Genomic DNA, 72,089 nt, shown 5'->3' with positions numbered 1-72,089 from the left:
TGACTCAACCAAGGGCATGAAGCTCACGAGCCCAGGACCAGGACGCAGTCCAAGCCGCGCTGCTCCAGAGGCCTGGAGCCCTGCTCACGATCACGCGTGGCCTCTTGGCGGGGGAACAGACTCTGATGGGCTGTGGCCAGCGTGCAGGCTGCCCAAGCTGGGGACTCGGGAAGCCGGGTGGAGAGTACCAGACAGCAGACAAGAGTGAAGCGCTGCTCAGAATTCAGATAGGTTCCTAGGTCTTGGATGAGGAAGGAGGCTCACTGCTCATCCTTGATCCCTTTGCTGGTGGCCAAAAGGGACCAAGGCCCACGAGAGCACTTCTGGGAGCTGCCTGCCAACACCTGGAAAAGGACTGCTCAGGACTGGCTCTGCAGTAGGAGCAGAGGAAGGAAATGTCGCCTCCTGGTGGACATCCTTGGTGATGGCAGCAGGAGGCCTAGGAGCCTTGGTGTCTAAGTGGCAGGACCAGGTCCTAGTGGATGATCATTTTCACGTGTCTTAAAAATCATTGCTTCATATATTTTATCCAATTTGTGATTTATTTTAGGGTGGTAAATATGGTCAGTGTTACTCCATAAGACCTGGATTAATTAATTTTTTTATTGCTAATTTTCTCTTCAGTGATTTGGAAGCTATATTGCCTCTTAATGAAAATTCTCTCTAAATTTTTATAAATTATCTCTAAGTTCATAACTTTATATGCAGTTGGACCAGTATTCCTATAAGAGTCTCAAAAATGAAATAACCTATTAGATCCTGTTCCTCAATAATGATAAATTTAGCATATTTTACCTCTCTGCTGTTCCAAATTTTGTGTGTGTGTGTGTGTGTGTTTGTGTGCTCCAGTTACTACTTTTTAGACAGTTGCTTTAAGTTTATTACATTAACAAAGAAAATATAGGTATATAAATCTTGAATTTCATATCTCACTACCACTATTTAATCCCATGTCTTTCCCACTTTTGAGTCATTTACTTATTGGGATTTCCCAATCAACGGGACACATGATTGACTAATTTTTTTCGAGCGGTGGACTTGGAACACTTACATATATATATGCGCATTTATGTTCTCCTCATCAACAACTCTCAGAGTGTTGTTGATGGCCCAAGCCTTGTTTTAAATTAAGGCATTGTTTTTCATCACCAAAAAAAAATTATTAATTTAAGGTGCTGTCTTTTTATGGCTGGCTAGTCTTGTATGGTGAATGGATATTAATAGAGATTTCCTTAACCTTCCTCCTTCTTTTCGCCATAACTCGGATTCATTGAGATGCATGTTTTTACCATTTCTCAGATGGGCTTCCACTTTGACTTCCACTTTAAACCATCACCACACTCTTTTTCTCCATGCTTATTCCTGAAAAAGCGAGCTCTTTATCAGTTTATAGGTGGTTCCCATCAAAGATGTGTGACTCCCTGTCCAAAGTTCCAAAGGAAGAGAAAAGGAAAGATTCCTGTTTCTGGTGGTTACATTTTGTCAGGTTAGAGATCTAGTTATCCGTGTGGCTGCGGTGGAATCTGCAATATCTTAGCTCAGAATTTCCTTTTTGTGGCTTAATAGGGGAGCCGCATTAGCTGGAGTCACGGCGCTGTGGCCGTTGTCAGGATCCCGGGGCTGAGGCAGCCCCTCTCCACCCTTGTTATTTTGATCTTGCAAACTGGGTCCCAGCTATGTGAACCCTGCACCTGGTGGCCAGGATCGCCCCACACGTGACGTGTCCCCAGTTCCTCGGCGTCCCTCACTGCTATCAGCTAGTTCCAGTAAGAGTACGAGATGGCTTCCAATGCGGTTCTTCCTCCTTCCTCTCCAGGCAGGCCCTCCTCTCCCACTAGTTGGCCCTAAGCCTTCTCTCCTGCGCTACATACGCTGACGGAATTCCTCAGCGTTTCCAGCAGGTAGATGGGTCTCTTCTATGTTTGGACCCCTTCAGTGCTTGCAGTGGAAATTTAGGAGGTGGGAAGGAGGAGCTTGGAGGTTCTCCGTATCTAGGAGCTCCATATCCAGCAGATTCAACTAACAGTGGATTGAAAATTTTCGGGAAAATACAGAAAGTTTCAAAAAGCAACACTTGAATTTGCCATACACTGGCAACTACTTACATAGCATTCATGTTGTATTAGATACCATGAGTAATCTAGAGATAATTTAAAGTACACAGGAGGACACAGCAAAAGAGAAAGTGACAACAAATATATGTGTATATTCATATATAACTGAAAACTTGTGCTGTATGCTGGAATTTGATACAACTTTGTAAAATGACTATAACTCAATAAAAAAAAGTTTGTATATACAAAAAATGTAGATGGGAGGATGTACATGAGTCCCATGCATGTCCTATGTCATTTTATAAAAGAGGAGTCAGCATCCATGGATGTTGACGTCAGGGTGAGTCCTGGAACAAGTGCCCCATGGTTACCAAGGGTGACTGGAAGTCCAGGCTCCTTATAGTAGCCTGTCAGGTCCCCACGTGGCCTGATTCCTACCTGTACCACACTTCCCTTGTCACTCTCCTCCAGCCCTGGCAGACTGCCCTCTGATTCTTGAACAGGCCACACTCACTGCGCTTCATGTCTGGCCCTTAGAAATACCCATTACTTTCTGAGCATGGCTCTGCTTTCACAAGATGGGCTGCATTGTCACTAGAGAAGACAGTGTGGAGGTTCCTTTAAAAACTGAAAATGGACTTAACTTATGATCCAGCTTTCCCACTCCCAGGCATATGTCAGAAGAAAACTCTAATTCAAAAAGTCACATGCACCTCAATGCTCACAGCAGCAGTATTTATAATAGCCAGGACATGACAACAACCCTAATGTCCATCGACAGCTGACTGGATAAAGAAGTAGCAGTATATTTATACAATGGAATACTACTCAGCCTTAAATAAAACAAATAATGTCATTTGCAGCAACATGAATGGACGTAGAGATAGTCATTCAAATGAAGTAAGCCAGAAAAAGAGAAAAATGCCATATGATATCACTTATATGTGGAATCTAAAAAAAGACACAAATGAACTTAACTACAAAAGAGAAACAGACCCACAGACATAGAGAAACAAACTTACGGTTCACAGGGAGAGAAGGGGATGGGAAGGGATAAATATGGGGATTTGAAAAGTGCCCATCTTGGGGAGTGATGGAAATGTTAGCTATCTTGATCGTGGTGATGGTTTCTGGGTGTAGACATTTATCAAATTCATCAAATAGTACATGTGAAATATGTGTATTTTACTGTACAGGAAACATACCAAAATAAAGGTGCCGTTAAAAAAACAGGAAAACATTGGCGGCATTTTGTCCTACGTTTTTATGTGTCTTCAGTGAGTGGGTCTTCAAGATTCTGGTCTGCCATATTTTCTGAACCAGAAGTGCCCTCCTTCCCTTTTCTTTGGTAAACTGTCAGTGGGTGGCATTTATTCCCTTGGCTTCAACTGCTCTCTGTCCACTGATTAACTGTCAAATCTTTTCCAGCATGGACATCTCAGTTCAGTCCCAGAAATATACTTCTAATTGACAAGTACACATTCCCATTTCATTAGCCCATAAAAATCTCAAGCTCTGTTTGTTTGGATTTACACTCGCTCAGAACTAGGTTTACTTTTTCAAGCAATGGCATCACTATCCCATCTGTATTCCGTGACATACATCTGGGAGTTTTCCTTTACTTTTCCACTCCCTCACCCCCGTCAGTACTACAATTCTCTTCCTTAATGTCCCCAACTAAGTCCCTGCTCCTCGCTCCCCACTGCATTAATTCCCACCCCTTGCTAGTCCCCCCAGTGCTGTTCTTTAGAGTGAACAATCCACTTTGCTCACTTTTAATGACTAATCTGTGTCACTCTCCTCCTTAAAACCCCAAAGAATTCCACGCTGCGTGTGTGAGGAAGTCCACGCTCCCTGATTTAACGTCACACCTTCTCATCACCTAGTTGCTGCTTTTTCTCAGCCTCAGCTTCCGTTAGTTCCTCACAGCCTCTAGCCTCACTGACCTTCCTTCCCTAAGTGCAAAGTGCTCTTAGACACGACCAGATCTCTGCACGAGACACGCAAGCTGCTGAGAATCCCGTGCCCAGCACGTAATCTCCTGGTCTAGAGATTTGCTGGAATCCTTCAGATGTCAGTGCAGAAAGCATTTCCTCTCTGACACCTTCCCTACCTTCTAGAACCCTGCCCCAGGCAGTGCAAGAGCCGCTCTGGACATATAGTATATATGATGCCAAGTGACTCTTAGCATATTGTTTTGAAAACCTATTTAAATTTGTCTCTTCCACCACACACTGTGATCTCCTTGAGGGATGGGGGGCTGTGTGGTATTTGTCTAGACAGCTAATGTCTAGCACAGACCCCGGCCCATCGGAAACAGTCTGCTGACTCATCAAGAAGAATTGTCGTCTTTGCGACGTAAGAAAGACTACATGCTCTCCAAGCTTACACCATCCGGCAAGGGTCAAAATAATTTCACATAGAACTACAGAGGCAAAATATGTGTATTCTTTTCCTCTTTGTGAGCCCGAGATAATAGGCATCCTGGAACGGAGGTGTCACTCTAAACTGTCTGTCCCCAGGCTGTCACGTCAAGCTTCAACATATTATTTAGAAGTTGTAGGGACACGTGTACATCACCCCGTCTTAGAGCAAAGGGTGCTTCAACCTGACCAAGTTTAATGTCCATATAAAAATCAGAAAGCTTCCAAACTGAAGCCTGAAGAAATATTTCCCTTCTCTCCTTCCAGTCTGTCTGCCATCTGCATCCCATATCCCCACTGCTCATCTGCGTCAGGCCACCTTCTTTCTAGAAACATTGTCGGTGGGACACTTGGATAAAAACTAATTACAGCAGTCATGAAAATGGTCCCATGAACGTAGGCTCAGCACAACAAGGATGTTTTGACCGGAGGCCTCAGCCGTGGCCTGCAGGGTCTGTCCCATGTTCTGCCTGGCTTCAATGCAGACGTTTTGCAGAAAATCAAGCCTGCAGTTAAAATCATAGAAGGCCCAAAAAATCCAGAAAAATGGAGTGAGATTCATCTCCTTGGAAATATTTTTGAAAACCATCCACTAATAGGAAGAAGAGCTTTAAGAGGTTCGTTTCAGAGCAGATGATGTCCAACTGCAGGGGGGTCAGTTTTGTCATTGTTGGGCACTAGTTGTCTTTTTGCTGCTTCTAACACGCCTCTGTTTAGAGAAGTGGCCTCAGTCGGCCCTCAGAGCAGAAAGGTGAGCTGGGCCTGGAGACAGCCAAGCTCCTCTGCTGTGTAGTGACCCGCTGAGAAGGAATGGTTGGCCCAGGGCTTCCTCTGACTCTCTCCCTCAGTTATAAACTCTATGAATGGAAAATGGAACAAAAATCTTAACTCAATATGGTATTGTCAAAGTATAAAAATAATTGTCTTTGAAGGGGACGGTATAGTTCAAGGGGTAGAGTACGTGCTGGATTCAATTTGCGGTACCTCAATGTAAAAAAATAATAAGAAAAAGTCTTTAAAATAAAGAAAAATAACAAAGAAGAAAAGAGATCTCATACAACCCCAGTTTAAAAAGAAAAAAGTCTTTTAAAAATAGTAGTCAGCTAGGTCTTTTGCTAGATTAGGAGTTTGGGATTAACAGATACACACTACTATGTATAAAATAAATAACCAACTCCCAGGTCCTTAATAAATTAGTTCAACCTGAATCCTTTCTCTTTTTTCCCTAAGCAACCCGTGGAAGCTTCTGAGATTCTCAACTTATAAAAGAATTCATTTAAAGTTGGTTTGAAATTTACTGGTTAAAGCAGTTATTTGTGGTTCCATGAATGTAGGTCTAGTAAGAAAGACAGACAGTAAACCAGAAAGCAAATAATTATATGATGTACTGCCAGGTACTAATAATGCCACAAAGAAACATAAAGCATATTAGGAGAGAAAATGTTTGAATAGGAAATATGTGCATGCTATTTTAAATAATCTGGTCAGATAAGTCCTCTCTGAGGTTAAATAATTTGAACAAACTGCTGAATAAAGCAAAAGAATAAGCCACGTAGGTAACAGACAAGAAAAGCCTCCCAGGCCGGGAGAAGTGTAAGTACGAGACTTGGAGTTACAAACACAGCTGTCCTGGTGGGGACCGTCTGGGCAGTGAAGATGGGCTGGAGCAGAACGGTGAGACCTGAAGCTGCACAGACGGATGAGGGACCGGATCACACAGGGCCTTGGTAGGGAGTCTGGATATCCTTCTGAATACAATGGAAAATCACGAGAGTATTTTGCAAAGTGGAACAACTTGATCCGATTCATACTTTAATAAGACCGTTGTGGGTAACGTATGGGGAATAAGCAATGGAAGCAGGGCAAGGTAAGCTGATGGGAAGCCAGTGGGAAGAGTGCTGCTGACCTGGAGAGAGACACCGAGGTTGGGCTGGGATGATGGCGGGAGACGGGCTGAAAGGGGGACACGATTTGACAGTACCGGTCACAGGCCTTAATGCTCGAGTTGGACACAGACACAGAGTGGTACTGGGTGATGGGTATGTGATATATGGGACTGAGCCACAGTTTTTGTGCACAGACCTGACAGGAGAATAAAGTGGGGACGTTGACGTCGGTAAGAAGGGTTGGTGGATGATGAATTCCCCCTAAACTCGCGTCTCTGTTTCTCTGTAGATGAAGTCAGCAGAGCAGAGATGGGTGTTCCTACTACTGCAGAGAATTGCATGTCCTCCTCATTGACTAATTCGAGAGGCCGACCTGCCCATCCAATTGCAACATCTTCAATCAGCTTCTTTCTATCCAGGAGGAGATTTCCAACTAAGATGCCAATCAAAAATTCCCGTGTCCAGAGTTAGAGCTGTGTGCCTTTGGGATGACCTCAGAGATGCCTCCACAGAGGCTCGGTGTGCTCTTTCCCTCAGAGCACACAGTTCCCTTTAGTCCGGTGGGTCTCAGCAGAGAATATTTCACAAATAGCCCCTCTCACTCCCTGGGGACCAACCACCCACTTGGCCGAGCTCTGAAATTGAGCGCGAGTTCCGGGCAAAGGGCCTACTCTAGGGCGCCATCTGGTAGATTACATGAGGACAGTGTACAAAAGAGTGGGAGGGTTGATGGTATAAATGCATTTTAATTTTTTCTCTGAAACTGATTGTGTTCTTCCATTTTGTTAAGCAAGTGTTCTTAGGCCAGACATGATTCTCCTTTTTTCTTTCTATTTGATCATCCAAGAGGTTTAGATAGGGGATTTGTTTTAGGGTAAGAATCTTTAAAAAAAAAAACAACCTTGCAAATAGCGTCTTGTTAAGGCATTTTGAGAAGTAAATTCTCCCAGCAGTATTGAACCCCCTTGTTCCTCCAGGGGGTCTCCAAAGATATACATGTTCCAAATCTGACCCAAAACCAATGAGTCTTTTCTTTTTTTTAAGCACTTCACCATGGACAAAAGATGTCACTAAAGAAGATGAGAAAAGAGCAGGTCCCCATAATCCAGAGGCCCTGACAAAGAGCCCACAGAATTAAAGATGAGATGAACGAGAGAAACGGTTTATTTATACACACGCAGGAGCCAACCAGAAAAGTACCTACCATGTTAAATGGCGAAAGTTCAAGGCTTTTTTATCAACCTAACTTAATAGGGCAAAGGGAAAGGAGACAATTGGCTTCCATGACAGGTTTTCTCCTACATCTTTTGAATCTTAGGTATCTTCAGCTTAAAGAGCTTTTGTATTAACCGTGGGTTCCATCTGACTTACCATTACTCGAACTTTGTTCTTCTTTTTCAAGATTCACTCATGTATTCTGACCCCCTGGATTTTCCACATGAATTTTAGATTGATTGTCAATTCCTGCAAAACACCACCTGGGATTTGGGTAGGCATTCTTTGAATCCTTAGATCTATTTGTGGACTATTGTCATCTTAGTAGAATGAAGCTTTCTGCTCCATGAATATGGGATTATTCTCTGTGAATTTAGGTCTTAATTTCTCTCAACAGACTCTCTCATCTATTGTAGTCTTCAGTGTCCAAGTCTGGTACTTCTTCCACACTTGTATTGGATGCTGATTCAGGAGACATGACCTCCTGGAGAACCTCTGCTGCCTCGGAGCTGACATGGAACTGAGTCCTGAGAAGGCTATAAATTCTTTTAAAAATAGGATTAATGTACTTTAATTACTCCATAGATGAATAATGAATGGGTCACATTAACATAGGATTTTAATTCTTTTAGAATTAATAGAGTAATAGAGACACATTACAAAAAATTGAAATATTGCTAAAAGAGAAGAGATTTATAATTCCCACCCACAAAGGTGACTGTCCTGAATGATTTGGTGCTTATGTCTCAGTCTCGGTGTCTCTCAGTATGTCTCTCTTCATCCCTGTCTCTCACACACTCACAATCAGATCAATTTCCATCTATGCTGATTTCACACACATGTGGTCGTGCAGATGGGACCCTGGATGCAGAGAGTGGGTCTGCATACTTCCACCCTGAGGCCTCCCTTGACATTGGGTTGAGACCAGGCACCCACTTTTCCAACTGCACAGTGTTCATTGATCCACATGAACCAGAACGAATGGACCCCATACCCTCTCTATCAACATTAGTGTTGCTTTAATTCCGACTGTTTCAACCAGTGCTGTGATGAACACACTTGAAAAGGCATCTTTGAATAGGTGTGTAAGGATTTTAATGGGATGAACTGTAAGGATCAGAACTTCTGGGAAAGAGATGCATCTTTGGCCCTTTGATGCGTCCTGCACCCTGTTCTCCTGAAGAGGAGCGTCCCTTCACTCTTCCCTCCAGGGGATCTGCTGGAGCCTCTGCCTGCTTACATTGTCATCAGGGCTGGTTGTCACCTGACTAAAGACCCGCCAGTGTGATGGTGACCGGTGCTGTCTCTGCAGTGTTGCCGTCTGCCTGTGTTCTCACCTGAGAGGTCAAGCATCTCTAACACACACTGGCCACCTGCATTGCCTCTCATTGGAACTGCCCATGCCTGTTCTGTTTCTGTTTAGAACACTGGGTTTCAAAAGGATTTTGGACTACAGGGATGGGAAACCTTTCTCCAACCTTGGGTTATGAGGAATGCATTTTCCAGGCTGTGGTTTGTCTTTCAAGCAATTTTTCTGGGCTTTTACTAATTTTTTTGATTCGTTTGGTTTTGTTTTTGCCACAGGAAGAGCTAAGCATCTCCCTTGTGTCTTCTGGCTGTGGTGTCACAGGGGGAACAGCAGTGTCTACCCTGAGATTAAGCACAGAGTTACTAAAAGGGCTTCATTTTGTGCATCACATCTTTAATCCCCCTGGATATCCCCTGAAAATAATAAAAATGCTGTTTCAAGTGAAAACAAACAAAAATCCTCAGCCCCAGCTTAAAACAAGTGGGCAGGGAGGAAAAAACACTTTTTTAAATTTCATTGGCAGGGAACACCCAGTAGAGGCAAGGACACGCAAAGAGAAAGAGAACTTGGGGTTGTCAGGGCTGGATGAGGAGGGAGGGGAGGGCGCGCTCTGGATCCAAGGCTTCACTTTGAGGAAATAAATAGTGTGAAACTAGATGGTAGTGATGGTCGCACAACATTCTGAATGCCCCTAATGCTCCTGAATTGCACAATTTAATAGGGGAAAACTCTATATTTTATTACATGAAACTCTGAAAAGAAAAATAAAGCATGTCATAAATGATGTGAAACAAGCAAAGGAAACTAAAGAAAATCAAACAAAAACATCTCCAGCGGAAGGGACGTCAAGTTTGAGAGGGAAGGGGACTGATGATGGGATTTTGGAGAACATTTTGGAGAAGAAGGTGTGGGTGGGTGCAGAGGGGGCTCTGCCCCAGGTGGTGGTGATGCCTGAACTGGTTCTCCGTTGCCCAGCAGTCCAGGTGCAGATGCAGGTTCAGGAGGAGCTGCAGGAGTGGCAGGAGGGAGCTCGGGGTCTCCGGCTGGATCCAGTTCGTCCTATTTTTGGTCTCTGAAATCTTCCCCTGCCCCTGCCTCCTCTGTAACTATTGGATGTGGAGAGAGTTTTATGTCTTGTGGAAGAGCTCATGCTGTGAGAGAGGAAAAATTTACGCACCTGCCTCCCTTTCCATGTGCCTCTACAAGGACAGAAACCTTCCCAGAGCTTTCCAGACAGCTCCCACCCAGAAAGTGCCCACAGGATGTGTTCTGTGACTGAATTTTTCCAGACAGGTGGTCTGAGGCCATTCTTTTCTCTGGTCCCAACAGTAGCCTCTAAGAACACCTCCCTGAGTGGCCCAGCCCTCGCACCTCCCTCACCTGCACACATACACCAGCCCTGCCTTTCTGACCTTCGGTCTCTGCTTCGGGGTCTCCTGGTCCTCCACCTGACTTGCAGCGAGGTGGGCACGGTGCTCCAGATCAGAGCCGGGTGTGCTGAGCTACCCGTCAGCACCGGGCAGCTCCCTGGGGAGAGCCCTGGGTGAAGTCTGGGTCGGAGGCCTGCCCCACTGATCTGTGGGCCATGGTGGTGGGGACACCTCCATATCCAGACACACCTGGAGCCTGCGCTGGCCCTCAGAAGAGTGGCACATCAGCCCTTCACTTGGGGAGGGAGCGTTGGTGTTCTTATTCATCAGCTCCTGTTCAATATGTGGTATCTGGCTCTGCAAAGATAGTGACCAGCAGCTGACCCAGCATGGAAGTCTCAGAGCCCTGCCCGGCCAGGAACACTCCTGATTCTGTCGACTCTACCCTCTGCTGCTAGATCAGACCGGGACCTTGTTCCGCTCAGACACCCGGGAGAGAAAAGACATACCCAGAGAGCATGGGATCCACCTCGGGCAGCAGGACCCTTCCCCGACTCTCCACATAGCAGCCAGCCAGCTTTGACTTGGGCTGTCTATGTGACCGGCCACCCAGGACTCTGACCTGCTCTTTCTTGAGGCAGAAACCGATCCCCAACATAACTGCTCCACCTCCACCAGCCAGGACGGGGCCGTGTGGCTACCTGGGAGGGATCTGAGCAGTGGCCCAGCCGGGGCGGGCCTGCCCTGGGCCTCCCTGTGTTACCTTTGGGTCTCTCTGGCCAAAAAGCCAGAAGCGCCTTGGGTGAGACCTGACCCAGCGCCGGCAGCGTTGGTACAGCCCCTCGCTGCGGGCTTTCCGGGGGCTGCGGCCTCGGGACATTGGGATGCAGCAGAACATGTCTCTGTCTCCAACCAGGTGAGCTGAGTAGTGGCTTCTCTACAGAGTGGGTGCCTGGTGACTTCGGTTCCAAGTTCTGTTGGGTTCTATTGCCAGGGAAGTGAGGTCACTTCCTGGGGTCCACTTCTCCAAGCTTCCACCTGACAGAAAGCTCCTCTAGGGCCTTTCTGAGCTGCCAATCTCTCATTTCTCACTCCATGCCATGTCCACACACAGTGACACCAACTCAGCCCCCCCATAGCCCTGGGGAGGCCTGGATGTAGCCAGCACCGTAGCTCTGAAGACACAGCTGGGTTCAGACCTGGCTCCCCCTAGTCAGCAGTGCTATCACCCTGGACAAGCCACGTGCCTCTCAGGGTCTCCCCAATCCCCCATCGGCACAGTGGGGATCATTCTGGCCCCTGCTTCCTAAAGAAGCCATCCTGTCTCTACATCTAGAAACACCTATTGCACCTATCACCCCCACGGGCTGGAATCACAGGGAGCTCGTGCACAGACTCAGCATGGAAGGACCCCACAGAGGGCTGGCGGAGCGCATAGCACATGCCACACATGCCTGGGTCTGCCCTGAGGTCTGGAGAAAATCACTTTCCTTGCTGTTTGCTTCTCAGCTCCCAGTCGTGCTACTGAAATTAAATACAACTCTGACATCTTCCGCTCTGGCATACAACCTCCTAGGTCACTCTGTCATGTTGACATACAGGCCCAGTGTCCCACCTCGGCCTCTGTGGTGGGCTGCCCCACAATGGCTTCCTATTTTTTGCCTTCTGTTCCCACGCCCTTGTGTGATCCCCACACCCTCCCCTGGAGGGTGGATGGACTTTGAGACCGGGTTCTGACATGCAGACTGACTTGTGAAAACGTGCGTGAGTTCCACTCCTTCCCAGCTGCAGTGTTCCTTCTCTCTGTCCCTGCCTCTCAGTGCCTCTCTCTCTGTCTTGTCTCTCTCTCTCTGTTTCTCTGTCTCCCCTGCTTCTCTGTGTTTCAATCTGTCTGTCTGTTTTCCTGTATGTATGTGTGTATATATTTATGTGTATATGTGTGTATTTATGTGTGTGTATTGTACGGGTCCAGGGCAAGTCACTTCTGAAAATCCCTTGATGACATATTGATTATTTTGAATTCATGTTACTGAAGAAAAATTATCTTTGAAAATTGTGCAAGCACTTTGGTGGGATCTTCTCTAAGGATCAGCAATGCTAGGGAAGGGATGCACCTGTGGTATTTTGATGTATCCTGCACCTTGTTCTGCTGGGAGGAGCGTTCATTTGCTCTTCCCTCCAGGGGAACTCCTGGGGCCTCTCCTTGCTCACGTTGTCACCAGGGCTGGTTGTCACCGGGCTAAAGACCTGCCAGTGTGATGGTGGCCAATGCTGTCTCTGCAGTCTGTCCGTCTGCCTATGTCCTCACCTTACAGGTCGAGCATCTCTAGCGCACACTGGCCACCTGCACTGCCTCTCGTTGGAACTGCCTGTGTGTGTTTTGTGTCTTTTCAGAACACTGGGCGTCAAGACGTTTTTGGACCACATGGATGTGAAGCTTTTCTCTGACCTTGGGTCATGAGGAAAGCTTTCTCCAGGCTGTGGTTTGTCTTTCCAGCTGTCTTTCTTGGCCTTTGTTTTCTGCTTTAGTTTGGTTTTATTTTGCCACAGGAAGAGCTAAGCATCTCCCTTCTGGCTCTGCTTTCACACTTAGAAGAGCAGTGCCTACTCCGAGATTATGCACAGAGTTACTTAAAGGGCTTCATTTGGTACGTCTCATCATTTATCCATCTGGATTTTCCTCTCAAAATACAAAAATGCTAATTCACGTGAAAACAAACAAACAAAAAATTCACCCATCGCTACTTAAGATATGTGGGTAGAGAGAAAGAAAAGCCAACTTTTATATGATTTCATTGATAGGGAACCTCCAGGATAGGTAAAGACATAGAGAGAGAAAGGGGATTAGGGCTTCTCATGGGCTGGAGGAGGTAGGATGTGGGGTGCGCTTTGTATATAAGCTTTTGGTTTGAGGAAGGCAATTGTCTAAACCAGTGGTGTTGGTCTCAAAGCATTGTGAATGCACTTAATGCTCCTTAAAATTGCACAATTCAAAATGGGAAAAGGCTAAACTTTATTCTTATTATCTTAAAACAAAAATAGAATATACTATAATAGAAAAGAAAAAAAATCTGACTCCATAGAAGATCTGTCATTTTGGCTTTAACCCTGTGCCCTCTTTTCTAGGCTTAGTCTTACTAGATCTGCACCTTTTGTAAAACAATGTTGCCTTTAGCCTGAAATATACGAGAGCCTATTTTCAAGGCTCTGATCTTTAAGGATATTAACACTTTTGCACTTATATAAAGACAACAATTTGCAGAATAGAAAATAACTTTTGTTTTGTTAGAGGTTTTACAGAGGCACTATGACCTGGTCTACGTAGACAGCTGCAGACGAAGATAATGGCAGACTAATATCTTGGAAAACCATCTTCCCCTAGTCAGACTTCAGGCTCCTTTTCTAGTAAATAGGGGAGAGTCTGTGGTTGGTTGTTGCAAACTTCTTGGTGTAGGATTTCTTTGTTTTTGGAATCCTTTGCAGCTGTCCACGTGGGTCAGATCATGGTGTTCCTGTAAAACCTGCAACAAAACAAACTTTTTCTATTATGCAACTTGTTATCTTTATAGGAGTGCAAAAGTGTTACTATCCTTAAAGGTCAGAGTTTTGAGAATAGGCTCTCCTGTTTATTTGAGGCTAAAGGTAACATTGTATTACAAATGGTGCAGAGATAGCAAGACTAAGCCTAGAAAACACGGCAGAGGGTTAAAGGAAAATGAACAAATCCAATATGGAGTCAGATTTTTTCTTCTCTATTACACTGACTTTGGTGAGAGCTAAGAGGATGATTCCTGGGTGGGTCCTCCACTGTCCCAGGCTGGAGTTCAGGCAGGATCCCTGCCAGATTCCCCATGACTTTGGACCTGATCTCCCGCAGAGAAAGTGACAATTATTGGATTAAAATTACCTTTCAAATTCCCTTCAATTGCCTGGAAACTCTACCACAGCAGGGGATGTCTCATTGGCCAGTCAACTGCCAGTCTCCCTTGATGCAAGGGATCAGCGGCGCAGCGAGATCCATGGTGGCCTGGCCAGTGCACCTACCTACTTTGCTCTAAAGCCTTGGATTCTTCACTTCGACGCTTTAAAAGCTCCCATCCCTCTTCCCTCTGTACTGGTGTGAATGAACAAGATCCCTGCACCGACCTGGGCTGAGCCCAGGCCACGCACACAGCCCCATGCACACAGCCCACCATCTGATGTCTACCCCTGGGCTCAAGTGCACCCTCTGAACTCCCCCACCCAAAGGTCCGCGTTCCCAGTGCCTCCGCCCTAGGGGTCCAGATCACCATCAGGACCATCAACCACCCAAGACCCAAGGCCAGTGGCTGGCAGCCTGGGATCAACCTGTCCCATCGGGTCAGTTGAGGCACAGGTTGCGGAGATGAGTGTGCCAAGGCGGGAATTGGAACCGCCTTCAGCCCAGCCTGCCTCGCTCTGTAGCCTCAGACATTAACTATGAAGGTGCACACTAGCCTGCATCCCCCACTGGCGGCAGCAGTCATCATTACTGGAGCACGGATTCCCCCACCCCAACCACAGGGTGAGGGGTGAGGGAGTCAGCTCAGGGTAGGGGTGCACTCAGAGTGAAGTGGATCCCATGGTGAGGGGGTACAGGTTAAGGGGTGTGGGGCCTGCTAAGTGTGGAACTGACCTGGCTGAGAGGTGAGGGGGACAATTTCAGGATGTTGGGGGTCCTGTACTGAGGCATGAGGGGTAAGCTTGTGGGTGTAGGGGCCATAGGTTAGGACCTAGCAGGATGGAGTGTCAGGGCAGGGACCTCGGTGTGAGGAGAAGGAGCCCTGTCTTCAAGGTCTGGTGGGAGAGTGGGCCGGGCCAGGGGTGGGAGGGCAGTAACAGGGAGGAGACGGTGAGCAGGGGAAGTGGGGCTGGCGGGGTGTGGCCTGGCCCAAGGCAGTCGTGGTTCAAGTTCAGTGCCAGGACCCAGTCGGTGGCGGGGTGAAGGCTCTGGGGATGGAGACCCGGCGGGACGAGCAGGAGGGGCCCCAACTGGCTCCTCCCGGCCCCAGTGGCCAGGGCCGGTAAAGCAGGAGACCCACCCGAGCAGTTTGCACTGCGGGCGGGAGGAGGAGGGGCGCGCACTCGCAGACGGACAAAGGCACGGACGCCGGAACCCGCCCAGAACGCGTGGAAGCTGGCGGCAGCCGGTTGTTCCTGGAAGAGGAACACGGCCTGGGGTCTGGGCAGCCGCTTGCCCGCGGCTCGGCTGCCGCTGCCGGGCAGTTAAGAGGGCGCTGGTGGGGGCGCGCTGCTCGGGAAGCCGGCGGGTGACGCCTGGGCTGTGCGGCTTGGGAGGCGCACAGGGAGGGGTGCAGAGGTGAGGTCCTAGCCGCGCGTCCCTTTAGGACCCTGAGGCGGGTCCCAGTCGTCGCTGTGGTTCGTGGTAACCCCGCTAATACTAGTTCCTGAACCCCCCGTTTTTGCTGCCGCTTATACCCGGGTTTAGGAGAGCAAGTACAGCCCCGGGAGGTGGGAGAGCGCCGGACGGCTCCAGAGCATCTCCGACTGGCCCTCAGACTATGGCCTGCTCCTGGGAGGCGGGTGCGGTGCGGTCGCGGGGCCTCGGATGGAATAGGGGCTGCTCCATGAGAGCTCCTGGATTTGCTCCCATCTTCCCCGCGGCCTGACCTTGGGGGCGGCGTCTAAATCCCCAGGTTCTTGTGACTCATGTTACAGGTCAGGCTGCTCCTGGGAGGTGGGCGCAGTGCGATCAGTGTGCTGAGATGGCTGCAGCAGCAGCGGGAAATGGTTGCTACCCGTGCGCTCTCACAAGGCAGCACCAATCACGCCATTGCAGCCGCCGCGGTTCCCAGACAGCACAGCACCTGCCTTCCAGGAGCAGGCTGACCTCTAAAATGAGTTCCACGAACCTGGGGCAGCAGAGGCCAAGCTCAGGCCATGCGCTGGGGAGTTTGAAGCAAATCCACAGGCACCAATGGGCAGACTCCATAACCAGCCACTGCCTTCGACCACACCGCGCCCTCCTCCCGGGAGCAGGCTGACCTGAGGACGGTGCCAGGAGCAGCAGAGACCGAGGCCTGGACAGGCCGTGGGGGAAATGGCGGCAAATTGACCAGCTTGCCAGGTCGGTGCGCATCTCCCTGCCGCTGCCCCAGGTTCGTGGATCACTTGTTTTCAAGTGAGTGGGTTCTTGAGAGGCAGGCGCTGTGCAGTCAGGAGGCGGGGGCTGCGGGGAGGGGTGCTGCCCAGTGGGAGCAGGTGGACTTGCTCCCATCTCCCCCAGGCCCAGACCTGAGTTCGGCCTCTGCTGCCCCAGGTTTGCAAGACGCATGTCACGTCAGCCTGTCCCTTGGAGGAGGGCTCAGTGTTCTCGGGGCAGCCTCAGTGGGTGACAAGGATTTTAGAAGTGGGCTCTAGCCCAGCATAACTAACTCTGCTTTCTTCTCTTGCTTCCTCAGTTGGTGGCTGTATCAGCTTTTTCATTACAGGTTATTGCTGGATAATGAACATAGGTTTCTGTGCTATACAGAAGAAACTTTATTTAAAATCTATTTTTATATATAGTGGCTAACAATTGTAAATCTCCCAGATTTATCCCTTCACATCCCCTTTCCCTGGTAAACTTAAGATTGTTTACTAAGTCTGCAAGTCTGTTTCTGTTTTGTAGATGAGTTCACAGTGTCTTTTTCTCTCTTTTTTTAGATTGCACATATGAGTGGTATCATTTGGTATTTTTCTGTGTCTGGCTGCTTTCACTTTGACGACCTCTAGCTCCATTCATATTGCTGCAAATGGTTATATTTTGTCCTATTCATGGTCGAGTAGTGTTCTAGTGTATAAATATACCACAACTTCTTTATCCAGTCATCTGTTGCTACATTTAGTTTGCCTACATATCTTGGCTATTGTATACAGTGGTGCTATGAATTCTGGGGTGCAGATATCTTTTCACATTGGAGTTCCTTCCAGTTATATACCGAGAAGTGGGATTGCTGGGTCATAGGGTAAGTCTACTTTTAGTTTTTTGAGGGATTTCCATGCTTTCCATAATGACTACACCAAACTGGATTCCCACCAGCAGTGTAAGAGGGTACCCTACCCTCTTCGGCCTCTCTAGCATTTATCATGGGTGAAATTCTGAGTGATGGGTCATTCTGAATGGTGTGAGCTGATACCACATTGTAGTTTTGATTTGCATTTCTTGGTTTATTAGTGATGCTGAGCATTTTTTCAAGTGTCTATTGGCCATTTGTGTCTTCATTGGAGAAATGCTTGTTTAAGTCTTCTGCCTATTTTTGGATTGAGTTGTTTGTTTTTTTGTTATTAAGTTGCATGAGCTGTTTATATATTCTGAAAATTAAGCCTTTGTTACTCGTATCATTTGCAAATATTTTCTCCCATTCGTAGGTTGATGTTTTGTTTTACTTACGGTTGCCTTTGCTGTGAGGAAAATTATGAGTTTAATTACGTCCAATTTGTTTATTTTTTCTCTTATTTCCATTGCCTGGGTAGATTGCCCTAGGAGAACGTTGCTAAGATTTATGTCAGATTATGTTTTGCCTATGTTTTCTTCTAGGAGATTTATCATGTCTTGTCCATCTGAATCTTAAGCCTGTACTCTAGATCTGTGCTTCACTTTTGAATTTTGAGCTTCTTTGAGAACACCTACTCTTAGCTCATATGTCAGATTCAACATGTCTAAAGCAGATTTCATAATCTTTTTCTTGAAGCATCTGCACTTATTCAGTGGGATAATCATTCTTCCGGTCTTCAATACCCAAAGGCTTGGAATGGTCTTTGATTCATCTTTCTCTCACCACCCTCCACATTTTGTCAGCTTCTGGTACTGTATGTTTTTGGTTTCAAGTGTCTATTCTGATTGCTGATACTCTGATGAAGAGCTTTCATACCTGATATATGAATTTTACCTTCTGTTGAATTCTTGGATATTCTCTCCCCCCCTTTCAGTCAACCTACAGTTTTGATGCTCCAACATCTAGAGTCAAGTCAAAGACTTACCACAACCAGATCTCAGCCAGGTAGTCTCGACCCTCCAGCAGTTTGGCCTTACCTTATGTGTTCCAATCATTATGTGACTTAGTATCCTAGGGTAACCTGTGCCTTATTAAAAACCAGGTGTCACCAGCCCTTTCCTATCCAGTACTCAGTTAATACAGCTTAGAATTGCTCTGAGAACTAGTTGGAGCCCCATCCCCTTCATAGAGTCTTCCCTATTTACTCCAAATACTTCTAACTCCTCTTTGTATTCCTGCAATAATTATGATCGGTAGCCTGTTATCTTGGCTTAGAGTACTGACTTGGTACCATTCCCGGGTGGTTTCCAATGTGTCTCCTCACTTAGCTCGTAACTGAAGAAGACTCCCTTGTTCAGGCTTCTTTATACCCCACACTCTGCTTAGCATGGGGCAATAGCAGGCAACCAGGCAGTGCTTACCTACTTTATTTATTTCCAGTGGTGGTGGTGTGGCGTAAATCTAATAAGTATTAATTCAGTGTTGCAATTAAAAAAGAAAGCCAAGAAAATCCATAAGACTTTATCTCCATGTTCACTTTAGCGCTTTACCTCAACAGTTTTCTTAACTCTGTGTTTACATTCACATTGTGTTCAATGTTTGTACAGTTCCCTGAGGCAAGCAGGTGAGATGTCATTATGTTTGACTTTCACGTTACATTTCATATTGGATATATTTGTGCAATGACAAAACCTTCTGTTATAAGTAAACAGCTGGAAGCCCAGAGAGACTAAGAGCCTAACCCAGGGTCACCTGGTTAGTGTTTGGCACACGCCAGGACCACGGTTCATACCTTCCAGGTGATCCTCTTCCAGTGCCTTTTCATTCCAGTGCTGGGAAATGTAGCCCCATCAGCCAAATGGCCAAGTCACATTGCTGCCCCTTTACCTGCCAGTGATGGCAGTGCTACAAAAAGTGGAAAGGAAAGGTCAGAAAAAGGAGTGATAAAAGACATGGAAGTGCTGGAAATGGATCCTCAGCCGCCTCCTCCCTATATGATCGCCTCACAGTTGTCCCACTCTGACAGTGCTGTTCATTGTTTATAACATAGTCTTTAAAGTCAGACTGATCTTTTATAGGACATGCATTTATTCTGGTCCCTTTCCTGCTAGTAGTCACCGTCATGGGCAGAAAGGGCCTGACTCTGCTCTGTTTGTCACGTAGATGGGAAGGAATGTGGGAGAGGGAGCGGGTTGAACTGAAGCCGAGCTTTTACAGCTCTGTTGTTCTCGGACCAGAGCAGTTCCACTCTTGCTTTCATCACCTCTCCACCTCCGAGTCCCAGCCACCCACTCCTGCCTGCTTCCCCACATGCCATGTCCTGGGAAAGGACAGGGTGGTGGGCAGTGCCCCCTCCGCCCTCCGCTCTGGGAGGTGCAGGAGTCTGCTTCAACTTTTGAGCTGTTTTGGTAATTGGGTTTTTCCTGCTTTTCTAAACTTCTCCTTTCAAGCTCTGAGAAATTGGAGATGTAACTTAACCATACATGGACTATACTAGTATATTCAGTGGCATTAATGTGATGTTGTCTGTAAGGTGTTCTGTGACTGGATAGGAGGTTTTTTATCTCACAGGATACTTCATATCCAATTCTAAAGGCCTACAGGCTGCAGGTGTAATTCAAGTTCTTACATGTCTGTAAGGCAGACATAAACATTATTTGGTAATATGACCATACGTTCATAGATTACAGTTAGTCTGACGGCTCTGTATCTAATAAAAGTTTAAATTCCAAACGCTTGAAGAAAATTTGCGGAACATATATTTTTGCCTGTAACTAGTTACAAAAACTGATATCACAACTCTACCACAAGCAACAGTGTTTCCCAGTAGAGAAATCCCTCTACTTTTACAACCCCTAAGTAATGCGGTGGTTCTTTGGGTGAGATGAGGGATGCCAGAGTGTTTTGTTGGGACACTAGAGTGGCATGACAAGTATTCTGGGACTGGTTACAGTTGAATCTCTACTTCCTATTTCCTGGACTGATTACAGAGGCAACGTTAGTGCGGTAACCTGCTTCTGAATGCAAGTGTAGCTAGGAATACAACAGAGAAAACAGAAGGGATATCAAGTAATGGAGGGACTTCAGAGCAGTACAAATGGTGACTTTGACACCACCAGCTGCTGACATGATCTTGGCAGGAATTTGTGAGAAGTGGTGGGTGTCATTGCAAGCAGGAGAGTCCTGCAGTTCTTGGGGTGAACAGGCAAAGGGGAGAGCAGATACGGTGACCATCCGGGGGCTATTTGTGCCCTGAATGTGAAAATGGTCCCCTGTTCAATTTTGCAGCCACAACTTCACGTGACTCAGGGCATTATTTCCACCAGAAAGCCATAAAAACATAAACAACCTCTGTTTTCCAAAGTGTTCTCGATCTGAGATGATTGTCCTGTGGTGGGAGGTAAGAGGGTGATGGGGCGTATTACATCACCCCCTTTCACTAAAAGTCGACGTCGCTGCTTTGCAGCCTACTCCTAGAGGTGCTGTCATTCTGTTACACCTAGGCCTCTAAGACGGGCATGCCTGAATCCTCACGTGAAGAGGGACGGTTTTGTGCAATTTTAAAAAATTGCTTGGGTCATGGAGTCCTATGTTCCCTCCATTGGAAATCACTGTTCCAGAGCAAATAGTAGGCATCTATAGAAACTATATTGTTGGTAAGATGTCTTCAGAAGTTTTGCAGTAGGTTTAAATATTTGCTTGGTGATGGCATCTTGATTGTTTGAAGGAGGCAACCCTCACTAGGGGCTTTGTGTGCTTCCTGGCTGGGAGTTCTTTTACTGGCAGCAGAGTGTTCGTAGGCAGAGTTAGAAAGTTACCTGGTCTGAGAAGCCGAATTTGCCCGCAGCTGGGAATTGGCAGAAGAGTCTGTTATGGAAGGAAAGCTTTAGGATTATCTGGTAGCAGAGTTCTGGGATCCAAACGCTGGGAAACCTCAGCTTTTGTAGAGTATGTTCTGTAACAATAGGCTATTGGATAATTTTAACCCTTGTTATGGGATGTAGAGTTGGGGAAAGACTTAAAAGTGAAAGAACCTTAAAAGAGAATCTCCGAATATTTTAAAGAAGACAGTTCTCAGAATGAGAGCTTTTCTGGAAAAGACTAGTTCTTCACTTCACAGGGGAAGCAGGGAGCAGGTGTAGCTGCACTTACGGTAACTTCAAAGGTAAACCTTACCCTCCCACTTAGCTGTTTCCTGGTGTAGGTTCATCTCCCACATCTGTAGTTTTAGACCTGATGTGTCATTTTCTGGTACTCCATTCTGCTTCTGAGAGAGAGACTGACACAAAGTCACATAGCGATTGAAAAATTGCTCAAAGGACTTTATTGTTAAAAATGTAGACCTGTGGCAGGGTGCTGCATTTGCAAGTGACTTTCGGTACAGAGAACACTGAAAAGAATGCAGTGTTATTTCTTGTTTTATTCCTTTAAGCCTTTGAATAGAAGGTTTTCTTTGCAGAGTTTCTGGAGTACATCAGAACAAGCAGGAACCAAAAATAGCTTTAAGAAAGCACCAGTATAGATGTTGCTTATAGTATGGTATCTATCTTAAAGTTAATTCTTTAAAGCAGGAAGTTGTAACTCTCAATTTCTTAAGCAAATATAAACATTCTTGACCCTTAATGACATTCTTTGTGGGGTGAAGCTGCTTTTTCTTCCATTCTGAGCATTGAAAGGCCTTCTATGATACTTCTGCCAGTCCTCAATATTTTATTTTCCCTCTGTTGTGAACTTGTTATTAAACTTGAAGCAGATATAAATATCATTAACTTGCTACATATGGAGATATTCAGTGTTACATAGTCAGAAAGTTTGTGTACATCTCACGTTTCTACATAATTCCCCCCTTTCCAAATGAGTTCCTGATGAAAAGATGGTGGGAAGTGGCATTATGCGGGTCTGTCTTACAATACACAGTGTTTCCCCTGTTCCCTCTACCAGATCTGGATGTTCTTTCGTGTTTCAGCTTCTAGACTTACTAGCTGTTTTTCTTAAACCAGGTATAACTCATCCCCTTGCTCACACACACATGTGTACACACACACACAGACACACACATTCTGCCATAGGGAGTAGCGTGCACCATCCCATTCTTCCACTCCAGCTCTGATCCCACCCCCTGGAGGCAGTGTCTTGCACGAATTCATTTGTAAGTTACTTTTTAAAACTCGAGTGGTTGGGAAATAGGACTGATGTTCACACCTAGTAGGCAGGCTCTCAAGGACAACTTCTATGGTTAATGCCAGGTTATCTTAATGTTTGAGTACCTGGGTTTCATGTCTTCCTCTACCGCCTGTGTGACCCATGATTCCCACATATCTGTCTCCCGCTAAACTTTTTCTCTCCATCTCTGGACTCTTACAATCTTCTGCTGATTTGACATCTTCACTTGGAAATCTGGTATCTCAAAACCTACATGTGTAAAAACTGATATCTTGGTCCTCCTACCCACCAAACTGGTTCTTTCTCAGCCTCCCCCATTCAGTTAGTGAAAACTTAATCCTTCCAGCTGCTTGGGTCAAAAAACTTGGAGTTATTCTGACTTTCACTGACATACCACATGAATTCTGTCAATAGATCTGGTTTAACACTGCCTTTAAAACATATCCAGAGCCCAGCCACTTCTCACCATGGCTCCTGCCTCCACTGCTGCTTCCCTGCCCTGAGCCACTGTCCTCTCCTCCTGCAAAGCCCTTCTCAGTGGCTTCCCTCCTTTCATCTCTGACCCATTTCGACTATTCTCACCTGGCAGTCAAGTGAGCCTTGAAAACCTAAGTTAGATTGTGTCGTCCTTCTGCAGTGCCTCCCCATTTCACTCCGGGTAAAAGCCACAGTCCTTTCAACGTCCTCCAAGGCCGTACAGGATCTGCACTGACCCTTCTCCACAGCTCCAGCCGTGCCCCCATTCTGGAACATGCGAGGTGCGCGCTGGCCTTAGTGATGGTTATTCCGTCCACCTGGGACTTCTCACTTCCTAGTCCTAGTGTTAACCTCAGTCCTCAGTGTGGCCTGCTCTGGTATTTAATACAACATCACCCTCATCCCATACCCTCAACTCTCTTTACCTTGCCCTTTTATCTTTTTTCCATGGTTCCTCTTTCCTAGCATTCCACCTCCTCTGCTGCTCTGTTGTGTGACTTGTCATCTCCACCCCCATCCCAGCTAGACTCCAACCAAGCTCCGTGAGGACAGGACTTTTGTTTTGTTTATTGATCTGTTCCAAGTGCCTAGACTAGTCCTGGGTACATAGTAGGAAGTCAAAAATTATTTGCTGAATAAATTAAAAGACTATTTTAAAAATGAATCATCCTTTCAGGAATGGGTGAGGAAAGGAAGCTGCATGAAGGAAAATGGTGCGGTAAATAATGATATATGCCTCTTGTTCTTTGTGTGATATATATGTGTGTTTTAGTCTTAATTTGGTATCCCAGTTTCTTAATTTAATAGCTATATGAAGGTGTAATTTACAGTCCATAAAATTCACACATTATAATTGTACAAGTCAGCCATTTTAGCTATTTCTAGAGTTGTGCAACTGTATCCTCAAAAAGTCCCCTTGTGTCTGTCCATATGCAGTTTGCCCTCCCCTCAGTGGCATCCTGATTTTATTTGTTTTAGTTTTTTGGCAATCACATCTCAAAAGAATAATTTACACAGCAGTACTAATATAGCTTTGCACTTTTAGAAATTACACTTAAATATGAAATCAACGATCATTGCTGAATGTAGGTAGCAGTATCAGACATCGGTGAGAAGAATGGACTTGAGTGTCAGTCTGGCTGCAGTTTTACCCAGCTCCACCATTTACCAAGTTACCCAAATTATTTTCTGCCTCAAGCTCTTTATCTGTTATATGGGGGTAATAATAGCAGCTTACAGTTTTGTGAGGATTAAAAAACTGGGAAACAAAATTTAGTACAGTGGCCAGCTTATGTTATTACCTAAAAAATAGCCTTGCATGTAGAGAGCAAAATTCAAATCAGTTTGTAAAGAATGTGCAAAATATGATCCAGTTCCTGCCTGGTTTGTAAACACATCTACTACTGCAGAATGTAAAAGCAGGCTAATTTCCAACAGAAAAGAACATTTCTCAGCATTTTTTCAAAGGTAGTTGCAAAATCGTTTTTACTAAATCTTCTGTGCACATCTCTGACAGAGCTTTGACACCAGGGAGTTAATTATCTACTTTTTGTTAAAATCATACTGACCATCAGAATGTGTTCTGAATTATATTTTAGCATTTATGTTGGGAAATACTGTGAGACTTTTTCTAAATTAATGGGGGGGCATTCATTGTAGCTCTTGTAGCCTGATAAGCCTGCACTAAATTATCTTTTTTAAACTTTTTATTAAAGTAATTAATTAATTTTTTACAGGGGTGGTAATTAGGTTTTTATTTATTTTATTTTTAGAAGAAGTACTGGGTATTGAACCCAGGCCCCTGTGCATGTTAAGAATATGATCTTTCACTTGAGCTATACCCTCCCCCCAAAATTATCTTCAATAGGTATTTTTTCTCTGTTTTGTTATTTTCTTTTATGTAGAGATGCACAAAGCAGGGTCATCAGAAGCCTCTCAATTCCAAAGATTATAATAGTGAAAAACATTGCGCAGTGACAGTGAATCCTTGGCATATTTAGAAAGATTGTAAAGTCCTGAATGAATTAAGAAGGTATTGTTACATTAACATACATGTAACCATGGCTCTCTTACCTTTATTTTTCACTTTATAATGAAGATACTCCCCACCCGTCAAGGTTGATTTGTTTGATATAGGGAATATCCAAAACCTTTTCTGCAATATTTTTAAATAAGTAAGAGCAGGTAATTTATCAGAAGTGTGAATGGTGTAATCTGCTCTGTCTAGTATGGTAGCCACCAGCCACATGTGGCTATTGTGATTTGAGATGTTTTATAAGTGGAAAATACGTAATAGATTTTCAAGACTTCGTACAACAAAAATAATGTAAAATATTTATTAATAAGTTTTAAAAGTGTTGATCACACTTTTGAAATGATAGTATATTGGATATTTTCAGATAAAATAATTATTACTGGAATTAATTTCACTTGTTCTTTTTATTTTCTAAATGGGATTACTGGAAAATTGTGACTTGCTCTATGTTTCTATTGACAGTCCTGGCTTCTAAATTATTGCAAATAATAAGAAAAGAAAACTTTGATTAAAACTTTTGCAATTGAGTAGTTGATTTACATCATAGTAGTTTCAGGTGTACAACACAGAGGCTCAAAATTTTTATAGATTATATTCCATTTAAAGTCACCATAAAATAATGGCTATATTTCCCTGTGCTGTATGATACAGCCCTATAACCTATCCATTTTATATGTAGTACTTTTTACCTCTCAATCCCCTACCCCCTTCCTGCCTCCCCTCTCCTCCTTCTCCCCATTGGTAACCACCAGTCTGTTCTGTGTACCTGTGAGTCTATTTCTGTTTCTTATAGTCATTAATTTGTTTTATTTTTAAGATATACATATAAGTTAATACATAGAATATTTGTTTTTCTTTCTCTGACTTATTTTACTTAGCATAATACCCTGCAGGTCCATCCATGTTATTGCAAATGGCGTTATTTTATGTTTTATGGCTGAGCAGTATTCCATTGTGTGTGTGTGTTCATGTGTATATATGTGTGTGTGTGTATATGTGTGTATATATATAATATACCACACCTTCTTTATCCAGTCATCTGTCAGTGAACATTTGGGTTGTTTCAGTGTCTTGGCTATTGTAAATAGTGCTGCTGTGAACATTGGGGTGCGTGTGTCTTTCTGAATTATATTTTTTTCCAGACATATACCCATGAATGGGATTGCTGTATCACACGGAAAACTATTTTTAGTTTTTTAAGGAACCTCTATACTGTCCTCCATAGTGGCTGCACCAATGTACATTCCCACCAACCGAGTAGGAGGGTTCCTTTTTCTCTTAAAAGGTCAAAAATTTTCTGCATTTATATATTTACAGTTTAGGACACAATTTGACAAAAGCCAGATAGACTTTAATAGCAGTTAATACAGTATATTTTTTAACTGGCCATGCATTATGGATAGATATGTTATTGATGAGTTGGTTCCCTATATTTGTAGATGCAGAAGTTTTTATAGCTTCACAGATATTTCAGTGTTGCAGAGAGAAAAATTTCTTTGCCTTTTGCTGAACTTGTCCGGGTGGGTTTATCGAATTTGGTCCAGGCCTCCAGAGGTGAATACACATCCAAACCTGAACCATTTGAATGTCTGCAAGAATTTAAGAGTCTAGAATGTCAGATCTGGACTACAACTCTGGTAAATGACATCAGTGAGTGGACTCAAGAAAACTCCATTTGAGTGCAAAACATTTCATAAGCCAAAAAGGGCCTTGAAATTGTGGCAAAGCCAGAGACTTTTGTGCGCCACATATGGCCACAAACCCATGGGGACAACCACAGGCCTTCTGGAGTGCCAAGGGAATTCCATGTGAGGAGTCCAGCACTCACGGGAATCCAACAAGTCCCTGCCAGCCAGAGCACCTTCTTTGCTACTGTGCTGTTTTGAGCAAATGTCTTTTCATCAGGTTCAAATTGGTTTGTTGTTTTTTTTTTGCATAAGAAAAATCAAACAACTTCTTGTTCCCTTGGTGAAAGTAAAAGCCTAACATTTTCTGATTTCTTTTGACAGAGAAAACATGAGCCTTTGAATCTGATCTCATCTGTGATGGTCTGCAGCTGGAAGCAACCAGATCAGTGTCAGTCCCTTTGCAGCCATTGGCTGGGAGCCTGCATGTTACCTGGAATGATATTTGAAACATGTCACACTAGCCGTGCCTTCTCTGTGGGCTGGGAGGCGAGTCAGTCAGAATCTGCATTATGGAATGTATGTTTCAGATCCAAAGCTAGGAGATCCTTTTTAATAGCCAGAGAATTCACTCATAAATATATCGATTAATGTATTTATGCAAGAACATTTTTAAAGATTTTTATTATAAAAATTTACCCCCGAATATTGAGAATGAAAGAACAGTGGAATTAAGAACATCTGTACCTTAATTATACATAAAGAATCTTAAAATCCTTCTAAATATTTTTTTGTTCAAATGTAGATATTTTTCCCTTCCAAAAAGGAAAATTACTATTTCACTTTTTTTGCATTTTCCTTTTATTATATATTCCATATAAATAAATATAATTCTTTTAAATCCCTTTTAATGGCAGTTTAACACTATATTGAACAGATATGTAAATAGTCCTAGGTTTCAGTAATTTAAAAAATTGTCATTACAATACCACTGCAAAGAATATTTTGGTGTTTCTATTTTTAGTTACTAATTTGGAGTAAAAACTAACAAGTTTGCATTTCTTCATCTAAAACATTGGTTATTTTATGAATGAACTGTAAGGATTTTAAATAACTTTTCAGTAATTTCTACAAAGAAATTATCTTTAAGGCAAAAATGTATGATGGTTTGTAAATCTATTTTTATTATATCTTCACTTTTACCAGTGTCATATGTGTGTGTGTTTGCCCAAGTGCTTTAACTACCAGCAACATAAGAAAAATCTGAATACTAAAATGTGAAAATAGTTTCCTGGTTTGTGTTTTCATTCTCCCAATATAGGTTTTGGATGACAAGTTTATATTTGAAAAGTACACACCCTGTTGGAGGTGCTCTGTACATACACTGAGATACTGCACATAAAATTGCCTCTGAAGCCCAATTATCTGAAAACCCGGTCCTCAGCCTTTGATAATTTCAGCTGTTTTATGAAAGTCCTCCAAGTGGATGAAAGTATCATCAAGCCGGAGCAAGAGTTTTTCATTGCCCTATTTGAGAAGAGCTGCGTGAATGACTTTTATATTCAGGATAGAGATACATTCTTCAATCCAGCCACCAGAAGCTGCATTGTAAGTCTAAATCGAGTTTAGCTGCTGTCTTGGGGGTGATTTAGAACCTGCTCTTGAATTATCAGTGATTTGGTTTGGGTGGTTTGGTTTGGTTTTTAAAAGATGCCCATAAAAAGGATAAAAGAGAAAGTAAAGAAATATGCCTACAGATTCCTGTTAGGATAGTAAACAGTGACTGGTTATTTACCCTGTATAAACCACACACTCTCTTAGAATCTTTTTAGGTTTACTTCATCCTTTCTCAGATCAAGTATCAAGTAAGGTACAGTGTTAAAATATTTCGGGATTAACAGGCTTGTGAGCTTCGGGATCTGCAAGGCAGCTTTCCCTTCCCATGGTGTAATCAAATGGCAGAAATGAAATAAAGCACCTCATGTGTCCTCCGGTGTTAACAGGAAAAGGCTAATCTTCTTGACCTTGTTTCTTCCTGGGTAAAATGAAGATAACATGTCAGGAGGCGACAAGCTCATTTAGGGCAGGAACCATGTTGTCTTGTTCACTGCGGAATCCCAGGCACCGGGAAGGCTGAGTTTAACGAGTGAATGAATGAACTGTAGTTCCCCCAGAGTTACAATGTGGGACAGTGACGATTAGCAGCTAAGAGCATAGACTCTAGAAGGGAGGGTACAGCTCAAGTGATGGGGCGCATGCTTAGCAAGTATAAGGTCCTGGGTTCAGCCCCCATCTCGTCCTCTAAAATAGACAAATAACCTTAATTACCCCCCCACCCCCCACCAGAATTACCTTATTATCTCCCCACCACCAAAAAAAAAAAAAAAAAAAAAAGAAAGAGAAGAGGCCAAGAGCGTAGACACAGGCTGGAACACCTGTGCTGGTTTCTCACTGTCGGTCTTGTAGAAGTCATTTAGCCTCTGTGTTTATCAAGTTCCTCCTCAATAAAATGGGGATAACAATAGTGCCCACCTCGTAGAGTTGCTGTGGGGATTAATGAATCTGTGTCAGTGTTAGAACAGCCCTGGCTAATATTAAGTACTCTGCATCTGTCAGCTCTTTTCATAATTACTGACAGATGTTATTATCAACCAAAGAAGTATTAGTTCTTTGTAAGGGAAATACATGTTAGACCATTTCATTTATCATTTTCTGTAATTCAGGCATTCTCCCTCTGAAATACCATTTTCTGTCTGTGCACTAGGAAGCCACAGGGCTTTCCAAATTTCATCTGTCTGGGTTCTTGTCATGATGGCAATACTGCAGAGTGTTGACTTTTTTAAGGACTCCGTCTGAGATGACAGCAACCTCTCAAATTTGGGAGAGCTTCTCTAACTGACAACATCTCGCTTGAAATGAGGTGTTTAAAATATAACAGCTTCAGACGATAAAAGATGCCATAAATGCAAGGATGTTATATCTAAGCTCTTTAAATAAATCCTGTCATTGAAATAAAGGAAATACTATATTATAGCACTCTATGACTTTGTTATATTTGCTATCCATTTATCTGACTCTCTAAGACCAAAGAAAGCAAAGACTGAGATTGATCATTACTACTGTGTGGTACACGTATTTGTGGATGGAGACAATAATGAAATGCACTGTTTAAGATAATAAAATGAACACTAAACAGCTGCTTGATGCACATGCATGAACAGAAGAGGGAGCTGGGTGCAGGGAGCAGACACTGAGCTTCCTGGATCAGAGACCCAACATAGCAGTGCAGCTCAGCAGTCCACATGTTTTATATTTATGTCCCAGCAAAATTAGCAGTGAGAGACTGAAATGAACTTTGGGGACGCTTGCAAACAGCTGTCATGATTACTAATGTGGGACATCAGGATTCTACAGTGTTTAGTTGGCATCTGCACACAACCAGTTCTTTTCCACTAAAGTCTATTGTAATTGCTGGTCCCACATCCAGGCTGAGGAATCATCTCATGTGGTGTGTGGGAGGGAGTTAAGTAGAGTCAGGACTCATGTTAAGGCTGGGTGGGTAATAATCTGGTTCTAGTACAGGAGAATGGAAAGTAGGTCAGGTGGGAAGGAGAATTACTGGATTTAAATGATGTTTCTTAAGTAAGCTAAATGTATAACATCATGTGAAGTTTCTTGGTTGTTTATATTCCATGTGCTGTCACTGAATAACTACTGAATTGTGGGGACAAAAAAGCCTGGGTTTTAGAATTGACCCTGTCCCTAACCTGCCAGAGTCCAGGTTCCTCCGGGTGTCCAAGGAGGGGGCTGGACCGTCAGGTGTCCCTCCACTGCATCAGTTTGGGCACTTGGGTGGCCTAGTTTTTTTTGCTGTGGAAGACTGGCCTGATTGTAGGACATTAAGCATCTGCAAAGCTCTCCCCAGGTACCCACGGTGGCCCCAGGACTGTAACATCCAAGTGTTCCTTTCCACCCATACCCTCAATGTGTTAGTATTAATTCTGGGTGAGAATTATGAAAAATTATATGGTACCTCCATACATTCTGGCAAGTAAGGGCCCCTTATTTACAAATGACCACTAAGTGATAGCACCACATATTATCAACAGAACATGGGATCACGTGGTGACAGTGACGCTCACCTGTTTGCTTCTGCTTCCCAGTGCAACTTCAGCCTCCGTCAGAGGACCTCAGCTGCCCCCGCAAACAGGGCCTTCTGTACAGGGAATGGGCTCCTCCTCGAAGCATAGACAAGAATCAGCCACTAGATCTCATCAGGTGAGCTGTTGTGGAGAGCACTCCAGTGGGAAGGGCTCAGGGTTGCCCTCACGGCATCTGAGGGTGACAGTCCTCCAAGAGTGTTACCAACCAGGAAGCTCACAGGAGCTCTGAGCTTTGTTGCCCCAAGTTTTTACTGGAGGCTTTATTACAAAGCCATGGTTTATTGGGTCACTACCGACATGGCGAACCCAAACTCTAACTGTAAGTCAAACCTTTCCTTAGCCCTAACTGCTGAGCCCCTTCCTCTCCTGGTGGTTACTCACTTGTCACAAAGCTCAAAGCCCCACTCCTCTAATCACATGGTTGGTGTCTCTGGCTGGCCAGTCCCCATCCTGAGTCATCTCATGAACACAAGCCATCAAAAGTTCCACCATGAATAGCAAAGTCACTCCTATCTTGGGAAATTTCAAGTCTTTAGGGGTTGCCGTCCAGGAACTGGGACCAAAGACCTACCAAATTCTTCATTAAACAGGAGTAAATGTTAGATTTCACTTAAATTATAAAATAAGAGAGAAATTCTCACTGCTTTGCTGTATCTGCTGTTCGACACCGGTTCACTACACCATGTGACTATAATGTCGCGCTCAGCATGTGTCTTCTCAGAGCAGCAGTGCCGGCTGCTCCCCGGGAGCTTATGCTGTTTGGGCAAGGCTGCTGGGGGAAGGGAGGCCAAGGACAACCGAGCAAACAAAAATCATCGGGTGAATAAGGAAACAATGTCAGATTGAAAAGAAGGAAATAACACAGTGTTGTGATGGGAGACTTGGGGGGAAATGAATCAAGAAAGCTATCTTTGAGTAGGTTACATGTGAGCTGAAATGGTGATAAGGAGGCTGAACTTTGAGGATCTGTGAAAAGTCACCCCAGGAATTGAGGCAGCTTGTCCATTGGCCCCGAGGCACAAATGTGCTCAGCAGGTTTTAAGTGATACTGGAGCCAGCGCTGGTGAGAGGGATGAGACGCGAGGCTTAGAAGGGCACCAGGAGCATGGAAAGGAGTGTAGACTCTAAGTGCAGTGAGAAGCATTCATGACAGTTTAAGCACTAAAGTAATTTTCTCTCACTCACATTTTGCAAAGATAATGTGGAGAATGAATGGCAGGGACCCAGGAAGCAGTGAGGCCGGGTCGGAGGCTCTTGGAGTGGGCCAGATGAGAGATGGTGGGAGCCAGGGAGGAATGCGTTTGGGGAGTGGAGCTGACAGGATGCAGTTATGGGCTGGCTGTGGATGGTTAGGAGAAGAGGAGGGTCAAGGTAGCCCCAGGTCGGCCTGGAGCCAGGTGCGTGTTCTTTCTCATCACAGTGCCCCATGCAGGTGCCCACCTACTTGGGCAAACCTCTTAACCTTCAAAGTGAGGGTTTAAAACACAGAGGTCTTTTTGTTTGTTTCACATTTTATGGAAAATTTCAAACATGTACAGAAGTAGAGAGAAGACCACAGCCAGCCTGCCGGTATCAGTCAACCAGCTCCAGAATTATAAACTCAGAGTCACTGCCGTTGCATCTTTCATCTCCACCTGCTCCCCTCCCCCACTACGGGATCATTTTGAAGACAATCCTACATAGCTTAACCTTTCATTAGTGAAATGACAAGGTCTCTTTCAAATACAATTGGAATATTCCTTTTTTTTTTTTTTAGGGTTACAAAATAATTCCGTGATTGTCACAAAAATACACTTTTAAGTAGTTTTGGGGTTGAAATCAGGATCCAGACTTGGTTCAGACATTGCATCTAGCATATCTCTCAAGTGGGTTCTAATCTATAATTTTCCAGTTTCTCATTTTCCTTGAAATTCCTGAGGGGTTTCTCTATTTCCTGTTTGGCTGAATTCATTCTCCCCTTTGGTGTTAGACTTGTTTCTCCATCCTATGTATTTGCTTTAGCTAAGTGATTTAATCCTCCCCTAAAAGCTTGATCTGATTGAGGTTCAACTTTGTGCAGGAATACTTGTTATGTGAAGTTTTGTACTCCTGTCATAAGGTACATAATGTCCAGTTGGCTCTCTTTTTTTGATGACCGCAGCCAATAATGATTGTCACCCAGGATCATTATTTCATAAGGGATTTTATTTCATGTGGTCGTACTCTAATTTCCTACGTCAATTATCAGCAGGATCACAGTCATGAAGAGGCACTTTCTCATTAACCCGGGTTATCGTGTAGAACATAGTTTTAAAAGAGGATGTTTGTACATATGTAAATATTCAAAGCTGATACATTTTTCTTTTATTTTTAATTTTTTTTTCTAATGGAGGTAGTCAAGAATGAATCTAGGACCTTATGCATGCTGGGCACACACTGTGCCACTGACTGTACCACATCCCCCTTGAGATTCATATTTATATGATATTTTCCTTATGTTATTTTTGTTTTATGTTATACAGTTTTTGATGGCAGGGCTATGGCTCTTTAATCATTCCTTGTGGGTTTTGGGGCTTGTGTGTGTGTTTGTGTTTGTAAAGAATGCATTTTCCCCACTATTTTAAGTATGTTTTGCTAAGGAAAATATGTTGATCTGTTCCCTGCTCCTGGTCCATGTGTTCCCTTTGTTGCTTCCCACTAGTGGCCCCTTGAGCTCTGTGACAAGAGTAGCATGTCGTTAATCCAGGTTGAAGGAGATCTGAAGAGATTTATTCAAGGAGATGAAATTTGTAGACAATGTATTGGAAAGTATTGAGAAAGTTATTCATTCGGAGAAGGTCTGGGGTTGAATTTTTAAGTGCACAGAAATCTAAGCTATGAACCACCAGGACTCCAGGAAAAACAAAGTAGGGAAGGAAAATGTAAGTCTAGCAGACAACTTGCTACAGCTGTGAACAGTCTGTACAGAGTCCTAATAATGTAAAGCAAGGATACTGAGTTGATCAAAATTATAATGTGATTATATCAAAAGGTTGGAAGAATGAAGTTTTGGGTGTGTATATGAGATGGGGTTTGAAACAGAGCTTAATCCTCATTTTCCATAATATATAGTTAAATAGGTGACACATAAAGCTGAAAAAGACAGTAGGCTGCGTTACAAGGATATTAGTCAGAGATAGGGAGTAATTATTCCAGGAGTCAGCAGTAGGAGCTGAACGTGGTTGCTTCTGGCCAGGAAATGGGGCGTTTGTTGGGAACTGCTCCTTTTTACAATCGATGTTCGAGAACTGTTTGACTCTTTAATGAATGTATGGTATAACTTTGATAAAAAGAAATCAAAGATGAATTTTGAAAAATTGATGTTAAGAATTGGGGTGTTTTTGACAGAGAGAGATAACAATCAGACAAACTACATTTGAAGGGATCCCCATTATTCCTAGCCTTTCAGCAAGGACTAGGAGGCAGACATCTGTTTAAGATTCAAAAATTCTGTCTGACTTTCTTACCGACATGTAACCTTTGTAAATAATGAACTCCCCGTCACTGTAAATATCCAGGCAGGGGCTGCCTGACCAGCTCTCTAACTAGCAGGGTGTGTTTACCACTGGCCAGTTGGAGCAGGAAACTTCTAACATTCTTTCAGTTTTGAATGTGGCATTTTTTGGATGGACAGTTGATAAGAATGTATTACAAAAAGCTTAACATGAAAGAGTCCAAGACATCTCAAATCCATTGCCAGGGTTTTCTCTGCCAGACACCATCCTGAGCCTGCCATCTGTGAGCCAGGCCACAAAGCCCAGTCACATGAGAATGAACACACTTTGTCCCTCCTATCTGATTTGGCATCGGGCTCAGCCCTGTTCCCCATGGTCTCTGACCCATGGTCTCTGACGATGGAGCTGGTCTCACAGCAGCCTTGTGAGTGCTGGTCCAGCCCAAGGGGGTTCCTGCGTGAAGTTTCCCAGGACTGCAGGCTGTTCTCAGAGCTGAGTCCCCACTAAGCTAAGCCCACCGAGCTCATCCCAGCTCCAGACTGAGCTAGAAGCCTCAGAGTGAACTCAGAGCTGAGGAAATCCACAGGTTTTACCCAGCACTGCCGAGTCAGCAGTGAGCCAGTTGAGGGAAGTATCAGCAACAGCAAGACACAACTGAGCTAACACTCATTGTTCCGCCTCATCCTTAAACCCTCTGTGTCTGCCTGTCTGTGTCTGTCTCCCTTTCAGGACCAGCCTGGCACCGCTTAATGCCCTGCCTCCTTTCTTCTAATCTTGCCTCCCTGGCCTGTTCCATCTACTCCAGATTAACTGAGAAACATTGAAGAGTTTTTAAAACCTAGGGACAACAGTCGTGCTAGATACAAACAATACAGGGCATTGCCTTTCTCAGTCACTTCCCTCCTGCCCTCTCCCATTGCCACAATGAGTGTTATGAATATTTTCTCAGAGAGACATTGCACTCCCAGTTTTTATCATTATCAGCCATTTCCTTATTATGTGTGATTTACGATGCATTTGCTTCAGGGAAGTTCCCGAGATAAGGCAGGAGCAGATGACTGAGCCAGTTGTTGATGTCCACTTGTGTCAAGCCTGTTAAGAATGATCTTTGGGGGGATTTGTTGAATGTGCCAGACTGTCCAGTGGGTGGTGATGATCCCCTACATCTGCTCCGGAGTCGACCTCGTCCCCTCCTTTGCTCTGTTCTCATTTATCTCTCTTCAGCAGGTGAACCAGTCATCTGTACTTCTATGATACGTAACATACTTCTTATTTCACGGTACAATATGGGGGCTGCTATGAAAACGCGTATGTTTTAAGTGTGAATTGAGTCAGAGGTTTAAATTTAAAGCCCCCTTTATTTAGAATCAGAAATTAATATGATGGAGGGAGGGTGTAGCTCAGTGTTAGAGTGCATATCTAGCATGCATGAGGTCCTGGGTTCAATCCCCAATGACTCCATTTAAAAAACAAATAAATAAACCTAATTATGACCCCAAAAAACAAAGAAAAAATAAATTAACATGAGGATGAAGCTACAGTGATTGTGTGTCTTCTGAATCTACCTTCTGTCTTTCTGCAGGAAATTCTATGGAGAGACGGTTGGAATCTACTTTGCTTGGCTGGGCTATTACACTCAGACGCTCCTCCTGGCAGCAGTCGTGGGGGTGACTTGCTTTCTGTATGGATATTTTAATCAAAATTACTGTAACTGGAGGTAACTTCTCTTTATTCCTTGTTACCATGCTTAACTTAGAATGACATTCTCCAGGAACATCCATGTTGCTGCAAATGGCCCTATATTGTCAGTATTTATGGCCAAGTAGTATTCCATTGTATTAATATACCTCTGCCTTAATCAGTCATCCATTTATGCACATTTAGGCTGTCTCCATATCTTGGCTATTGTAAATAGTGCTGCTATGAATATTGGGGTGCAGGTGTCATCCTAAAGTAGGGTTCCTTCAGGATATGTGCCCAGGAGCTGGATTCCTGGGTCACATGGCAAGTCTTTTCCTAGTCTTTTCAGGAAACTCAATATTGTTTTCCACAGTGGCTGAACCAAATTGCATTCCCACCAGAAGTGTAGGAGGTTCCCCTTTCTCCACAGCCTCCCCAGCATCTGTCATTTGTGGATTTTTGAATGATGACCATTCTGACTGGTTTGAGATGATACCTCATTGTAGTTTTGATTTGCATTTCTCTGATAATTAGTGATATTGAGCATTTTTTCTTGTGCCCATTGATCATTTGTATGTCTTCCTTGGAGAATTGCTTTTTTAGGTCTTCTGCCGATTTTTGGATTGGGTTATTTGGTTGTTTCTTATTAAGTCATTTGAGCTGCTTATATATTCTGGAGATCAAGCCTTTGTCAGTTTCATTTGCAGAAATGTTCTCCCATACTGTAGGTTGTCTTTTTGTTTTACTTATGGTGTCCTTTGCTGTGCAGAAGCCTGTAAGTTCATTTGGTCCCATTTGTTTATTCTTGCTTTTATTTCTATTGCTTGTGTAGACTGCCCTAGGGGAACATTTCTGAGATGTATGTCAGATATTTTGCCTGTATTTTCTTCTGGGAGTTTTATTGTATCTTGTTTTATGTGTATCTTGCTGAAGAGACTGTCTTTATTTCACTGTATATTCTTGCCTCCTTTGTCTAAGACTGGTTGACCAAAAGTTTGTGGGTTCATTTCTGGGCTCTCTATTCTGTGCCATTGGTCTATATGTCTGTTTTTGTACCAATACCATGCTGTCTTGATGACTGTACCTCTATAGTATTGTCTGAAGTCTGGGAAAGTTATTCCTCCAGCCTCTTTCTTTTTTCTTCAGTAATGCCCTGGAAATTCTATGCCTTTGTTGGTTCCATATAAATTTTATTGTGATTTGTTCTAGTTCTATGAAATATGTCAGGGGCAATTTGATAGGGATTGCATTAAATCTGTAGTTTGCTTTGGGCAGTGTGACCATTTTAACAATATTGATTCTTACAATCCAAGAGCATGGGATACCTTTCTATTTCTTAAAATCTTCTTTAATTTCCTTCACCAATGGTTTATAGTTTTCTGTGTATAATTCTCTCACCTTCTTGGTTAGATTTATTCCCAGATATTTTATTACTTTGGGTGCTATTTTAAAGGGGATTGTTTCATTACTTTCTTTTTCTGTTGATTCATCATTAGTGTAAAGAAATGCAACTGATTTTTGAACATTAATCTTGTAACCTGCAATTTTGCTAAATTCTTCGATCAGCTTTAGAAGATTTGTGTGGACCTTTTAGGGTTTTCTATATTAAGTATCGTGTTATCTGCATATAATGACACTTTTACCCCTTCTTTTCCAATTTAGACCCCTTTTACTTCTCTTACTTGCCTGATTGTTGTGGACAGGACTTCCAAGACTATGTTGAATAGGGTTGGTGATAGTGGGCATCCTTGTCTTGTCCCAGATTTTAGTGGGAAGGTTTTGAGTTTTTCACCATTGAGTGCTATGCTGGCTGTAGGTTTGTCATATATAGCTTTTTTGATGTTGAGATATGTTCCCTCAATACCCACTTGGGTGAGAATTTTTATAATAAATGGGTGTTGAATTTTATCAAAACTTTTCTGCATCTTTTGAGATGATCATGTGGTTTTTGTCCTTTCTCTTGTTGATGTGAAGTATTACATTGATTGATTTGCATGTGTTGAACCACCGTTCTGTCCCTGAGATCAACCCCATTTGAGCATGATGTATTATCTTTTCTCTGTGCTGTTGGATTCTATTTGCTAGTATTTTGGTTAGGACTTTTTGCATCTGTGTTCATCAGTGATATTGGCCTGTAATTCCCTTTTTTGGTGGTGTCTTTGCCTGGTTTGGATATCAGGGTGATTGTGGCTTCATAGAATGAGTTTGGGAATATTCCTGCTTTTCAATCTTCTGGAAGAGTTTGAGAAGGACTTGTATGAGTTCTTCTTTGTATGTGTGGTCGAATTCCCTGGTGAAGCTGTCCAATCCCGGACTTTTATTCCTAGGGAGGTTTTTTTTTTTATTGTTAATTCGATTTCAATCCTAGTGATTGGTTTGTTCAAGTGGTCAGTTTCTTCTTGATTCAGTCTTGGTGGACTGTATGTTTGCAGAAACTTGTCCATCTCCTCTAGGTTATCCATTTTTTTTCATGTAGTTTTCCATGATATCCTCATATGATATTCTGTATTTCTATGTTATTTGTTGTAATTTCTCCATTTTCCTTTCTTATTTTGCAAATTTGTGCTCTCTTTTTTCTTCTTTGTGATTTTGCCAGAGGTTTGTCAATCTAGCTTTTGGTTTGATTGATTATTTTCTTAATTTTTTTTTTTAGTCTCTATTTTATTTATTTCCTCCCTGATATTTTTTATTTCCTTCCTTCTGCTGACTTTTGGGTGTTTTTGTTCTTCTGTTTCTAGTTCTTTTATTTGGTGGGTTAGATTGTTTATTTGATATTGTTCTTCTTTTTTGAGGAAAGCCTGTATCGCCCTAAACTTTCCTCTTAGCACTGCTTTTGCTGCGTCCCATAAGCTTTGTTTGGTTGTGTTTTCATTTCCCTTTGTCTCAAGGTATTCTTTAATTTCAACTTTGATTTCATCATTGACCCATTGGTTTTTTAATACCATGTTGCTTAATCTCTGTACTTTCCTTTTTTTCTCCTTTGTTTCTCTGTAGTTGATTTCCAGGTTTAATTGCATTGTGGTCAGTAAAGATGCTTGAGATAATTTCTATCTTCTTAAAATTGTTGAGGCTTCTTTTGTGACCAAGTACATGATCAATCCTAGAAAATGTTTGATGTGCACTTGAAAAGAATGTGTATCCTATTTTGGGGGGTTGTAATGCTCTGAAAACATCCACTAGATCTAATTTTTCTATTATATCATGTAATTTCTCTGTTATCTTATTTGTTTTCTGTCTGGAAGATCAGTCTAGTGATGTTATTGTGGTGTTAAAATTTCTGACAATGATTGTATTCCCATCAATTTCCACCTTTATCTCTGTTAGTAGTTGTTTCATGTACTTAGGTTCTCATGTTGGGTGCATATACATTATTGATTGTAATATCCTCATCTTGTATTGCTCCTTTAATCATTATAAAATGTCTTTATTTATCTTTATGGCCCTTGTTTTAAAGCCTATTTTGTCTCAAATCAGTACTGCTACACCTGCTTTTTTGGCATTTCCATTTGTATGGAATATCCTTTTCCATCCATTCACTCTCAATCTATATGTGTCCTTCTCCCTAAACTGTGCCTCTTGTATGCAGTGTATTGAGGGTTCTTGCTTTATTATCCAATATGCCATTCTGTCTTTTGACTGGAGCATTTAGTCCATTAACATTTACAGTAATTAATGATAGATGAGTGTTTATTGCTATTTTGAACTTATTTTTGCCGTTGATTTGGTATTTCTTCTTTGTTCCTTTCTTCCTCCTTTTGTGGTATGGTAATTTTCCTTTGATTATCTTGGATTGTATTTTGTTTTAGTGACTCACTTGTAAGTTGTTGGCTTGTAGTTACACTTTTTTGTAAGTCTGTTAACCAATTACTCTAACTGTGTGTACTAAACAGATAGAAATGTAATCTCAAACCCATCCTACTGAGAACAAAAAATTTAAAAAAAAGAAGAAAGAAAATAATACTCTATATTTTCTTCCTTCCCTCTCCCACTCAATGATTTAGATGTCTTCTTTTACAATTTCATGTTTATTCTATTTGTAATTCATGGTAGTTATCAGCTTTCCAGTTATTAGTTCTCATTTTTGTAGCATCGTGCTTCTTTTCTATTTAGAATAGACCTTTCAATATTTCTTTTAGCATGAGTTTAGTGTTGCTAGAGTCTTTTAGTTTTTGCTTCTCTGTGAAATTCTTTATCTCTCCTTCTACTCTAAAGGATAGCCTTGCTGGAGAAAGTGTCCTAGGCTGCATCTTTTTTTTTCATTCAGGACTTTGAATATATCTTGCCACTCCCTTCTGGCCTGTAGTGTTTCTGTAGAGAAATCAGCTGAGAGCCTTCTCTTGTAAATCACTCTTTGTTTTTCTTTTGCTGCCTTTAGGATCATTTCTTTATCCTTCAGTCTGGCCATCTTGATTATGATATGTCTTGGTGTGGGTCTTTTTGGGCTCTTCCGGTTTGGGAACCTCTGAGCCTCCTGTACTTGGGTGTCTGATTCCTCCTTTATGTTTGGGAAGTTTTCAGTCATGATTTCTTTAAATACCATTTCCATCCCCTTTGTTCTTTGTTCCCCTTCTGGAACCCCTATTATACATAGATTGACATGATTTATATTGTCCCATAGGTTCCTTGTATTGTTTTCATTGTTTTTCTCTCAGCTGTTCTGATTGGGTGCTTTCTGTTATCCTGTCTTCTAGGTCACTTATTCGTTCCTCTGCATTATCTAGCCTGCTTTGTACAGCCTTTAGGTCAGATCTCATTTCAGCCAATGAATTTACCAATTTTACTTGGCTTTTCTTTATAGCTTCTATTTTGTTTTTGACATATTTTATGTCTCTAAACACTATCTCTTTTAGTTCCTTCAGTAATTTGATCACTTCTTTTTTGAAATCTTGATCTAGTAGGCCATCAATGTCTATTTCATTGATCATTCTTTCAGGGGATTTCTCTTGCTCTTTTAATTGGTAGTACTGCCTCTGTTTCTTCATACTGCTCATATCTCTCTGGCACTCTGGCTTAAGGAGTATCTGTTATGTATTGTGGTCCTTAAAGTAGTTTATTTGTTTATCTATCTAAAGCCTATGTGGGAATAAAACTTAAAAACGAGAGAGAGAGAGAGAATTTTAAAAGAATGAAGGAAAAGGAGGTTTGAAAACAGTGTACAATCAATAATAGAAGAACAAGTTGAAGCAGATTAGGAATCGAGTTGAGATGTCTTTTAAAAACCTTAATAAAAAGAAGAAAAAAATCAAAACACAATGTTTGAAACCTGTGAATATTCAATAACAGATCAAAACCAAGAGAATTAAAAATGAAATGAGAACTGTAAACATATAGAACTGTTTAAAAAGTAAAGATTGAAAAGGTAATAGAAAACAAAACAGATTTAAAAGATTTAAAAAACAAAGATGTGTTCTCCTAGAGACTGTGCGCTCTTAATGGTTTTATTGAGAGGTCTTTGTGTCTTCGCCCTGTTTCATGAACTCAGCTTGCTCTGTTGGCCCCCTCGTCTGTTCTGCTCACAGTGTCCACCAGCAAGAACATCATGCCCCTCCAACACTGGGTCAGGTGTTGCTCTCCTTTGTGGTGGGTGGGTGGGTCCCTCCCCCTCCAGATGCCGCAGTCAGTGCTGTACCAATTGCTCCATAGGTGGGCTCAGCTTCAAGAATAACAGCTTTATGGAGATATAATTCACATACCATAAAATACAGCCTTTTAAATTGTGCATTAGGGTTTTAAGTACATTTCAGGGTTCTGTTCCCATCACCCCCAAAAGGAACCAGTACCCTTTAGTAAGTCACACCCTAACCTTCCTTTCCCTTAGCCCCCAGCAGCCACCACTCTACTTTCTGTCTCTACGGATTTGCCTGTTCTGGGCATTTCATATAAGTAGAACCATACAGTATGCTGCCTTTTTGATTGTCGTCTTTCATTTAGTGTGATGTTGTCAAGGCTCATCCATGGTGTAGCTTATATCAGTACCCAAATTCCTTTTTGCTTTCAAATAATATGCCATTGTTATAAGTACACCACATTGCTTATCCATCCATCAGTTAATGATGAATAATTCTGCTGTAAGTGCTCATGGACAAGTTTTTGTGTGAACCCATATTTTCAGTTCTCTTGGGGATATATCAAAAATGGAATTGCTGGGATGTATTCTGCTTTTAACATTTTGAGGAATTGCTGAAGTTGCTTTTAAAGTGACTGCACGATTTTATATTTCCAGTAGTAATGTATGAGGAGTCCAGTTTCTCCACATCTTCATCAACACTTTTTATTACCAGGTTTATAGATACATATTTATATATCATATATCATATATCTTTGTCATCCTAGTTGGTATGATGTGGCATGTCATTGTGCTTTTGATTTCTGTTTCCCTAATGCCTACTGATGTTGAACATCTTTTTATGTGCTTATTTTCCATTCATATGTCTTCTTTGGAGAAACATGTATTCAAATTCTTTGCCCATTTTAATTGTATTTGTCTTTGTATTGTCATGTTTTAAGTTGTCTTTTTCTATTCTGGATAAAAGTCCCTTATCAGGGAAAATATTGGAAATATTTTAACCCATTCTGTGGACTGTCTTCTTACTTTCTTGATAAAGTCCTTTGAAGCACAGAAGTTTTTAATTTTACTGAAGTCCAGTTTACTTGATTTTTTTCTTTTGTTTTTTGTGCCTTTACTGTCGTATCTTAGAAGTATTTGTAACCCATAGTCCTGAAGATTTTCTCATTGTTCATTTTCTAAAAGTTTTATAGTTTCAGGTCTGTGATTTATCGTGAGTTAATTTTCATAAATGGTGTTAAGATAAAAGTTCAGTTTTCTTTCTTTCCAGGTGTATGTTCAGGTGTCCCAGCATCATTTTTGTAAAGATTATTTTTTCCCCATTGGAGTGTAATGGCACCTTTGTCAAAAATTAACTGGCTACGTGTAAGAGTTTGTTTATGGACTCTCAGTTCTTTTCTCTCAATATATTTGTCTGTCCTTTATGCAAGTACCACACTGTATGGATTACAGTTTTGTTAGTGAGTTTTGAATTTGGAAACTTCAAAACTTTGTTCTTTTTGAAGACTGTTTTGACTATTCTGGGTATCTTGCATTTCCATATTAGTTTTAGGATCAGCTTGTTCATTTCTGCCAAAAAGCCAGAGCTGCATTGAATCTATAGGTCATTTTGAGGACAATGGCCATCCTAACAATAATAAGGCTTCTGATCCATGAACACAGGAGAGCTTTCCATTTATTTTAGGTCATTTTTAATTTCTATCAGCAGTATTTTAGTTTTCAATATCCAAGTTTCAGACATTTTTCTCAGTATTTCACATATTGTTCTTAATATTCCTTAGTATTTTATTCTTTTTGATGCTATTGTAAATGAAAATGTTTCCTTCTTTTTATTTTTAGATTATTCACTGCTGTTGTATAGACATATACATTTTTTTTATATTTTGATTTTTTTTTAATATATTGATTTGTGTCTTACAATTTTGGTCTGACTGGCTTATTAATTCTAATAGGTTTTTTTTTCTTTTCTATCTCTTTATTTTCTTTGTGGATTTCTTGTGATTTCAATATATAATATCATGTCATCTGGAATGGAAATAGTTTTATTTCTTTCTTTCTAAACTAAAGGCTTTATTTTCTTTGTCTGGTTGCTTGACTAGAACCTCTAGTACAATGTGGATTTTGGGAGGAGTTAATTCAGTCTTTCACCATTATGTATGATCTTTGCTCCAGGTTTTTCATAGATATTCTCTGTCAAATTGAGGAAGTTCTCTTCTATTCCTAGTTTTTATCCATTATTCTATTAATATGGCATATTACATGAATTGACTTTTGTATGTTGAACTGCCTTTGCATACCTGGATACATCCCACTTAGTTGTGGTCTATTTTATATGTTACTGGATTGGATTTGCTTGTCTTCTGTTGGGGATTTTTGCATTTATATTCATAAGGGATTGTCTTTAGTTTTCTTGTGATGCCTTTGTCTGGTTATGGTAACAGTGTGATACTAGTCTCATTGAATGAATTGAAAACTGTGCCCAACTCTTTATTTTCAGATGAATTTGTGAAGGATTTTTTTGTTTGTTTTTATTTTTGTTTTTTCTTTAAGTAGTTGATGGAATTCATCAGCAATGCCATACTGGCCTAGCATTTCCATGTGGGAATGTTTTGGATTACTATTTCAGACACTACTTATTGTAGGATTATTTGAGTTTTCTATTTCTCCTTGAATTAGCTTCAGTCATTTATGTCCTTCTAGGAATTTATTCACTTCATCTAGATTATTTCATTTATTGGCTATATAATTATTCATGGTATTTCCTTATATTCCTTGTTATTTTTGTAAGGGCAGTAGTGACATCCTTCCTTACATTTCTCATTTTAGTAATTTGAATCTTCTCTCTTTTTTCTTCAGTACTAGGTTAAAATTTGTCAATTTTGTTGATCTTTTCAAAGAACCAACTTTTCTTTTTGTTGATTATTCTCTGTTGTTCATCTATTCTCTATTCCATTTATTTCTACCTTTAGTATTTTGATTAGAATGTTTAATTCATTTACATTAATGTAATTTCTTACCAGGTTGAAGTTACATCTGCTATCTGCTTTCTATATGTCTTTTACTTTTCCCATTTCCCCTATTACTACACTTTTTTATACAAAGTAGGCATTTTCAAGTGTGCCATTTTAATTTGTTGTTTTTTTTATCTTTTTCTCCTCCTCCTCCTCCATTGCCCTGGAGATTATAATTAACATCTTGTTTTAAAGCAATCAAGTTCACATGAATGCCAACTGAATTTCAATTGTATACAAAAACTTTGCTTTGTTATCGGTCTTTTCCCTCCCCCTCCTCATGCTGTCACTGTCATACAAATTACACCTTCATGCGTATATAAGTGCATCTACACAGTTTCATAAATATTGTTTCATGCAGTTGTCTTTTACATCAAATAGAAGAAAACACTTATATGTAATACTCTATACTGTTTTATATTTTTACTCATGTAGTTACCTCTACTAGTGTTCTTTATTTTTCAGGTGAGTGTCCATTCATTTACAGCTGTTGGACTATCCTTAGCATTTCTTGTAGGGCAGGCCTGCTAGCAATGGATTCTTTCAGATTTTGTTTTTGTAAGTGTGTCTTAAATTCTCCTTTAATTTTTTTGAAGAATCATTTTGCTGGCTATAAAATACTTGGTGACAGTCTTTTCCTTTTATCACTTTGACGATACCATCCCAATGCCTTCTGGTCTCCATGGTTTTTGATGAGAAATCAACTGTCTTACTGAGGAGCCTTTGTATATGTTGAGCCACTTTTCTCTTTCTGCTGTCAGGATTCTTTGTTCTTGTCTTTTTATACACTGTGTCTGATGTGCCTATTTTAGATGTCTCTACGTTTATACCACGTGGGGTTTGTTGAGCTGCTGGGATGTACAAATTAATGTTTTCATCAAATTTGGGAAGTTTTCAGACATTATTTCTTTATATATTCTTCTACCCCTTTTTTTCTCTCCTTCCTTCTGGCGCTCCCAGTATGTGTGTATTGGTATTGTTGATGGTGTCCCACCTATCTCTGACACAGTGTTCATTTTTTTCATTCATTTTTCTTTCTGTTCCACAGACTGTATAATCTCATTAGTTTCAAGTTAACTGACATTTTCTTCAACAAGTTCATATCTACAGAGAAACTTCTTATTGAAGTTTTTATTTTAGTCATTATATTTGTATCTCTAGAATTTCTAGTTGCTTTTTAATATAAATTTTATCTATTGATATTCTCTGTACAAAGAGATGTTTACATAATTTTATTCTTTAGGCATGGTTTCTGTTAGCTCTTTGAACATATGTGTAATTGCTTATTTATGTCTTTGTTTAGTAAGTCCAGTGTCTGGGCTTCCTCAGGGAGTTTCTATTGACTACTTTTTCCCCCCTGTTATGGCCAAACTTTTCTGATTCTTTGTACATCTTGTAATTTTCTGTTGAAAACTGGACATTTAAAATATTACAATGTGGCAGATCTGAGAGCCAGATTTTCTGCATCTCCAGGGTTGATCGTTGCTTCCATTGTCATTGCTGCTGCAGCTATTTATTTAGTTACTTTCCTGAACAAATTCTGTAAATTTTCTATTCTGTATCATGCATGGCCATGAGATCAGTGTGTGTGCAGAAAGCCTAGTTGTCATCACTGTAATAATGATCAGACAGTGATATTCTTCAATGCCTGGTGCCAATCGTTTGAGCTGTTGCCAGGTGGCTGTGTGTCCACGTGCTGAGGGATGCCCTCAGCACCGGCAGGCTGTCTGCAGCTCTTCCGTAGCCTTTAGTTCTTGCTTATGCAGAACCTCAAGTTCTGCCAGAGTTGAAGGCTTAAGGTTTTCTCAGATCTTTCCTTGCCATGTGCCACACATGTGTACGGCCTTCTAAATTCTCAGAATTCTTTGGAGCTTTTTAACCCTACCTCCACCCCCAGAACGTCTCATTACTCAATTTTGCCTTCTAAGATTCCTAGTCAGCATCAAGTTAGCCTCTACCAGTACCACTGCCTCAGGCAGCTGTAATGTTAAATACTCACTGCTGATTGTTTCCCACACACACTCGGGACAGGCTGTTTGCACAGCATGAGTTTGAAATAAATCAAATAGTGACAGCTCTCTGGGGACGGATTTTTTGAGTAACTTCAAATCAATTCTGCCCCTACCTTGATTGTGAGTCTGTTGCTTTTAAAGGCCACCATTTAAGGAGAGGATACGGGGATGGGGGTAGATCAAGTTACAATGCCACAAAACTCAGTATCTTTATGGAGATTTAGCTGTTTTTTTCTCAAATAAACACGCCCCTCATTGCTGAAAGCCTTGGTTTAATTTCCAGAGTTCTGCAGAGGTTAATTTTGACAAATTTTGCCATTGTCATTGCTTCATAGAGGAGAAAGTTTCCAAGAATTTCACTCAGATATTCTAGAAGTGTATCCCATTTGCATTTGTTTTTAAGTGAGTTACTTGCAAGACTAACTAATTCTACAGCTCCAGCCCCATTCACATAAGAGTCCATCTGCATGGCTTCTCCCACAGGGAGCTGTGTGCAACCTGTTGTCAGTTTGTTGTTTTTCTTATTAAAGTGTAGGGGTTTAAAAAAATATACTCATGAATAGCCCTTTGTCTTTTTTACACGTTACAAAACTTCCACTAGTCTGTGGCTAATTTTTTCCCTCACTTTTCGTTGCTTTAATGAAGTTCTCACTTTTAACGATTTTCAGTATAGCAGTATGTGGATGCTGATCACACGGGTGAGGCATTTATCTACTGTCTAAACCTCAGTCTTTGCTCTGGCTCACTGTCTAGAACATCTGAACACTTCTACTGAACCCCATATGCCAAAGGATGCTGACAGCCCTAATTAAAAAAATGCTTTTTAAATAAACCAAAAAATATTAACTTTCACACTGGAAAAGACAAATCTCAAATTTCCTTGCTGATCTTGCTTTCTGTGATCATTAGCTACATCATGATTATAGAGCCGACAGGCATATTGAGCTACTGATTTTATTTCATCGGATTTTAGAATGCAGAACACATTTCAGGCCCACTTATAGCACCATATGTGTATCTTTAAGGATATGTACATATGATGATGTCTTTATTTTAAGTATCTTATTTTATTTTAAGGACCTACTGCTGTTAACCTCATTAAGGAAATCTTGAATCTGCAGAACTGAAATTTTTCATACCACCATCATCCCGAAGCATCTCTTTTGCACTTAGATGTTGTGTGGCACAGTATTTTTCTGCTCCCTAGAAATGATCAATGTTGAAGGGGAAAAAACCCTCCTCTAATAAATATAGTCCAAATCACACACTTATCTGAACAATGGCCACCAGTTTAGTCCTCACCAATCCATCTACTCGTACTAACACATATTGCTCAACAAAGACAATCCACCACTGAAGTCAGGATCCTCAGCACACGTTCTATCCCCTCCCCATTCTTTGTTGATTCTGACCTACTTTTGTCCAACGCGTCCTGCCAGTCTCTTCGCTGCCTGACTGCAGTTTTTAATTTTTACTTTTGAGTTCCAGGCTGCACCTAGTGATTTCCAGAGAAACACCAGACACCTGGCTCATCAGGAGGGGCGGGGAGGATTTCAGGAAGCTGTTATCCTAACTCACTTGCAGATCAGTGAGTGGCTGTTGTGAGCATTCCTTCTAGATCTCTGCCATGACGGCTGCATCCACCCCAGCAAAATAACGTAGCTCCTCCAACAACCTCTGCCTCCATTCATCTGAGTTTCTGCCTTCAGTGACACTCAGATGCTGCTGATGGGCATTATATATGTATATATATGTTTTAATTGAAGTATTGTCAGTTACAATGTGTCAATTTCTGATGCACAGCACAATGTTCCAGTCATTCATATACACATATATATGTATGAATTCCTTTTCATATTCTTTTTCATTAAATGTTTTTACAAGATATTAAATATAGTTCCCTGTGCTATACAGAAGAAATTTAGTTTTTTTAGCTATATTGATATATAGTAGTTAATATTTGCAAATCTCAATCTCTGATGGGCATTTTTAAAGCCACATCTGGAACCCTTGCAGCAGAAGAGTCTGAGAAATATATTTTCAACCTCACAGCATTTTGGTTAGGAAGTTGGAATAGAGGCTGAGCTGGCTCACCTAACTTGTCTGCCTTTGTGAGTAAAGAGGTCTGGAGTTTCAAGGCCCAATGAAATATCCCAGCCCTTCAGTAGCAAACTTAAATAAACCAAAATGCTCCCACCTGCCAGAGCATGACTTGTCCTTAGACACTGATGGACATAGCCACCAATGCTGTCTAATGCATCGTCTTCATCTGATGCACACTTTCTTTAGATGTCTAATATCCTGATTAACAGGACAAGCTGGTTTGGATTCCCAAGGTCACAGGCATCCTTCTGCCTGACTTTGGTGTATATATGATCAATGAAGAGTCCTCTCTCAGATCAGCTGGAGCTGCCTGGTGTGTGTTTTGCCAGAGAATGTGGGTGCAGTGCTCCCCACCAGAGCCCTACCAGTTGTTTTATTGCAGGAAGAGAGAGAGCAAAAGAGACAGAACAGGAAGTCCTTGTCCAGCCTCAAACACAGTCACCCCCGCCCAGGGCTTCTTCTCTGGGGCACACAGCAGTGCAGGTCAGCAGTAACGTGGCCCCGGTGTACTCTGAAACATGGTGTGGTTGTACTGGGATATCTGTGTCTTTCATGGGCCCTGCAAAGTTCTCGGCTTTGTGAAATTGGGAACTAAGGAACTCCCACCCATGCCTGTGGCTCCCAGGGTCTGCACCCTTACTGCTTTTGAGGATTTGCTGGCAACTCATTATTGTTCACCAGGTTATTTCTCAGCAGTCCTGTGACTTCCTTATCAGAACTGCTCCTTAAGTTCGGGATTTAGTGAAAGATGCCATTTTAAGCTGTACATTCATGTTCAGGTAGGAGGAGGAAGACAGCACAGATCAGAATTGCTGTTTTGCTTTTTTTTGTTGTTGTTTTCATAAGCCGTCTCCTGTTGTCAAATAGACACTGAGCAAATGAATGACTGTTACACTCCCATTTGAAGGATGAGGAAAATGACACTCAGGGAGAGGAGGCAAATTTCCTGAGTTCCCAAAGACAAAAAGGGATGAGCACAGAATAAGATCCCTGCAAATTTCTTGGCTGTCATCAGCCTTTAGGTCAGTGACAGAGTGCCGTGTGTAGTAGTACAGTTGTAGCGTGCTTTCAAAAGGGTGCAGATATTCTTGTTTTTGTTGATACAGTCACATTGTTTTGTCTGGGACTCTGAAAAAGAGAAATGGGTTAGAAAATGTTGGTTTCTCGTCCTTGGTCCTTCCTCACCCTCACAGATATGGACCCTTCCATCTGCAGCAGGAATAAGAGCCCCAGCCTTCCCATCTCATGAGATCAGTACTCATTCATTTCATCCCTGCCCACCTGTAGGTGATAAAGCACAGCGTGATTTTCATGTCCTACTTCACTGATTCTTGTGAAATTAAGTGTTTGAAGATAGAAACACATGAAAGGAAGCTGCTTTTTTTATATAAAGTGCAGTAATTTTCTTAGCAGAGAAGGAAATTGAGGATTTTCTTCATTGAAAATCAATAGAGATTTCAAGAGCATCTGTATTTCTGATATGTAGATTAAAATGAAAAAATCTAGAGGGATTATAGAAACACAAGGAAGACACCAAAATTGTCTTTAAGGAGCTTTTCTAAGACTGGGCTTGTGAAGAGACTGTTAGTTGACAGAGACCCTCTTCTCACCCATAGTCCCTCTCCTTAGGTTGGAAAGGGCCAGCGTTTCCCCTGTGTGCAGTCCTGGTGCTTCAAGTGAGTTGTGGCGTAGGGCGGTGCACATGGTGCTGCCTTCAGTTTGTCCATCCTAAGTAACCCCTGGCAGTCAGAGGGCGAGTGTGTTGCAACCTCATGAACCATCCGCCATGCTCTCCGGGGTGTGTGATCATCGCAGCTCATCCCGTCTCAGGTGATGGCAGAGCAGAGAATGGTGGCAAGAGGTCAGTCATGAGTAGCAGGGAGCAACTGGAGTCAGCTGGGGCCCAACTGGCTAGGAGTTCCAGGTGGAAATCCCAGGACTTCCCACAGCTCATTCATTCAGCTAACACTTCTCCAGCACCTGTTATGTGCTGGTGCCTCCGTTGTGAACAGAACCAAATCCCTGTCCTCATGAAGGTGACATTCTAGTGGACATAAAAAATGATACATGCAGAAGCAGATCCAGGTCAGGACACATGAGTGTTGTCTATTTTGGAGTGCACAAGGTGAGATCTTTTGGGAAGGAATGTATGATATAGGAAAATGTGGGGGAGAGGACGGCCGTATCCCAGGTCTTACTTGGGTCCCTGGGATGTACCTCGCGAAGTGTTGGTCCTTGGTTTGCCCAGGAACGAAATCAAGAGAGAGCCAGAGTTCAGTAAAAGTAGATTTATTCAGAGAGATATATACTCCACAGAGTGGGCAGTTTCAGAAGACAAGAGAAAGGTCATGAGGCGTGGGGGTTGGGTGCTCCAGTTTAAAGTAAAAGTAGATACACACTCCACAGACAGAGTGTGGGCTGTTTCCCTCAGCAGAGAGAGCAGCCATGAGGTGGGGGTTGTTAGTTTTATGCACTCAGTATCTTCATATGCTAATAAGTGGTAGGAATATTCCAACCGCTTTGGGGAAGGTGTTGGGATTCCCAGAAATTGGGCCACTACTCATCCTTTGACCTTTTATGGTCAGACTTGAACCTGTCCTGGCACCTGTGCGAGTGCCATTTAGCATCCTGCGGTATTTCGGAGAGTGTGTATTGAAGCTCAAGATCTACTGGGAGTTGACTTTTCCACCGTCTCAGTGCTAATGGCTCTGCCATCCGTTTAATGGCTGGGCCCTGCCCCCTTCCCTCCTGTCTCATGGAGGAGCTTTGGTCTGACTGCACAATTGCAGAGCAGGGGACAGAGTGGAAAGAACTTCATAAGTGGAAAGTGGAAGGCAGTGTTGGCAGTAGAATTCTCAAGTCAGTTGTAAAGTAAGGGTCTTCTGTTTGTTTGCTGGGGGTACCTGGTGTCACATTAGGGAGCTGTGAGCCTTGGGGACTTCAGTGAGTGGGTTGCTCACTGTGTATATTGTGTTGCTTCTTAGGCGTCCCGAGGACAGTTGGCTTATAGGTGACCCATTCACTCAAGCAGGCGTCTCTTTGGGGATTTTCTGCATGTGAGGCTAACATGGGTCACATGGGGGACAGGACCGGCCAGTCACAGCTTGGTCCACAGTCACCTAGTGCCCTCAAGGCTTTCATCCCATGGATGCGTCACCTCCCCCTGGATGGGGACAAGGGAGCAAGTGGTGCAGCAGCTTCTCAGAGGTGGAGGCATTGCTCTCCATACCCAACGCTCAACAGCATGGACCCCTGGTTTTGGCCACAGTCTTGGCTTGATGAGGCTGTTGGGTAGCTGAGCTCATGAGATGTGGGTGCCATGCTTCCATTCTCACCAAGAGCTCTATTTTGAAGATTCCGGTCAGAGAGCCACAAATACTCGCTAGCCCATAAACAAAGAACAGTCTCTTTCCCTCGGGGAAGGGCACACAGAAGGAGAAGTGATCATCCCGAGAGCAGGAGAGGCCAAATCAGTCCTGCCATCAGGGTTCTGACAGACGAGCCAGCTCAGTTCCTCTTATTAGTTGTTTACTTGGAGGATCTGGTGTATTTGGGTGACCTGCAAGTATCAGGGAATAGTACACGAGGGCTTTGTAGATTTTCTGGTCCGGTGTTAACTCACCCCATTGTAGCTGTCGTGCAAGGAAACAAAACTTGGTGGACAAAGGGCCATGGCCTCTGCTCCCTGGTGGGGCCAGGAGGTTACAATGTTAAGTACAATTGCGGGGGTATAATTTCTATGTTGAGAGGCCAGACGGCCTTACATATCTCTCATGCTGGATGTCTAAGTTGCAGAGGGAAACTGGATTCCATCCAGCTCTCCAGCCAAGGAGGAGACCACAAGTGGCCTCCCCCACCAACTGTGAGCTCCTTGCCTCCACTGACAGCAGCATCTATACCATAAAGCTTGGGTACCACATGCGTTTCCGTGTAAACTTCCGAAAAGCCACAGCAATGGCCTGTTGAGGGTTGGTGTGCCCAAGGAAGGGCTGTGTGGGACGGAGGGAGGAATGCCGGGGTCAGACACTGGGCCGGCAGGCAGGCAGTGACGACATCTGTGCAGCGCAGGCGCCATGGAACTGAGCCAAAGGGAGGCGGGTTTTGGAGCAGGGAACCTGGGCAGTGCATTGTTGTTCATAAGAAGATCCTGGGCTCTAGATCCACGAAGTCATTGGCTTGATTCCTGACCCCAACCTTCATCTTGGGCTAATGTTTGAAGCTTTCTGTGCCTCTGTTTCTTGGTGTCCCAAATGGGGACAATAGTAGCAATTACCTCTGAGGGTCTGGAGGGCCCTTATAGATGTCATTTCATTACGCTCTCAGCAGCCCACGAGCACGGTGCTAGGTCCCCCATTTTACACGTGGCAGACGGGTAACCTTTTAATCAGTAATCACGCAGCTAAGAATGGTCAGAACCACCATTTGAATATGATCCCTGTGTCCAGATAATTTCTATTCTCATTCAGTATTACTGGAAAACTAGTAAAGTCAGAACAAACACTGCTGGGAAGTGGAAGCTTAAAACATTTTTTCATCTTCGCCATTGGGGAGTGCTGAGTTCACACTCCTCACAGCCCGTCCGAGGCCCCCTGCGTCTCCGGCTGCCCCTGGTGGGGTCTGCAGGGCTCTGGGCAGTTTCTCCTTGATCTCTACCACAAGGCTGTCTGCTCTCTGCAGGTTGATTGTCAACCCTGACTGCTCAGTATAGCTAATGTCTAAAAACAAAAAAAGTTGGCGGGGGTACGCCTCAGTTTTAGAGCACGTGCTTAGCATGCAAGAGGTCCTGGGTTCAATTCCCAGTACCTCCATTAAAGCAAATAAAGCTAACTATCCCCCACAAAAAGGAGAGAAGTATTTAAAAAACAATAAACAGTACAAAGCCCCACTCCAGTCTGGGACGCAATATGATTTAAAGGCTCCCAGTTGCTTCCCATTTGCAGGAGGGTGAGAGCTACCCCTCCACACCTGTTCTCCTGACTTGTCCACTCAAACTCATTAGCCTCTTGAAACAGGAAAACTACTTGGCTCAGCCTAGAACTTTCTCTCGATTTCTAGACGTTTATTTGCCTACTGACATCTCTCCTGGAGCCCACAGGCAACCAGCCAAAACTGAATCAGTTGTCTCCTCTCATGACTTGCCCCTCTTCCTGCCCTTCTTATTTCAGGGAATGGCACTATAATTTAGGACACTGCCAAAGCCAGAAATCTGGCCGGCATCTTTGACCTCTTCCTGCCCTTCCATCACACCTGTGGCCAATCTGTCCACCTGCTGAAATGTTTTCTTCTCTCTCCTCCTGGTGCGGCCTCATCAGGCCTTCACATGAACCTGCCAATATGTCTCCCTGCCTCTATCTTGTCTCTTCCTAGATCCCTTTGCATGTCTCCTCTACCTTGGAGGCACACAGAGTCCTGTGTGATGTGCACGTGTGATCTCTCCACCTGGTTGCCTCACCTGCCTCCCACAACCTGTGCTTGCTTCTAGACTATTTGCAGTTCCTGGAAGGGACCTGGCTCTCCTTGGCCTCCCTCCTTTGCATGTGCAGCTCCCCAGGGAGAAATGGCCTTAACATTATACCTTCCCCTGATCACTTCTAGGGCATCTCAGAACTCACTGCAGTGCTTCCCTCCTCTGGGAGAGCCTTGGCTACAGTTCCGGCTCTCTGCTCTGAGCACCCTCTGCTGACTTTTATCCAAGCCCTCTTAACACGCCTCCTCAGCCACCTAGGAGCTCCTGGAAGCAGGGACTGTGTCTTTTATGTCTTTATTCTCAGAGCATGGTAGACACTCAGGTACAATGGTGGAGGGCACAGTGGTTATTCTGCAATTTCTCTAGAGTTGGGGCCTAGGGGTAATAGTCTGGTTGGAAGAAGGGCTTAGGGGATTTACCCTGAAGCCACATTTTCAATTAACATTTCATGTTGTTTTTGTCTGCTTTTGAAGTTACGAGTCTTGAAACAGAATGACGATTTCTAAGAATTACTTTAGCGAAGATTGAGGAAAATGGCAGTTTTCCTTATTTAAGAATATTATTTTAATTTTGTGTGACTGGGGTGGTGGAAAATAGAAATGCAGGGGCCAATAAAGCATTCTCATCCCCTTCCCCACCCTCAGGCCCTTCGGACGGAAGAGACAGAGGGATGCGAGGGGAAGACATGGAGGGTGGGCCGTGCACTGCTTTTAAATTATGACAGTTACTTGTGCCTTCTTTTTAACTTTCTTTTCAAAGGAGGTACTGGGTCTTGAACCCAGGACCTTGTACATGCTAAGCACGTGCTCTACCACTGAGCTATACCCACCCTTCCTCCCGATATTTGTGTTTTTAGTGGGCATAATGTGCTGGTAGCAGGTACTTTAGCGTCAGACACATTCACCTGTCTCTGACCATCACGTTAATACCTTTCCCCTGAGCTAGAGAGCTAGATAGTCTGTTTTCACAAGTTCAATAAATTGTCTACATTTTCTTTTTTCTAAAAAAAAAAGGCCTTAACTCATGTTTCTCTTTGGTATCGCCTATAAATAAAATGTGAGTTTATTAACCATTTACCAAAGTGTTAAGGGTAATAAATATTAAGTACAGATTTCTGAAGCATCAGTCATCAGTGAAGATCAACATTCTGCTCTTCTCTCTCTCTGTTAGTCACCTTACTTCTGGAGTTCTGGAAGCAGCGCCAGGCAGAACTTGAGTACAAATGGGACACGGTTGAGCAGGGAGAATAATTCCGGCCAGAATAGGAGGCGCGGTGCCCCACGTGGAGATAGATGAGATTACCCCGGAAAAGCGGGCGCTGTTTTGATGCACTTTAGTCTTTACTTCTGGACTTGTCAGCCTTGGCTGCATGTTGGAATCACCAGTGGACCTTATAAAATGTTGGTGCCTGGATTCCATCACTGCAAACTCTGATGGTACTTAGTGGCATGGGGTGCATTCTGGCATAGGGAAGTTTTTAAAGCTCCTCTGGTTATTCTAATGTGCAGCCAAGGTGATGGAGCACTGCCTGGAATGGTGAACACAGAAGAGAAGTGAGGTCCTTCCTTCATAATTACAGTAAAAATGGGGAAAAGGAAAAGACTCGTATAAGTGTATAAGAAAAGAGGCATTGATTTGTATCCTTTCATAACACCAATGAAAAAATGCAAAAATAAATTAGCTGCTATGACATGGATGTAGAAGGAAAGACACATTGGTATTATAGTTGACTCCCATTTTTCACATGTGCCTTCATTATTGCGGCCTCCTTTTCATCGTAGACTAGGTGCCCCTTTGTCTTGAACTAAGTCCCATTCACTGCTCCCCCTTCTGTTTGGGATGTGCACAAAGCAGCGTGGCTGTCATCCTAAAGTCAGAGAAAGGTTGGAAGAAGCAGGGAAACCTTTGTTGAGGTGCCATCAGTGTTTGACTGTGTTTGAGAAAGGCAATTTTTGTAATTGGAAATGTAAATTTATTGCTGCCACTCCTGCTGCAAAAGTAAAAAAATAAAACTATATATCTTTGTATCAACATTCCAGAGCTATGAAATGATGATATTTGAGTCATCTGTAATATTGCTTCTTTCCATCAGCTGAGATAATTTGGAGCTGATTGTACTTGCATTCAGCAGCAGCAGGACAGTAGGTTGTGAGCATGAATAAGGCTTGGAATGAAGACGCTTCTACTAGGAGCATCTGAAAATGTCTCCAACTATAGCTTTTATAAATTGAATCTGATCTACAGAATGTTGGCACTGAAAAGATATGGAGGGAGCAGGTCAAACTCCTCTTTTTATAAATGGAAAAAAATGAGGTTCAGCTACCAATAGAAAGTGACATTTCTCTTTTACAGTGTAATAAGCTTCTAATAATCCCCATTATGAATAGTTCCCATTGTTTACAACTGAAGATGGGGGTCAAAGCTTATGTTGGTGAAAGACTGTACATTCAGAGATGAAAGCTGAAACTTAGACAAAATTAGATGTTCATAATGCTTTTGAGTCCTGAAAAAGAAAAACGTATCGTATTGGCAGCATACAAAAAATACTGAAGAAAAGTTTTTGGTAATTTAAACTGACAATTTTAAATTTAAAATTGCCAAGTAATAAGTAAATTTTCATTGGAACATTCTTGTTGAAAAATTGAAGATGAAGACTCATTTCATTTGATCGTTCTTCCTTATTTAAAATTTTTTAATTTTTTTTTTTTAGTTTTTTAATTGAAGCGTTTAACTTTAATTGCGAATGCATGCTCCATTGCTTAGAGAGGCCAGCGTTGTGGTAGTGAGAGGTTGGAAATGAAGTTGCCTAAATTCATATTTGAAGACAGCAGCTTGCTTCCTGAGTGATCTTGGACAACTTAATTCTCTGTGCCATTGTTTCCTATAAAATAAGAATAAGAAAGTTGCTTCTTCGTGACTGTGGTAAGGACGTGTTGAACTAGTGTGCAGAATCTACTTGGAAGACTTCCTGGCACAGAGGAATGGCCATGTACTTAGTTACAGCTATTATTATACTATATCTGCTTTTATGATCCAGGTAAATCTTGAGTGTTACTGATTTCATCTCTAAAAATAATATCTAAATATACACTCTAAAATGGAAACTCTAAAACTTCATAGTTGTAGCTAATTAACACATAAAGCTCAACCAAGATACACACAGTGGAGACCAGTTAGCTGCACACATCTCTGAAACTTCCTGTCCTGCACGGACTCTAAGCTGTCACTACTGTCACTTCTGAAATCTATGGCAAGCTCATGAATAGAGCTTTACAGCTTCGCCTCATCAGGTACCCAGACCCCTAAGCTCAGACCATGGCAGGGAAACAGTTTACTGTTCACATGTGCATTTTCAAAAAATAGTATTAAAATGGACACTGTAGGTATTTTGTTGTATGTTTAACATCGTTAACAGAAAAGAAAAAAAAAAAGAAAAAAAACCCCATGCAGTTATAAATAAGGAGGCTATGTCTGAAAATTATTATTTTTTTAAATTATGTCTAGGATTTAGTGATACGTTAGGAGAAAAATCATTTCAGTAGTGTAATCCCTTGGTTGATTAAACTTGTTTTTTTAATTAGGAAGAAGATCGTGTTCCATTTACCACCTGGGGAAAGTGTATACATATAACACTTAGTGCAAGTGCTCTTTTTCTGGGTAAGAGCCTGCCACAGACTTTTTAAAATCTAATGTGAAATGCTGAGAAAACTGAAAGTGAAGCTGGGAACTAAGTAGTCTCATAGAGAAAACTTTTTCCAGAGAACTTCTGAGCCAACGCTGGGCGCCACTCTGGAGATTCCACAGTCTCTTCTGCTCACAATGCTTCCCCCAATTCTTTTCACCTCATTTGTTCAAATCAGATCAGTGGTTTAGGATTCTCAAGGGTCTGATTAAGAGACCAGATGGAGACATTAAGGATTCTAAAATTTTCCAAGGGTAACAACCAAGGTAAAATATCTAAGAGTAGCCTAACCAAAGGATAGTAGGAACTATCAAATAAATAAAAATAAAAACTCCTGAAAGATATAAAAGTTGCTTCAATCACATGATTCTAGATTAAAAGATCATATCTCCAAAATAGCAGAAGTTATAAAATTGATTTGGGGTTTATTGTGAATAAAATCATATTAGTAATATAGTTATTAATAAGATAATGAGAGTTTTACTAGTTCAAGAATAGCCAGATTAGAAAATAGGACAGGAAGTCTAGATATGGGCTTGGATATTGATAATAAATTAATATAAGAGATGGAAGGCATTACAAATCAGGGAGATAAATGAAGGTTTTTCAGTAAATGGAATACTTGTTAGCTACTTGGGGGGAAAAGAAAAGATTGATATCATACGGTGAACCATATACTGTGATAAATTCCAGAAACATTTAAGAAAGTAACACAATTACAAAAAAACTAGAAATAAATATGGATGAATATACAACCTCTAGATGAGCAATAGGTTTCAGAGGAAAATATATACAGAGTTCCATGCATCAGAAGCATCCTAATTTTAAAAAAAACACCAGAGGATGTTATTTGTTTAGAATCCGACATGGGGCTAATTCCTTCAATACATAGAGAGTTCAGATCACTACAAAGGTAACATCAAAAAATCTCAGGAGCATAGAAGGCAGAGAATATGAACACACAATTCACAAAGAAAAAATAGATGTCACATTCCATTGGTAATTCACTCAGTGCACATCAAAATGAAATAGTTTTCCACCTCTCAAGTGACACAGCTCTGTTTATGAGGATGAAGTGCCAGTGATCATCCATCCCATGCCTAGATCACTGGATATTTTTTGTGAAGTATGGTTGATTTATAATACTGTGTTAATTTCTGGTGTACTCCTCCAGCCTTCTTAGAAAGCAGTCTGGCAGTTCATATCAAGAGTCAAAAATATTCATATGCTTTAATCCACTAATTCAGCTTTGAAAAACTTTTAATCAGGAAGAATTTCAAAATGGAAGGGAAAAGTCAGTATGGATGCAAGTCACAGACATACTTGTATATATATATATATATATATATAAAGTCTCAGCCAAAATATTCTTCCAAACCTTCGTATAGTAGAACATTATGCGGCCATGAAAAAGTGTGTCCATGAAAATATTTTATGACATGTCAAAGTGTTATGCTTATGATAGGCTTGAGAATAATATTAATATATAAAATGATTTGTAATATACAAACAATGCACAGTTCTGAAGGAATTATGTCTATAGGTAGAAGCATTTTTCTTATTTTATTTTTTATTCATTTTCAGAGTTGGAGTCTTTTGATTGTAGGTGACAAAATCAATCTCCAATGGATTTAAACAACAACCAAAATATGGGGATGCATGGGATTTATTGCTTCCTGTAAATGAAAACCTCAGGTCTGAGGTCTGGCTTCAGTCAAGGAGGGATACTGTAGCCCAGATGATATCAAGAGCTGGTTTTGACCTGTCTTCATTCTGTGTCCAAGGAAGTCTCAGCATGCTGCTTCTAGGCACTCAGCATCCCAGATCACACACCCATCCATACCAAGAGAGGTCTCTTTTGGCAGCTTCCTCTCTTGCCAGAGGAAGCTTACCATTCACATGGGCACCAGCAAGTATCTCCTCACATAATAGTTGCTCTTACTGGGTTATTTGCCAATTCTGAAATCATGTGCGAGGCCAATAGAATGAGGGATATTATTTGTCTTAAACTAACTGAGATCTACCTCTGGTGCTTCAGAAAGAGTGGGTCAATCGAGCTTAAACCACAGGATTAAAAACAGAAGGAAGGTTATTTATCCTAAAGCAAAATCTGGGTCCTCTTCCAAGACTGGGGACAGATCCAGGACAGCAGTTCTGTCCACTACTGTGTACTTTCAAATTTTCTTTAATGAGCAAATATTAAAGTTATGATCAGAAAATATGATAAGAAGAAACTTGAGGAAAGAGAATGGAAAACTTTCCTGTTTCTTCAAAAATATTTAACCCATTAAGTGCTTGGAAGAAAAATGGAAATGTGTCAAGTTTGTAAAAGTTCTGAAATGAACTAGAATTGATTTCACAGACCATCTAGGAGACAGTGCTATATAGTTAGTGTGTCTTTGGTCTCTTTCAGTATTTCAGTTCTTTCACTTAATAGTTGCTTCATTTGGGGCAAATTGCATCATCTCCACGTGGCTCTATTTCCTCATCTATAAAACAGATATAATATTACCTTCCCCACAGGGTGATTGTGAGGATTTAGAAAAATAGATGTGTGCTGAAGCATTAGTAAGCATTTAAAGAATCTTAAGTATTATGATTATTTAATACATAATTAAAAAAATTATTGTGCAGACTTTTAAAAAATGCTTACTATTTAAATGGCCTATATGTGCCGTACAAGAGAGCAAGGCTTAATATACATTCTATAGTACATTTTTCTGAGCATTAAATAATTTTCACATTTAATCACACACACACCAAAAAGTTATTCCTTTCACAAGCATGAAGATATAGCTGTGAAGAAAAGGATGATGAAAGAGATTAGAGGAGGAAATAAAATGCTTTCTCTACAAACTGATGGCTTAAAAACTAAGAAAAACACCTTTTTAAGACTTTGGTCATCATATTCCTAGCTAATACTTAGGTAGAGTTTTTCACATGCCTGTGGTTAATGTTCCAATTGTTTTCACAATTAGTAAATCATTGACTCATCACAATAGTCCTATAAATTGCTATTATTATCCCCCCATTATATGGGTGAGGAGATGGAAACCCCTAGTGGTTAAGAAATTTGCACAAGGCCCCACAGCTAGCATCGGAGCTGGGATCCAGATGCAGGAGTGTGGCTCCAGGAGGGGCTTGTAAACACTCCCTCTGCTCTCCCCTGCAGGTGCAAGCCAGCCGCCCGCTGTTACCGTAAATAACATGATGTGGTTCACTTAGTCTTGAAATTCACATTCGTTGTAGCTTTCTCTCTGGGGCAGCCATCAGGAGCAGACAGGGACACTGAATACATGCTTCTGGACTATGACCAAGAAGGTAGATGGAAGGAAAACAGTTTAAAAATGGGATCTTTAATGTGCATTCTTCATTGGCCAGAAAAAAACCTGCCTAGTGAGGAACTGAAACCCTATCAGCCACGTGCAATTTATGCTTCAGGCACCCCCGCTGCCCTTGGGTCCACACAGTCAGAACTACAATGGATCAGGGACATGAATCTTGTGCAAATGCATGAAGCATGAATACCTGCCATTTTAAGATCTCAAGGAGTATGAAAAGCATGTGAAGCTTTCATCAGCAGAGACCTGCTGTCACTTCCACTTTTTCCCTCAGGGCATGTCCACAGCCTCACTGGTCCTATTCAGAATGAAGACGAAAGCTAGCACCTGCTGACCCCTGAATCAGTGATAGGTTCTCCCTTGAAAGGAAGCATATCCCCTTCATGGGTTACACCTAGTTCATAACCTAAGTAATTCTATAGATGTAGAAGGGATATTTTCATTGGTTCTGCTATCAAAGACTTGTCTCCAAAAGAACATGCCACCAGTTACTCCATTTTCACCCATTTAAAGATGTACTTAACAGGCTTCCTTCTTTAGTGCAGTTTTATTTTTACAGAAAAATTCACAGAAAGTGGAGTTCCCATATATTCCCTATGCCCTGCACACAGCTGCTCCTGCTGTCAGCATGTTACATTACTGGATGCACTCATTCTTTTTGACATCTTTCATTCCTCCTCCCCTAAAATTTAACATGCCTGATATTCACGTCTCATGGCATTTACGTGCGATTTATATCACTTCTCACGTTTATGTGAGGTTTAGAGCACATGCATGTTTCTGTTTAAGCGTGGGCTTTGGGAAAGTTTTCTATGTAAACATACGATCATTAGTGAGTCTTATGCTACTGGGTTTTTGGGTTGTCAGGTCCTGATGACCATTGCTTCCGTCATTGGGATCACTGTCTACGGACTTTCAGTGTTCATTTTATTTTCTGCAAAACTTCCCAAGAACCTGAATGGAAGAGACCCAATCCAGAAGTACCTGACTGTGCAGGTGGGCCACGCCCATCACTGCTTCCGTCATCAGTTTTATCATCGTGACCCTGAACGCCATATATGAGAAAGTGGCAATCATGATGCCTGACTCTGGTAAGCTCCTCCTGCAGCTCAGGTCATTTCTACACCAGTTTTAAAACCAAGTCAAAACAGAGACTGTAAGTTTTAGGCACTTCAGTTCCAGTACATTACAGTCTTTAGAAAACTTCAAGTGGAAACGTATTTTCTCTAGCCTGTGTGAGAAGTGGATTAGCTCCAGGTTTGCATTAGTAAAAGGTACAAAGGAAGCATTAGAATGTCCAAGCTCTGTGTAAACAGGTCAGTGCTTATTAATAATTTCAGTTACATTGGATCATGTACCCTATTGTTGAAAGTAAATATTCTCTGTATTGCAAATAAGTGGAAGAGGTTCTTGGTTCCAGTGGCAGATTTGCTTGTGCGTTACGGAGAGGACAAGTAACCACAGTGTTATGTGTCTTCCCCCCATGCTGTTCCAGTTAGTGTAGCTCCATTCTCATCAGCTGTGGCTTCTTTAATAAATGTTTTTTCTCTCTGGCTTGTATCCCAGCCAGCGGCTTAGCTGCCACACGCTGCATGTGGCTGGGTGGTTCTCCCAGTTGTCTGCTCAGAGGTCATCTTCTGAAAACACTAAGACAATTCAAATAAAAACTCTCGCCAAAGTGGGTATAGAGGGAACATATCTCAACATAATAAAAGCTATATATGACAAACCTACAGCCAGCATAGTTCTCAATGGTGAAATACTCAAAAGCTTCCCAGTAAAATCTGGGACAAGACAATGATGCCCACTCTCACCACTCCTATTTAACATAGTCCTGGAAGTCCTAGCCACAGCAATCAGGCAAGAGAAAGAAATAAAAGGGATCCAAATTTGAAAAGAAGAGGTAAAAGTGTCATTATATGCTGATGACATGTTACTATAAATATAGAAAACCCTAAAAGGTCCACACAAAAGCTGCTAGAGCTGATTGAAGAATTCAGCAAGGTAGCAGGTTACAAAATTAATGTTCAAAAATCAGTTGTGTTTCTTTACACTAACCATTAATCAACAGAAAAAGAAAGTAAAGAAACAATCCCCTTTAAAACAGCACCCAAAGTAATAAAATATATGGGAATAAATCTAACCAAGGAGGTGAAAGAATTATACAGAGAAAACTATAAACCATTGATGAAGGAAATTAAAGAAGACTTTAAAAAATGGAAAGATATTCCATGCTCATGGATTGGAAGAATCAATATTGTTAAAATGGTCACACTGCCCATGGCAATCTACAGATTTAATGCAATCCCTATCCAATTAACCAGGGCATATTTCACAGAACTAGAACAAACCATAGTAAAATTTATATGGAACCATCAAAGACCTAGAATTGCTAAAGCATTACTGAAGAGAAAGAAAGAGGCTGGAGGAATAACTCTCCCAGACTTCAGACAATACTATAGAGCTACAGTCATCAAGAGAGCATGGTATTGGTACCAAAACAGACATATAGACCAATGGAACAGAATAGAGAGCCCAGAAATGAAACCACAAACTTTTGGTCAACTAATCTTCGACAAAGGGGGCAAGAATATACAATGGAATAAAGACAGCCTCTTCAGCAAATGCTGTTGGGAAAACTGGACAGCAGCATGTAAAACAATGAAGCTAGAACACTCCCTTACACCATATACAAAAATCAACTCAAGATGGATTAAAGACTTAAACATAAGACAAAATACAATAAACCTCCTAGAGGAAAACATAGGCAAAACATTATCTGACATACATTTCAAAAATTTTCTCCTAGAAGAAATAAAAGCAAGAATAAACAAATGGGACCTAATGAAACTTACAAGCTTCTGCAGAGCAAAGGAAACCAGAAATAAAACAAGAAGAAAACCTACGGAATGGGAGAAAATTTTTGCAAGTGAAACCGACAAAGGCTTGATCTCCAAAATATATAAGCAGCTCATACAACTCAATAAGAAAAAAAATAAACAACCCAATCCAAAAATGGGCAGAAGACCTAAACAAGCAATTCTCCAAGGAAGACATACAAATGATCAAAAAGCACATGAAAAAATGTTCAATATCAGTAATTATCAGAGAAATGCAAATCAAAACTACAATGAGGTATCACCTCACACCAGTCAGAATGGCCGTCATTCAAAAATCCAAAAATGACAAATGCTGGAGAGGCTGTGGAGAAAGGGGAACCCTCCTACACTGCTGGTGGGAATGCAGTTTGGTGCAGCCACTATGGAAAACAGTGTGGAGATTCCTCAAAAGACTAGGAATAGACTTACCATATGACCCAGGAATCCCACTCCTGGGATTGTACCCAGAAGGAAATCTACTTCAGGATGACACCTGCACTCCAATGTTCATAGCAGCACTATTTACAATAGCCAAAACATGGAAACAGCCTAAATGTCCATCAACCGGTGACTGGATAAAGAAGAGGTGGTATATTTAACAATGGAATACTACTCAGTCATAAAAACTGACAACATAACGCCATTTGCAGCAACATGGATGCTCCTAGAGGATGTCATTCTAAGTGAAGTAAGCCAGAAAGAGAAAGAAAAATGCCATATGAGATCATTCATATTTGGAATCAAAAAAACAAAAACAAAAACAAAGAAACAAACAAAAACAAAGCATAAATACAGGACAGAAATAGACACATGGACAGAGAATACAGACTTGTGGTTACCAGGGGGGTAGAGGGTGGGAAGGGATAGACTGGGATTTCAAAACTGTAGAATAGATAAACAAGATTACACTGTATAGCACAGGGAAATATACACAAAATGTTATGATAAATCAGAGAAAAAAATGTGAAAAAAAAAGAAAGTAGAGAACAAGGCTATCAATAAATGATAGAGTAATAGGCATAATATTACTTTATTAGGAATAAAAAATTACTAAGAGAAACCAATCCTTAGCAAGAGTGAATGGGGGAAAAAAGAGAATGTGCTATGAAATACAGAAGAAAAACTAGAAATAAAATACACACAAAAACATAATGGGAACATAGAAATATTATATTTTAATACATTTGTAAAATTGTAGAAATAAAAAATGCCAAAATTGACATTGGAAGAAAAAAAATAAAAAGTAGAAACAGTTGAAAATACTTTTAATAATAATTTAACAGAAATATCCCAATTTCAATATGTAATCAATGTGAAAAACGTTGAGATAGTTTACATTCTTTTTTCAAATAAAGTCTTGAAATCTGAAAAAAAAAATTGAGGACACTGTACCAGGTCTTCCAATGATTTAGCTAATTACTCCAGTACTTGAATCCACTGATTTGAAGTGTCAGGTTTATAATATTACTAAAATCTCAAAAATATTCACGTCTATTCTTGAAATGCATTCTATTTCATTCATAATCTCAGTGCACTATTTCTGTACTGTTTCCACGACCAAAGATTAATACCTCATAGAGTTGGTCCTATTTTTTCCTTTTCCAGAATGTCTGTAATACTACAAATTCAAACATCCCTCCTCATTATTTTATTTGTGTATTTGTGTATATTTCTGGAAGAATTTTAGGATCACCTTTCAGATTTTTTTCTTAAATCCATTTGGGATTATTAACTAAATTTGCATTCAGATTCTAAATTTATTTTGGAGAAAAATTGTGCTATGTCCCCGAAATTGAGTCTGCCCAATGAAGAGTATGGTGCATTCTACTGCTCATTCAATCATCATTTTTTTTCTTTTTTTAAGTCATTTATCAGAATCATCTTAACATTTTTCATTAATTTATTTCTGAAAAGCCTGTGCCTTTGTTGTCATTATAAATGATAACTTTTCTGGGTTTTGAACTCGGTTGATTGCTAATAAAGTCTTAATTTCTGGCTTCTCTTGAATAAGAAGGAGATCTGAGAGTGTGGGGCCCTCTTTCCAATATGGTGACTGTGAGCAGTGCGTTTCCTTAGGATGTCCACTTGCCAATTTGCCAGTGGCTGCACCCACTCCACACATTTCTGCTTCTTACCTGCCCCCTGTAGGCAGATGAGTTCATGTAGGGTTAGGTGGATTATGGACACAGATACTGACATCACTGCTGCCACGCTGCTGACTCTGTGGCATCACTAACTCTGGTTCTTGCTCTCTGACCTCCCTGAATGTGACAGCTCTTTTTGGGTTATGGACCTACTGCATCTTTCCAGCACTGTCGGCTTTTCTGCAACACACCCCTGCCTCTCAGGTCAGAAGCAAGTGTCAGCTCCTCCTACACATCCACCCCATCCACGGTCTTGTCGTTCCTGGCCAGAGTGGTCCCTACCCCTTGACTGAGCAGTCACACTGAAAGGACTATAAATTTGCCTCTCATCCACTGTCTTAGTTACACACCTGTGCTAGGTATCTAAAGGTCTTCCAGTTAGGAGGGTAGGGTCCAAAAGTCTTTTAGATCTCTGGCTTTATCATTTCTAACCACTACCCCACCCTGTGGAACAGCTTTCCACAGATCTCTGCTGCCCCATCTTTAGCAATGCCCTGTAAATAACAGACAGAGAGAAAAGAACTTCTAAGCCACCACCATAACTTTGACTTCCTGTGACCACACAGACCATAGAAATATCAAGATAGAAATTCCTGAAGAAGGATATTTTGCTTAGGAAGACACTTTCATTGCATACCTTTCTGTGACTTGTCATAACTTCATAGACTCTCTGAATGTGCTGCACTCACCTTCCCAGACTCAAGGGAGCTTGCTCACTTGCCTGTTTTCAGTGCATTTCCTCCAACATTCTCTATGCAGAGCTTTCCCAAAAGTACATTCCTTATTCCTTTTTAAATTCTTATATACAACCACAATATTCTTTTTCTTAATCCTCAATGACAAATCATCTTCCAAGATTGTATTATTTCAACACTGAGAGTGAATAATATGCTTCAAGATTCCCAAGTTTATTACCAGCAAGTAACTATGGTTGGTTGAAGATTTTTAAATATGTTATTCATACTAAGGTTATATACGTGAAAGAAACAGGTTGTAATGAGCCTTCTACCCAGAGATTTTATATTTGCCTTTTGTTTGGATTCTTTCACTATTGAACATTATTATTACAATGAATGCCTTTTCTCTTTGGGATTTACTTCACCATTTTCCCCTCTCTTTACAGGAGTAAAAGATTTTATGTTGTCCTCCCATCCATCCACCACTCCATGTTGTGTGTCCATTCCTTCAACAGGTATTCAGTTTGGGTTCGCCACCTTATCTGCGGCCTCTTTCCAGTAGCCCCTCTCTTGGCTCTGGAGAACAATATATTGCAAATCAGAGTGGGTATGTGGAAACTTGACTACCCGGTATAGACGCATGGTGCCAGAAAAAACCCAGGACATCGCAGCATGGCAGTCCACCATGCAAGGAACAGCAATTCTGGCTGTGTTGGACCAATGTGAGTAAAAAGGCTTCAATGAGTGAAGAGCTAGAAAAGTCCAAAAATGCATTGGCGTTGCTTCCTAAGGATTCCAGTGTTGGTTATTGTTTAATATGAGAGGGAGCTGCTAACACTATTATTGTTATAAATGGCATAGTTGTTGGAACTGTAATTGTTATTATTTTAAATATATTTTCTTTATAATTATTATTTGTTCCTTACAAGACCCTTACAGAGGCAGTTGTTAAGAAATGTGGCTATTATACTGTTACTGAAGTGTTAATTCAGTAGAAGCGTGGTAATAGTATTAATAAGTACTCACTCGTTTGATCCTCACATGACTATAAAGGTTACCCAGCAGTGCTTATATAATGGAGATAGAAACCTATCCATTTAAGAGATTGTAGAACCTAAAATAAGAGCAGTCATTCCACCGTATTTGACCATATATTCCAGACTATCAGGTTAAAGTAGAAACTACCTTATGAGGCCATACAAACCCTTTGTGCATCCCCAATCATTCATTACCTTCCTGGTCCCCTGGGGCAGAGGTTCTTCCAGGAGGTGGCCCCATCTCTCCTCCCCACCCCACCTTTGGCCTTTGCAACCCACTGTTGGTCATTAGCAAAGCATCCTGATGTCCTGCATGTGTCTGAGCTGTGAGGGAACAGAACTCAGCTGTTTACAAACTGTAGTGACTATGACCAGTCTGAACAGCCTATCTCCTTCCCTGACCACACCCCCACAGGGCAACAGGGGGCTCGCAACCACAGCGATTCCCATGCCAGCCCATCAGAGAAACTTCTTCCCTAGAAATGTTCTTACAACCAGGGCTGTTTCCTCCCTTACTTCACTGCCAGTTTCACTCCCAGATTACAGTCCCCAACAAAAGGCTATCCCAGTTTGAATTTCTTAATCAAGTCACATTGACCCTGAGTCCCTGGCATTTACCTATGAGCACTCACAGAAGCAGAACAGGGCCTGGCAGTGGCTGTGGGCCAGGTTCCTGGCTGAGGGGACATGCTGGGCCCTTCAGGTTCTGTAGTCTGGCCCGAGCTCAGCTCCCAACACGGCGTCTTCCCATCTGCATGATTTCGGTCCAGGCTTCAAAAGTTCAGAGCTTCATTTTATCATCTGCAAAGAGAATAATTCCCTCCTTCATATTTTAAGACTGTTATGTACCACAAAGGGTGCTTAGGGAATTCAGTGAGTCAATGCATGGAAGTCACACAACCTGGTCCTCAGGGAATGTTAGTTAACATCATTATGCACCATCGATAAAATTGGCTGCGCAGACTTGGCCAGGAATCAAAGCTACAGGCACAAGAATTTGACAATGTGTCACTGTCTGGATCATAGTCACAAAATTACACAGTAAAACAAGCTACCTGGGACCACCCAGCTGTCAGCCCACCCGACTCCCCACCCCAAGATCCCTCAATTTATCTGATTTGCTTGCTACTCTTACTTTTTGGAGAAAGTTGGCAAATGACACACAGTCATTGACTGCTAGCTTATGTCCATTCCCATTCACTCAAATTGCCCCATTTTCAGTCCCCACTGTGCTGCAAAACATAGACTAATATTCAGAAATATGACAGTAAAGCCTTTCCCGTTCCACAGTCAGGGAAGCATGAATCTGTCATGTTTAATATGCCATATGACACTAAACAAGCCAGGAAAACAGGCTCCTGTGCTTTAAGAAAGTTTTTAGCAATGACGTTTGAAAGTAAAAGTGCTTTGTTTGACCGTCAGCTAACCAGAAAGTTCAATTGACTCCTATTCCCCATTAATCAGGTGTCCTGGTTTGATTGTATTAGGCACTTTTTCCTCATCTCCCCAGCATGACTTTGCTCCATCAGCACAGATGAAGTGTCTCCAAGGCTGCTGCGTGGGCACGGGCATGTCCGTGCACACATGTGCGCCAACTGATTCGTGCCACTGATTCGCATCCAGGGATTGTTCTGTCTTATCACTCAAGCATTGCTTTATTATATCCTAGAAAACTGCTTTTAGGTCATTGATTGAACAATAGACCATCCTCTTGCCCACATTAGGAAGTGACATCTTCTAAGACACAAGTCCTCTGTGCTTGTATATATGTATAAGTAAGAATTAAATATGTATGTCATCCCCCCACATATTTAATTTGTGCCTTCCCAATTGAATGTGCACAGTAAAAGCTAACTTCCCATAATAGGAGAACTTTAGGAAGAAAGAAGAAGAAATCAGCCACCAGGGAAAAGACAGGAAATCAAGCAGGAGTTTGGTATAAAGTCATTTATTCTACAGCTGCTCTGGCTCAATAAATAAGTCGAATTGACATTGTTGTATCATGCCAGAGAATCTGCTATTGAAGAACGATTTTAATTTACTTTGATATAAATGGAAAATTGTGTTGGAACAGCATGGGAAACGAAGTACACTGCATCTATCTGTACTCCTGAAGTGTGTCTGAGAGCTGCTCAGACTTGAGGAAAAGTATCTTGTCTGGAGACAATAGAATTTTTTCATTGTTGGAATTTTTGTGGCTTCCAGAAGCACATCTGCAGGTGATTCTGTAAAAGTCTAGAGTTGACTTAAATAGCAGGAAATTTTAGCCTATTGAAAACCGGAGAAGTGAAATATTTTTGCCCACCAGCACCACCACCACCACCGCCAGCACCAGGCAAGCACGTGTACACCCAGAGAGATTTCACATCAGAGGGAATGACAACGCTGGTTATGTTACCGAGGCCAAACTTGTTCTGCTCACTGTACAGCAGTGATAAATAAATAAATCAGGAAACAGGATTTTGGGGAAAGGAATAGTAACTTTATTCAGAAAACTTGCAGACCAAGAAGATGAGGTACTAATGTCCTGGAGAATCATCTTTCCCAAGTCAGAATTAAGGCTCCTTTTAAACTAGTAAGGGGAGGGGGTGTGGTTGGTTGTGCAAACTTCTTGCTGCAGGCATTCTTTGTTCTTGCAGCCATCCATGTGGGTCAGGCTGTTGTGTCCCTATAAACCTCCAACAAAACAAAGGCTATTCTCTATTTTGCAACTTGCCATCTCTGCATAAGTGCAGAAGTGCTAACATCCTTAAAGGTCAGAGCCCCGAGAATAGGCTTTCCTGTAGGTTTTAGGCTAAAGGCAACGTTGTTTTACAAAAGGTGCAGAGGCAGCAAGATTAAGCCTGGAAAACCGGGCACAGTGCTTCAAACTCAAGGAACAGTTCCAATATGGCATATGATTTGTTCTCGATTACAGTTTTATTTAGGGGAAGTTTTGTAGCAGAAAATTCCCTCAGTTGTTTTTCTTGCTTTGCCTGAGATCTTGTTTGTTGGATTGTGGTCTCATGGTGTCTAAACTGTATGTTCATATGAATACTATTCAAATCATATGGTGCAGAAAACATATCTGTTCTGCTTCAAATAATGACTGAAACATTTAGCTTTGTTTATTCCCATAGAATTTGGATTGAATCTATTCTTGACTCTCTTCTTCCTTCAAACCAGTTTTTTACTGCAGGGTTTAAAGCCCAAATTAAAGAATTTTGGAGAAGACTCATGTAATTCATAAGAGCTTTACATCCGAGTTTAAGACTGACCCATATTTACACCTTTAATCAAGGAACACAATAAACTTTGTGAGTCGATCATTTATGACGTGTCCATGTAATCTTTTGGAAGTTGAGAGGCTTAGACACCTGATCTAACAAAACAGGTATCATTGCTTGACTCTGTGAATGAAAGAATCCCATTATAGTTTCCTGCAAGTATATTTTATTAAAAACAATAAAGAATTCTTGCTCTCTAATAAAGCAACAGACAAAAGCACATACTGAGTGTTTAAAATAAATAACACTATGGGAACTATTATCTAAACAACTCAAGGTACTATAGAGAAAATAGTATGAACTTGAAGGAAAATACATATTGTGCAATTAATATCCTATTTTTAAGAAGCAAATGATAAAAAACCCTATTTTTAAAAGATTTATCAAAAAAGGAGTTATATAAAGCAAACTTATTTTCATAAGTTTTACATAAAAAAGAGCTATCTAAATCTATATTATTGAAGAAAAAATATACTAAATATATCTCCAAGGTTAATTGATTTTCATGATATTTATAATTTTTGAAAATATGACTTCCATATACATATCCAAGCAGCTCTTGAGATAATCACAATACCCTAGTATACAGTTATTTCTATTCAACATAAAAAATGATAAGGCAAGGATCAGGCCCTTGCTTTGGAACTGCCACTGGACATCTGGATATTCCCTTAGGTTAAAGACCAAAAGCAAATTAACTATTCTAATTTGAAGCAGTCGCTCAAAACTTTGAAACATTCACTATCTATATCCAGTTACATTAAATACAAGTTTTCTGAAGTTTCAAAAAAAGAAATCAACTGCTGAAGATGAAACTCTTTAATGTCTCCTGACCATAACTATAAAGGCCCTAAATTAATGCTCTCTTTACTGTTTTCCTACAAGCACTGGTCATGATCATCAGTTTCACATTCCATTTATGCTAGATGAATGAACGTCTCTCCACATGCTCAATTTTGAGAGTTAAGTATGTGTGAAAGCCATCAGTCACATACCTTGTTGGGAAAACACAGTT

General features: G+C 41.6%; 1 long non-coding RNA gene across 5 annotated transcripts; it reads left to right on the top strand.

Annotated features, from left to right (window-relative positions):
* Positions 1 to 15,338: 15,338 nt before the first annotated feature.
* Positions 15,339 to 67,558, top strand: LOC140698895 (uncharacterized). 5 transcript variants are annotated; one of them, XR_012076898.1, is made up of 6 exons: positions 15,339 to 15,595; positions 26,958 to 27,152; positions 28,034 to 28,181; positions 30,737 to 30,851; positions 35,792 to 35,926; positions 67,287 to 67,558. It is a non-coding gene; the product is annotated as an uncharacterized lncRNA (long non-coding RNA). The 5 variants fall into 5 exon arrangements; XR_012076897.1 differs by lacking the exons at positions 15,339 to 15,595; positions 26,958 to 27,152 and having other exon boundaries at positions 27,909 to 28,181; XR_012076900.1 differs by lacking the exons at positions 15,339 to 15,595; positions 26,958 to 27,152 and having other exon boundaries at positions 27,909 to 28,181; positions 67,218 to 67,484.
* Positions 67,559 to 72,089: the final 4,531 nt, after the last annotated feature.

Source organism: Vicugna pacos, chromosome 10 (assembly GCF_048564905.1).
Source record: "Vicugna pacos chromosome 10, VicPac4, whole genome shotgun sequence".
Lineage (NCBI taxonomy): Eukaryota > Metazoa > Chordata > Mammalia > Artiodactyla > Camelidae > Vicugna > Vicugna pacos.
This window is presented reverse-complemented; position numbering and strand designations above follow the sequence as displayed.